This window comes from Phacochoerus africanus, chromosome 5 (assembly GCF_016906955.1).
Source record: "Phacochoerus africanus isolate WHEZ1 chromosome 5, ROS_Pafr_v1, whole genome shotgun sequence".
NCBI classification, from domain to species: Eukaryota; Metazoa; Chordata; class Mammalia; order Artiodactyla; family Suidae; genus Phacochoerus; species Phacochoerus africanus.
Genome location: NC_062548.1, coordinates 97374508 through 97446596, shown reverse-complemented (window position 1 = coordinate 97446596; position 72089 = coordinate 97374508). Strand labels below are relative to the sequence as shown.

General features: G+C 46.1%; 1 pseudogene; it reads right to left on the bottom strand.

Annotated features, from left to right (window-relative positions):
* Positions 1 to 16722: 16722 nt before the first annotated feature.
* LOC125128474 (archaemetzincin-2-like) lies at positions 16723 to 62337 on the bottom strand (annotated as a pseudogene).
* Positions 62338 to 72089: the final 9752 nt, after the last annotated feature.

Sequence of the window (72089 nt, the reverse complement as noted above, 5' to 3'; positions counted from 1 at the left end):
TTTTTAGGGCCTCACCCACTGCATATGGAGATTCCCAGGCTAGGGAGTTACAGCTGCTGGCCTATACCATAGCCACAGCAATAGGGATCCAAGACACATCTGCGACCTACACCACAGCTCATGGAAACACCGGATCCTTCACCCACTGAATGAGGTCAGGGATTGAACCTACATCCTCATGGATACTAGTCAGGTTCATTACCACTGAGCCACATCAGGAACTCCCAGGAAGCTATAACGTTAACCAGCTCCCAGGTGTTTGTCATTTGCAATAACCTATAAGAAACCGAGCTGTAGAGGACCCGCTTCCTGTTTGGCAAAGAGCTGAGCAGAGTTGGTGAAAGCAGGTCTCAGGATACAAAATAGGAACCTCTGAGGTTCGTGGCAGAGAGCTGGGGCCAGAACCAAAACCCAGGGAAGAGGTCGAGGACTGGAAGGGACATCTGGTAAGACCAACAGACTGGGGTTTCTCCCTTGGCCGGCTCCCGAAATCTCTCACCTGCCCCAACCCAGCCTGCAGGGCTCAGGGCTCAGGCCCTGGCGGGAATCCTCTGGAGCTGGATTAAGTACACAGAGCAAGATCAAGGGGAAAGACTTGGGGGGAAAGTTGGGGGAGGGCTGATGTGCACTCATTTATTCATTTATTCAGTGTGCATTCATTCATCCAATATTAATTGAGCACCTATTCTGCACCAGACACCAGGTTAAGCCCTGGACATTTAGCAGTGAACAAAAATGGATATCGTTACCCTCCTTGTGGGGCACACAGATCTGGCACAGCCAAAGAACAGCTCTAACAAGGCTACTGGGACTGGCAAGAGCTGCTGGGCAGTAAAGGTGGGATCATGGGCTAGAGGAAGGGATCCCATTTTTCCAGGGAGGAGAGGGTTCTGACCGAGGCATCCGCTGTGGAATGCCAGTGAAGGATTCTGCATCATTAACCGCTCAACCAGTAAGTCTTAACACCTGCCTCTTTCCCCTCTCTTCATCCACCTTCACCTGCCCATTCTGCTTTCCAAATACCTCTTGCAACTGACCACGTCTCTTTATTCCCACTGCCACTATCTCAGCCCAAGCCACTGTCATCTCCCTCTAGGATGATGACAGGACCCACTGACCATTGTCACTACGGGGCCATACTTAACCACCTCCAAAACTTTATCCCCACAACTTCCTACGAGGGTTGGGTCTTCTGCTCCTAGCCCCTTCAGTGACGGCCCAGTGCACTTAGAATAAAATCTGAACTCTTAACATGATTTACAGAACTCCTGAGGACTAACCCCAGGCTTCCACCAACCTCGTCCCATGCCAATGGCCCCTTGCCTCACCCCGCTTCCCACCAAAGTCTGCCGACCCCAAGGATACTCACACATCTGGAATGCCTGTCCCTGCTTCCTTTCCTTTTGCCTGAGTGTTTGCTATTTATCCTTTAGACTTCTACTTAAATATCACTTCTACAGGGACGCCTTCTTTGACTCCTCCCCTTCTCCAATGTAAATGTGGTTCCCCCGTCCATTTTCCCTTTACTTTGTATTCACTCACAGCTTGTACCTAGTAATTGCACATTTCTTGTGATTATTTAATGACAGAATCATAAGGGCCTCCAGGTAGAAAGCTGATCTATCTTGTCCCTTTTGGTACACACAGTACCTAGCACATTGGTACTCAATATCTGTTGAATGAATGAGCAAGTATATCCTCATGCTGTACCTCTTCTAAAGTGTCCATCTTTGTGGCAGGAGGATTGGGTAAATGCAAGGGGAAGGAACAAATCAAAGTCCCTGCATTTTAATAGATTTGAGAAGATACTTCATGAACAAGACATTTATGTTAGTTATCAGCTACTGAATAACAAATGACCCTAAAACTTGGCAGCTTAAAACAATAAGCATTTGTAATCTCACCCTGTCTCAGTAGGTCAGATACTTGGAAACAGTTTTGCTGGGTGGGTCTGGCTCTGAGTCTCTCTTGAGGGTTTAGTAACACATTGGCTGAGGCTGCAGTCATCTGAAGGCTTGACTGGGGCAGGAAGGTCCACTTCCAAGATGGCTCATGCACATGCCTGCCCTTAGTACTGGCTGTTGCCTAGTAACCTCAGCTCATCACAAATCTTTTCACAGGGCTGCTTAAGCATCCTCCTGACCTTGCCATGATGGCTAAATTCCTCCAGAACAGGCACTCTTAATGAGCACAAACCAGAAGTTACACTGTCTTTTATGACCTAACCTTGGAAATGACACTCATTTCTCCCACATTCTATGGGCTACACAGATCAGCTCTACTCATGGAGGGAGAAGACTACAGAGGGACATAAATACCGGGGACGGAAGATCATTGGGGGCCACTGTAGAGGCCAGCTATCATGTACTGAAGTGTAGCCCCCTACACATAAGTGTGAATTCAGAGAAGGGAACAATCTCTTGGATAATTAGCATCGGTTTGATGAAAGAGGTTGATGTGCTCCATACCCTGAAGAGCGACTAGCCCCTGGAAAAGTCATCTGTGAGCAGAGGGAAGGAAAGTCACGTAGAAGCACAGCATGAGCAAAGGCACTGAAGGTGGGAGTAGACATCATGAATTTGTTAGGACAGTGGTCTGGCTGGAGCTGAGTGTACATGTGGTGAGGTAGAGGTAATAAGACAAAGTAGTTGGGTGACATCAAATTAAAGAGGATTAGAATGTTGTTAACAAGGAACAGTGTTGAGCACTGAGATGACTATGCCGAAACAGAGCTTTAGGAAGCATTAGCCAAGGGGCAGTATACCAAATGGCTCAGTCTGGGGAGAAACTAAGGCAGACACACGAGCCTTGCCCTGGTGAGAACTTGAGTTAAGATGCTGGCATTGGAATTCCCGTTGTGATTCAGTGGTTAATGAATCCAACTAGGAACCATGAGGTTGCAGGTTCGAGCCCTGGCCTTGCTCAGTGGGTTAAGGATCTGGCGTTGCCATGAGCTGTGGTGTAGGTCGCAGGTGAGGCTCAGATCTGGTGTTGCTGAGGCTCTGGCATAGGCTGGCGGCTACAGCTCCGATCAGACCCCTAGCCTGGGAACCTCCATATGCTGCAGGTACAGCCCTAGAAAAAGACAACCAAAAAAATGATACTGGCATTAGGGAATTCCCATTGTGGCTCATTGGGTTAAAAACCTGACATCATGGAGTTCCCATTGTTGCTCAGTGGTTTTTGAACCCGACTAGCATCCATGAGGACTTGGGTTCAATCCCTGGCCTTGCTCAGTGGGTTGAGGATCCAGCATTGCCATAGCTTTGGTGTAGGTTGCAGACGTGGCTCGGATGTGATGTTGCTGTGGTGCAGGTCAGCATCTTCAGCTCCAGTTGGACCCCTGGCTTGGGAACTTCCATATGTCATGGGTGTGGCCCTCAAAAGACAAAAGACCAAAAGAGAAAACAAAAACAAAACTGACATCTGGTCTGTGAGGACGTGTGTTCCATTCCTGGCCTCACTTAGTGGGTTAAGTATCCAGCGTTGCCGCAAGCTACAGTGTAGGTTGCAGATGCAGCTCAGATCTGGTGTGGCTCTGGCTGTGGCTGTAGCCGTTGCTGTGCCTGTGGTGTAGGCCTACAGCTGCAGCTCCAATTCAGTCCCTAGCCTGGGAACTTCCATAAGCCTCAGGTGTGGCCCTAAAAAGGGAAATTAAAACAAAAGGCCTTAGGAGTAGAAAAGGACACAGAGTTTTAATTACTATTACTAAAGGAGAATCAACACCACCCAGAAAGCCTGTAACATGGAGGATGAGGTAAGGAGATGGGTCTGGACCTCAATTTCTCCATGTACAAAAGGTGGGGGGTCATGTTACCACTCACTTCCCTCACTCCACCTGTCCCCCAGGACTGAGTTGAGCATCATGTGATAGGATGGATATGAAACTATTTTAAGAACAATTCACTTGATGAGCAACGCTTATTTTAGGCCAGAGGGAGGTACGTTTGGGGACAGCATAGGGTCTTTGTGGGGCCGTGTCTGTCTGGCAGCTCATCCCTTGAGCCTTTCCAGGCCGATGGATCTAAAACCCCATTCATCTCTCTTCTCTTCTCTTTGTTTGTGCCCCACTGTTCTCCCACTTAGCTGCCTGCAGTCTGCAGAAGCTGCAGTCTTCCCCTTTTCCTCTACAAGCACACAGCAGTCAGGAGACTGTGCTGGGGGAGCATTTGCCCTGGCCAGCCCCTGCCCATTGGCCAAACAACGTGAGAGACTTTGTCTTGTGGAAACTGAAGCTGTACCCAAAGTGGCCAAATCAGAGGAGACGCTGACCCAGCCAGCGGACACTGACCTACTGCACCTCTTTTTTTTTTTTTTTTTTAATGGCTTCACCTGTGGCATATGCAATTTCCTCAGCCGGGAATCGAATCTGAGCACAGCTGCAGCAACACCCAATCCTTTAACCCACTGGGCTGAGCTGGGGATTGAACCTGTGCCTCCACAGCCATCCAAGCCACTGCAGTTGGGTTCTCAATGCACTGTGCTACAGCAGGAACTCCTGACCTACAGTGTCTTAACCTCCATATCTGTCTGGCCTCCACACCTGGCTCACTTAGTTCCCTACCCCAAGTGAAGTTGCTTTGAAAACAAAGCTCTTTCTTATTTGCTTTGCGGATTTTATACATAGCCTTGTAGCTACTTATCCTCCTTGTATGAGTAGTGATAAGATTCTGGATTTGAATTGTCATTTCCAAGTACTTTCATAAACATCATCACTAAGAGGCATATAACGAAGGAGAGAGCTATGAAGTATCCCGCTTCGCAACTTACCAGCTAGTTCCATGCATTCCCCAGGCCTCGGTCTGCTCATCTGTGAAATGGGATAGCAATAGACCCCACCTCTTCCAGTGACACAGAGGATTGAATAGGTCTCAGCGTGGCGCCGGCAGGTCATGGGATAGGACGGCAGCCTCACTCTCAGAGTGCCTGCGGGGTGGTTGGAAAGATGGGGGGGTTGGGGAGAAGTCTGCTTTTTTTGGGCTGCCTGGGCTCTTGTTAATAAATTTCCAGCGGGACGCTTCCGCCACTTGCCTTTTTTTAGAGACATGAAGAGAGGAGAATTGAAAACATTTCCTATGTTGAAATGAAAGGCACTATTTAATCTTGTCACCATCTGCCTTCGCTCCAGGCTGGGAGCCCACAGGCCCGGCTCCCTGTTTCCTAGCGACAGGCAGGCACACCTTCCCCATTAGAGAAAAACCGCCCACTGCTGGGAAGGCTTCTACCCCAGGGAACTGCGAATGAGGTGCCCCAGGCCAGCCCCCCACTTCCCTGCAAGCAGGACACCCTGTTCTTCTTTGCCAGGGTCACAGAGCAGCAGGGGCCAGTCCTCGATGTGCAAAGTCCTTGAGGGGACCCTTGATGCCCTGAGCCCCCTCCTCGCCCTCAGCAAAGCTCTAAGGCTGTCTTCATGTCTGAGGGCTGCCTCAACCAAGTGCCATGAACTGCATGACTTACAACAGAAGCTTACTCCCTCACAGTTCTGGAGGCCACAAGTCCAAAAGCAAGGTGTTGGCAGGGTCAGTCCCTTCCAGAAGCTCCGAGGGAGAACCCACTTCAATTCTGCCTCTCAGGTTCAGTGGCTCTGGCGAGGCCCTTGGCTTATAGATGGATCACACTCTACCTCTACCCTCACGTGGTTTTCCCCTCTGTTTCGCTGTGTCCTCTCTTCTGTCTCTTGTCAGGACACCCGTCGTTGGACTCAGGGCCCACCCTAATCCAGGAGGATCACATTTTTTTTTTTGTCTTTTTGCCATTTCTAGGGCCACTCCCCCAGCATATGGAGGTTCCCAGGCTGGTGGTCTAATCAGAGCTGTAGTCGCCAGCCTACACCAGAGCCACAGCAACTTGGGATCCAAGCCGCATCTGCAACCTACACCACAGCTTGTGGCAACACGGGATCCTTAACCCACTGAGCAAGGCCAGGGATCGAACCCACAACCTCATTGTTCCTAGTCTGATTCGTTAACCACTGCACCACGATGGGAACTCCACATCTTTTTTTTTTTTTAACCTTCATTACATCTGCAGAGATCCTCTTTTGAAATAAGATCACCTCAGAAGATCTTAGGTTCCAGGTAGACACATCTTTTGGGGGAAACATGCTCTTCAAACCCATTGCAGAAACTATCAGGTCACCAGGACGCCACCTGTCCAGGTGATAAACTGGATAAAGTCCCGTTAGGGCAGTATGTGAGATGGCCCTTCATCCCCAGCCAAGGGCTGTAGATTTGGAAAGTGGAGCTTGGGACAAGGCAATACCTTAACCAAAGAGGATGTAGTGTAGCCCTCAAGGTGGCCTAGGAGGTGTGGTGATTCTCCCCAGAAAATGCTTTCCGACCAGGCGTCTTCCGGGTGACTCTGCTCAGCACAGGGCAGCAGCCACGCCTGTGCAGCTGAGCAAACAAGGGCGAGCACGTTTGCCCTGTCTTCCAATTCCCCGGAGAGCCCCTCGGATACTGAAACTGATGGCTGAAGACTGAGCGCCTGAAATCCATTCCTTTTCGTTCTTGTGCTTTTTTAGAACACAGGCGACAACAAGAAAAAAAACATCATGTGCACTTGTTTGTTTTGAATAGGTAATCTATTCTCATAGTTTCAGCTTCAAAAGGAACAAAAGGATATTTTGTGAAGATGCGCCCTCCCATGCCTTTCTCCCAGCCACCAGGGTCACCTCTCCAGACGCCACCCATGTTGCAGTCTTATGTATTCTCCAGAGATGCATAAAGAGAGGTTTTCTTTTTCCTTTTCCTGCGTAAAGAGTAGCTCCTCTACCTACTTTTGTAACTTACTGTTTTCACCTTGCAGTACATTCTAGGGATTGCTCCATAGCAGCCATAGAGAACCTGCTCATACTTTTTTAAGTGGCAGCCGCATCCACTGTGTGAAAGTACTGCAGGGCATTACCCAGGGCCCTGTTGATGTGCACATGGGCTGTTCCCTAGTTCCTCTGCTCCTGGAAACAGCTGCTGTGAATAACTCTGTATATGCATCGCATTCTACACGGGTGGGAATATATCTCTAGGGTAAAGGGCTAGAAGTTGCCAGGCTCCTCCTCCCTCCATCACAAACCTCTGGACTCGCAGGCCCTGGATTTAACGGCACAGCCTCCAAAGGCCTGGCCCATTTATTTTAATCTGGTGAGTACTCTGCTGGTGGAGATGGGCCACAAGCTGAAGCCTCGCCTCCACGCAGTCTGTGCCACTGTCTATGGACACAGGGTGAACTGGGGCTGGAGACTGCAGTCCTGGTCCCAGCTCCAGCTCTGCGCTGTGTAATCTGGGCAAATAACCTTTCTCGGTGACAGGGGGTAACTTAATCCTTGTCACCCCCTCTTTCCCAGACTTAAGGATGAGATAGGCAGCAAATGTTGTCCAGAGATGATGACAAAACGTGCCCCAACAGCAATCACGCTCTTTTTATTACTAGTAATGGGGCCTATGAAATAGAGGGAGACCCATTTTACCCTTGCCACTCGTGTATTTATTTCCGATCTTATGTCCTTGGCTGTCTGAAAAGAAAGATCAGATTGGTTTTTTGTTTTGTTTTGTTTTGTTTTGTTTTTAGTGCTTTTTTTGCAGGGGGGATGCACCTGCTGTATATGGGAGTTCTCAGGCTAAGGGTCAAATCAAAGCTATAGCTGCTGGCCTACACCAGAGCTCATGGCAATGCCGGATCCTTAATCCACTGAGCAAGGCCAGGGATCAAACCTGCGTCCTCAGGGATACTAGTCTGATTCATTACTGCTGAGCCACAGTGGGAACTCCAAGAAAGATGAGATTGAAGGAACACCTCCCATTCTGGAATTAGCCGCAGGGGCAGCGTGGGCCTCAGGCAGGTTCGCTTTGGGGTCTGGCCCTTCTGAGCCGGGATGGTAGTGCGGGAGCTGCCAGGCGGGTGAGGGGCATGGTGTCTGAGAGGACCTTCTGCCTGGAGGTCTTGGTTACTGACAGCTCACATTTACCTGGTGCTTGACTCTTTACCAAATGCTTTCTCAGTTAACACGTGATTTAGCCAGATTCTTGGTAACAGTGGATTTAAGCAGAAAAAGAATCTAGTGAATATTCTCGGTAGGAGCTCGTGGAATTGCCTTCAATGCGAAGCCTGCTGCTCAGAAATCGGGTGGGAACCAGTAGAAGACCAGGTAGCCAGAACCTCAGAGCCCTCCCCCAGGAAAGAGGAGGTGAGGACCTCATGGCCTCAGACACTAGATGTCACCTGGGCTGGACACAGGCCAGCAGAAGCTGAGGTGACCTGTTAGCACAAAGAGTCATTCCCCTTGCCCATGTCAGCCACCCTGGGGGGCCTACTGGGGGTGACCTCTGTGCTGCCCTTTCAAGTCTTTCTGGGAATAGCGCCCCCTTCTGTCCTGCTGTCTGAGGAGGGAAGCCCTGGGCATAGCCTGCACCCCCACCACTGCAGAGGTGGAGGGATGTGGGGAGCCCCTCCCATTAGGAGTCTTGGGAGGGGGTGCGGGTTGTCTGTCCTAAGGACTGTGAGTCACATGCAAGGCAGCAGAAGAGAGAGTGTTTACCACTATCTGCCCAGCAACCCTGGGGGTTGGGTCACTATTTGCACATCTTGCTTAATGAGGGAGCTGGGGGCGGGGTCTTTACCTCAATTAGTGCTTCTAAGATCTTTTTTTTTTTTTTTTTTTTGCTTTTTAGGGCCATACCCCCAGCATATGGAGGTTCCCAGGCTAGGGGTCTAATCAGAGCTATAGCTGCCGGCCTACGCCAGAGCCACAGCAACGCAGGATCTAAGCCGTGTCTGCAGCCTACACCACTGCTCACGGCAACACCAGATTCTTAACCCTCTGAGCGAAGCCAGGGATCAAACCTGCCACCTCATGGTTCCTAGTTGGATTCATTTCCACTGCGCCATGATGGGAACTCCAGTGCTTCTAAGATCTTTATGTTGAAATTGCTGCAGATCTATCCTGACATTGTAGCTTATTGTAGCTGCAATCAACACACCATTAGGGATGTAGCCAGGAGAGCCCTTCTCAAGCCTTCCTCTCCTAGAGAATTCAGAGGTAGCGCCAGCCCGGCCAACACCTTGATTTTGGACTTCCAGCTTCTGGACTGTGAGAATGCTTCTGTTGTTCTAAGCCATGAACATGGTAATTTGTTGACAGCCTTAGGATTTGACACAGACAATTATTTGGTCACCCTAAAAAGGTTTCCTGGCCCCTGACTCCAGGATCCAGCCCCATGGACTCCCTCCACCCCTAAGTTTTGATACTTCTGCCATCAAGGGCCTGGATCTTGCAGGCCTCTTAGGGGTCCCGTCCTGGTTGAGAGGCCCAGGCCACCCCTCTCCCTGCAGACTCTCCTCACTAAGCTCCCTCCTTGAATGGGAGGCCAGCAGTAGGCACCGCGTGGGTCCTTTCCTTTCCCTGTGGGCCCCTAGGTCTCTAGTGCCCAGGCTAAGAGACCATGGCTGATGATGCTGATGGAGAACCCAGATCTTGGAATATAAGGCCCTTTGTGACTCTTGAGGCATTGTTGTGGCTCCCACCAGCTGTGGAAAAATCAGAGAACTATAAGCCTCGCCTAGAAAAGGGTCTCTGCAGGCTATGGGGCTTGGTTTTCCTCCATCCTTTGGCTACTGGAGTCCCGCAGGCTGAGATTCCCCAGGGGTCCCCCTGGATGGGGTGGGCAGGGGTTGGTTAAGGGAGAAGGCTCTGAATGAATCTCAGGCCTCTGGGAGCCCAGTCTAGGCTCCACACCAGCTTTCATGGGCTGTCTGACCACCAGCACATCATTGAACCTTTTCTGTGACTCAGTTTCCCCTACACAATGAGAGTTTGCATTTGGTGACCTCTAAGTTCTCTTCTGGAAACAAAAGTCTCTAAGACCAAACCAGTGACTGGGCTTTGGGGGTGGGGAAGGGCTTTGTAGAGGAACAAAATTTGCCACTCCAAAATGTATCTCTTTGGCCTGAGGATAAATTTAGGTTGATTAGGGGGTTTTTTTGTTTGTTTTGTCTTGTCATTTTAGGGCCACACCCGCAGTATATGGAGGGTCCCAGGCTAAGGGTCCAATCGGACCTGTAGCTATTGGCCTGTGCCACAGCCACAGTAATGCCAGATCTGGGCCATGTCTGCGACCTACACCACAGCTCTCGGCAATGCCAGATCCTTAACCCACTGAGAGAGGCCAGGGATCGAACCTGCAACTTCATGGTTCCTCGTCAGATTCATTTCCACTGTCCCATGATGGGAACTCCAGGTTGATTAGTTTTAAGGCCCCAAAAACCTGGGAAGAGCCTTTGACCTTCCTCCCACCCCTAAAGAATGTAAATAGAGGACTTGTTGCAAGAAGGATGCTCTCACCATAGATGACTGTGGTATGAACCAGGTTTGTAAACAGAGACCTAGCACAGTCGGTAGGTTAAAACTCTGTGTCCTGTTGTCTCTTCCTGGCCCAGCAAACATTTGTTTACCAAACACTTCATTTTCTATCTCCACTTCAATAGCTTTCTTTTCTTCTCAGATCCCCAAACACTACCCCGACATCCTCTTTTGTCTTTAGCTGAAGATGATATTTAAGGTAAGGGTTTCAGGGAGTTCCCATCAAGGCTCAGCTGTTAACGAACCCGACTAGCATCCATGAGGATGTGGGTTTGATCCCTGGCCTTGCTCAGTAGGTTAAGGATCCGGTGTTTCTGTGAGCTGTGGTGCAGGTCACAGACACGTCTTGGATCTGGCGTTGCTGTGGCTCTGACATAGGCTGGTGGCTACAGCTCCGATGGGACCCCTATCTTGGGAACCTCCATAGGCCACAAGTATGGCCCTAAAAAGACAAATAAAAATAAAAAGATGAGGGTTTTACACATTTTGGTGAGTTACTCAGTTTCCCTGCGTCTCTCCCATGTATACAGCACTAAATTTTGTTTGATACGAGACAGATTAACCAGAGAAGATCAATCTAATTCTTAGACCAGACAGAAGAACTGAGAAGGGTAGAGTAAATTTCCTTCCTCCCCAACAGTCTCAAAGGTAAATGCGCCATCAAACCTGCCATGGAAGGGTGTGCAGTCTAGTGAGGAAAGACAGCTGGACAGTCAGCAGCAAAAGAAGTCTTTACCAGATGGCAGTGAGAATGGGGACCCTCTCCAGCATCAGTTATGCATCAGGATCAGCAGCCTGCACCCCAGACGAATCACCAGGGACCCTGGAGGAGAACCCGGAGGTCCCAATGCGCAGCCAGGGTTGAGCACTGCCTGGGGAGGAGGGAGCTGGAGGGCAGGGAAGTAGGCAGGGACCTAAAGGAAAGCAGACTTAGCATCACCTCCTGCATAGGTCTCTGGGCTTTTGTGGTGTAAATTGATGTAAGAAGAAATAGACATTTTAAGGGTGGCTGAGGGCATTCCCTTTGTGGCTCAGAGTGCTAAGGACCCAGAATTGCCTCTGTGAGGATGTGGGTTCAATCCCTGGCCTTACTTAGTGGGTTAAGGATCTGGTGTTGCCACAAGCTGTGATAGAGGTTTCAGCTGCAAAACAACCCTATCAAAAAATGGGCAGAAGATCTAAACAGACAATTCTCCAAAGAAGACATACAGATGGCCAAAAAACACATGAAAAGATGTTCAACATCACTCATTATTAGAGAGATGCAAATCAAAACCACTCTGAGGTGTCACCTTACACCAGCCAGAATGGCCATCATCAAAAAGTCTACAAACAATAAGTGCTGGAGAGGGTGTGGAGAAAAAGGAACCCTAGTACACTGTTGGTGGGATTGTAAATTAGTGCAACCACTGTGGAAAACAGTAGGTTTCAGCTGCAGCTCTGATTCAACCCCTGGCATAGGAAATTCCATATGCCGCAGGTGTGGCCATGAAAAGAAAAACAAAGGATGGCTGAATTTGATTTATATTCATTGTATTGGGAAGGCCCGGAAGGGATAGGTTGAGAGCAGGAAGGAGGGGAGCTGAGCCATAGTGGACACTGTCCTCAAGCTCTCCTCTGTGCTGTCATTATAATCTGCCTTTGGTGCTTTATCAGATGACTACAATAAAGATTCATTCTGTTTTTCAGTTACCTTTGGCTGCCGGACTGATGATTCCTTGAACGCTGGAGACTGAGATGCAGGTAAGCAAAAATCAGCTGCTCCTGGGTGTTGCAGGTGGCTGGAGCCTGTCTACACCACAGTCGTGAGGGCCCCCAGGTGGGAAATTGTGGCGCAAAGGCCAAGATGTGGGCAGGCGCTTTGTGTTCAGGGCTAAGAAAGAGCAGTTTGACTCATGGTGCCAGTTTGTTAGGGGTAGCTTGGGGGTTACCTTCTGGAGCTGTTTCAGTGCTAAGCTAAGGAGTGTCTAGTTGGATTTTAGGCATGAGGAGGCACTACTCTTGGAGGCATGTGATGTCATCAGTGTGTGAAGGTTTTTTTTCAGGTCTGTCTGCCTCCTTCCCTCCCTACTTCTCCCTCCTCTCATTACTTCTTTCCACTGCAAACACCTACTGGAAATCAGTCTTGATGGAAGTTGAAAGACTCATGATTCATTCCAGGAGCTTGCCTCTGGATGGAGGGTCCAAAAGATAAGAAACACCCTTTAGGAGTTCCCATCGTGGCTTAATGGTTAACGAATCCAACTAGGAACCATGAGGTTGCGGGTTTGATCCCTGGCCTTGCTCAGTGGGTTAAGGATCCAGCGTTGCTGTGGCTCTGGCGTAGGCTGGCGTCTACAGCTCCGATTAGACCCCTAGCCTGAGAACCTCCATATGCTGCGAGAGCAGCTCAAGAAAAGGCAAAAAGACAAAAAAAAAGGAAAGAAAAAAAAAAAGAAACACCCTTTAATGTGGTCTACTGGACCCACAGAACAAGTTGCCTGGAAACACAGAGGAAAGATCCCTAAACTTAGCTTGGCTTCTTGAAGCTGGGGTCATTTGAATCGAATCTTTTTTTTTGTTTGTTTAATGATTTTTGTTTTTTCCATTATAGCTGGTTTACAGTGTTCTGTCAATTTTCTACTGTACAGCAAAATGACCCAGTCACACATACATATATACATTTTTTTTCCACATTATCCTCCATCATGCTCCATTATACGTGACTAGACATAGTTCCCAGTGCTATACAGCAGAATCGCATTGCTTATCCATTCCAAAGGCAACAGTTTGCATCTATTAACCCCAGATTCCCCGTCCATCCCATGCCCTCCCCCTCCTCCTGAACCGAATCTTAAAGCAGGAATCATTATTCCCATCACATCAAGAAAGGAACAGAAAACACATGTAATGTGGGGAATGGTCGGTATTTGGGTTGGGACTCTGGACTATGTGTGTATATGTGGGGGAGAGGAGCCTGGAGGTGAGCCTAGAAACACAGAGCCTGACCAGGTGGTAAAGGGCCTTGAATGCCTCCCAAAGGACTCTACCCTTATCTCTGAGCCCAGGTCAAGGTCTAACACAAATCTTTACTCTTTCGCGCCCCTTGCCAACTTCTAAGCTCTTTGCCTCAAAATGATTAGGGAAGAGTAGAACTATTTGTGCCCCTGAAACTAGCTTGGCATAGATAAGCATTACACTCTAATTGATATCCCCCCCCGATTGCAGACACAAATTTAGCTGTAAGTCACCCCATCGTAACTTGTCGTTGTGACTTGGAATCACCGCACTTGTTAACGCCTCCCTGTACACATCGAAGGCAAACCACGGAGACACTCTGATCTTTGCATGTGGGGGGCCAGATCGTACTGCAATATCCTGAATAGGTTAATCTCCTGACATGTTCAGTTTGTATCTTCGATGCCGTGATACGCTTACTTTTTCCAATTTTCTATCACTTTCATGACACTTCCAGGAAGTAGATGAGAAAAATGTTCTTAAGTCCTATTTTTTTTACTTAGGGGGGAAAATGAGACTCTGGGATGTTAAATACAACTTTTGTCAAATCACAAAACAGGAGTGGGCCTGAGACGAGAGCCTGGGTTTCCTGATTCCCGTGACTTCTAAAGACGATGTCTACCTCCAGTTTCAAAATCAAACCCAGCCCAAGCCAGACTGGCAGCTCCTGCTCTTGAAACTCAGGTCCATACAACTTTAGCAGCTTTAGCCAGAGGCTAGACTGTGGGTCATGATCCTAAAACCCTGGAGCTTCTAGAAGGGCTCAAGGGGTGATGTGGTCCAGGCTCCATCTTTCCAAAGTGGCAACAGTCTCATGGGGTTTAGTGACTTGTCCAGGGTCACACAGCAAAACTGGTTTTCCGCAGAGCAGGGGTGAGCCCTAAGACTGGGGAAGACACTTCCAGAGGTGGTGTGACCCCTGACCTTATGGTTTGTCTTCTGGCCACTGGATCAGCAAGTGAGATACACCCTTCTTTTGGCCATGCCTCAACCCATTCCTCCCAACCGGTTTTCAGGGTTTGGAGGGAAGAGTTCCCTCTAGTTCGCTAGTTTAGCCCATTCAAATAAGCTGCCTGGCAACGCCCAGCCTCACAACTGCAAACCAGGGTCTACGGACACACTGCCTCCAAAACTAGTTGAGTTTTTTTTGAAGAGTCTGAAGTGTTTTTTTTTTTTTTTCCCTAGGAAGGGGATCAAGGCTGCTAAATGGCCCCCAAAGATGTACTCATTCCTGGAACCTATGAATGTATTACTTTAAGTGGCAGTGGGGAGTTCCCATTGTGGCTCAGTGGGTTAAGAACCCGGCTAGTATCCATGAGGACGTGGCTCAATCCCTGGCTCAGTGGGTCAGGGGTCTGGCTTTGCCTTGAGCTGTGGTGTAGTTCACAGACGCAGCTCAGATCTGGCATTGCTGTGGCCGCGGTGTAGGCTGGCAGCTGTAGCTCCACTTCAACCTCCAGCCTGGGAACCTCCATATGCTGCAGGTGTGGCCCTAAAAAGATTTTTTTTTTAAATGGCAAAGTGACTTTGCAGGTGTGATTTAAAGATCTTGAGATGGGGAGATTTTCCTGGATTATCTGAGCACACCCTGAATACAATCACAAGTGTCTGTATAAGAGGAAGGCAGAGGGAGATGGGTTGATGGAAGGAAGAGAGGTGATGGCAGAAGCAAGAGGTTAGAGTGATGCAAGGAAGGAGTCGTGAGCCAAGGAAAACAAATAGCGTCCAGAAGCTGGAAGATGCCAGGAAACAATTTCAGCCCTCCAGCCTCTGGAAGGGACCAGTCCTGCTGACACCTTGGTTTTAGCCCTTAAAAGGATCATCTTGGATTTCTAGCCTTCTGAACTATAATAGAATAATTTGTGTTGTTTTCAGCCACCAAGTGTGGGGTTATTTGTTACAGCAGCAACAGGAAACTAACACAGGACCTTTTGAGAAGTGGTTAAACCATATAACATGAGCGGCCACCTGCTTTGCTGGTGGGTAGGACCAGCTCAGAAAAGCTGGGGAGATGCCCCTGGCTTCCTCTACCAAGCCAGCCCTGGGGGCTGGAGGAGGCGCAGCAGAGGCCTGAATAGGAGCAAAGCTGCCTTTCTCCCAATCACTGGGTGTTTTCAGGCTTCCTGGCACCTTCCAGGATGCCAACCATCCAGGGCTTCTGCCCCTGCCCAGGCCCCCTTTACGCCCCCCTCCCCTCCCTGGCTCCCTGCAGTCCTCTTTCCCAGCCTGTTCATCTTCTCCTTGGCCCCTATCAGGGAGCCCCTCCTTTCTCTTCTAATGATCAACCACTCAAAACCCAGATTCCAATCTCATCCTTCTTGAGTACGTAGCAGGGTGAGAAAACAGGGTGGGCCATCTTAATAACCCCAGAAGCCTGCTTAGGGAGGAATTGACTTTGAGTAGATAAATACGTCAGGGGCCATTTGGCTGTGAGAAGCCAGGCCCCTGGGCAGAGTCTGGAAGGGGGGAACTGAAGGAAGAGAGGGCTGAATTACTTTTCTTGGACGTGGCACTTGCCCATGAAAAGGAAAGGATAGAGACCCAGTGGCCTGCGGGGAGATGCACAGTTGGGCTGTCTAGATTTAACTTGTTTTTGTACAAACTCCTCCCACCTCTTTCTGTACTTCAGTGACACTGTCTGTGACCAAAAAGGCCTTTAAGTGCATGTGCCATTTGGCTTGCATTTTTGCCTTTCTTTTTTTTTTAAATAAAGCCAAGGAGCTGGGTCAGGTTCTCTGATGGCACAGGGTAAGGCCAGCACCTTCAAGATGGGGAGAGAATCTTTAAACTGCACCTCTAGGGAGTTCCCGTCATGGCTCAGTGGTTAACGAATCTGACTAGGAACCATGAGGTTGCGGGTTCGATCCCTGCCCTTGCTCAGTGGGTTAAGGATCCAGCGTTGCCGTGAGCTGTGGTGTAGGTCGCAGACGCGGCTTGGATTCCACGTTGCTGTGGCTCTGGTATAGGCTGGTGGCTACAGCTCCGATTCGACCCCTAGCCTGGGAACCTCCATATGCCTCCATAGCAGCCCTAGAAAAGCCAAAAAGACAAAAAATAAAAATAAACCGCACCTCTAGTGAGGGAAGCTTAGAGCACTTTGCTCATAACTTCATTTAATTCTGTCAAAGAAAAGCCAGAGCTGGACAGTAGTTAGGGCAGTAAAAACAGATTGTTATTCAGGACTGTTGCAGTAGGGAAAAGAAACCTCAGGCTAAAACGAGGCTCAATTGTGAGTGCAGCAGAGGTAAGCAGGAATTTATAGCCAAGAAACAGGGGGCTGGGAGGTCAGTGGAAAATTCCTAAGAGGAAACATCAGGGTGACGGGGGAGTCTGGCTAAACTGACTTAAAAGTACTCCTGCTGAAGGGTGGCTCAGCCGTCATCTGGGAGCTGGGGGAGGATGAGGATGCCAATCAGATCTTGAGGGTGATCAGATATGGGGGTTAGGGGTTCTGATTAAACTGACTTGGCAGAGTTCTTGCTAACATTGGATTGGACAAGGAAGGGCCCCAGTGGGCCTATCAGAAGGTTCAGGAGCTTGACTCAAGTTTGGTTGTGGAAAGGCTCTTTCTCAGGTGTCACCCTAATCCAACGAGGTCAATGCCATGATCTTTCCTGTACACACGAGGAAACCGAGGCATAGAGAGGTCTCATAACTTGGTGGAGGTCACCCACTGGTGGAATAGCATTCCAACCCAGACAGACTCCGAAGCCCACCTTTCCTAACCACTTGGCCACACTGCCTCCTAACCAGCCCCCTACTGCAGTGGAACTGTGAACTCTGTCCCTCCCCCAAGGATAGTAAGAACCCCTGCCTGGGGCAACCCTAGCTCACACGTGGGCTCACATTGTCCTTTCTGTGTCCTGTGCCCTCTCCCCAACCAGGCTGAGTAGCCCTGTGTAGCTTTGCTGAATAATACTATACCCAGCATTTCTGGAGGGCGCTATACTTTCTCCGTGTCCTTTCCTCTGTACAGTCTAATTTAATTGACACCGTTGTCCCCACATGTAGGCAGGAATCACTGCCACCATTTGTAGATGAAGAGACTGACACTCACAGAAGCCAGGTGGCCTGCCTGGGTCACACATCATCCCATAAGGGACCACATGCTGCCCTGGAACACGCAGTGTTTTGTCTTGTTTTCGTTTTTTTCTTTTCACCTCACTGTGCTCCCTCATCTGGTTAACAGTTTTTTAAAAACAGTACCAATCTCTTCAACAAAGAGCCCACTCTCTAATTTTCTTTCCACTTCGAACGCACAGGCCCCATCTGCAGACAACCTTGAGCTGGAAATAGCACCGTATCAGCCCGATTTCCTGGGGCTTCAGGGCAGGGTCCTTGGGAGTCAGGATTCGCATGAAGCGCTAATCTTGAGTTGGTCCTTCCTGAAAAGGACTCTGGTTGGGATAATTGTTGCACCTCTGTCCCCAAGGCCACTTTTATATAAGTGCAGAGCCTGAAGGCCCAGCTCTCACTATTCTGACTAACACGGCTCCTTGCAAAGAAAGAAAGACGGCCTTTGATTAGTTTCTGCTCCAACTCGGAGAAAAGCCAGTCCAATAAAAAAACGCTTCAGTTGAGGGAGACGTGGATGCGACAGAGCAGCGGTCTCTGATCCTGATTGACTTTTGCTTTTCAATTTCTCTTTTATTTAATAACTTCTTCCTCTGAAATGACTGATGTCGCTGTCCTGTATCTTGGGACTTTCCCAGGAAGTACATGCAAGGCTTGGAGCGAAGGGCAGCTGGCCAAGGTGTGCTGTCCTTTCCCATAAAACCTGAATTGAGAGTTTCCTGGGCACTCAGGGCATGCCTCAGGCCCATCTTGATGCCAGAGGAAGCCAAGACATGGTTCCTCTCCTGGAGGAGCTCACAGGTCTGTGGAAGAAGGGAGAACTAATGCACAAGAAGTCGTGCAAGAAAAACAACTGCCTGGGGCTCCAGTGTAAGCCATGTGTCAGATCCTGGAGAAAGAGCAGTGAATGGACAGATAATAATTCCTGCCATCCTGGAAGTTCCCGTCGTGGCTCAGTGGGTTAAGAACTCAATTAGTAACCATGAGAATATGGGTTCGATCCCTGGCCTCACTCAGTGGGTTAAGGATCTGGTGTTGGTGTGAGCTGTGGTGTAGTTTTCAGACATGGCCCAAATCCTATGTTGCTGTGGCTGTGGCATAGGCTGGCAGCTGCAGCTTCAATTGGACCCCTAGCCTGGGAACTTCCATATGCTATAGGTGTGGCCCTTAAAAAAAAGAAGAAAAAAAATTTCTTGCCATTCTTTGTAGGAAGAGACATGATAAGCAAACTATAGAGTCAATTAGAAAGTAGTGAGTGTCATGAGGAGGGGGGAATCAAGCAAGGGTGGTACTTTTAAATGGGATGCTTGGGTCAAGGTCAAAGGGAGGTGAGGGAGCTAGCTCTGAAGACATCCAAGGAAGGTGTTCTGGAAAAAGGGAGTGGAGCGAGGGAAGGCTCTGAGCCAGGGGTGGCCTGGAATTCCTGAGAAACTGCAAAGGTTAGAGAGTAGGCTCTTTCTTGGCCAGGGGCTATGAGAGGGGAAGGGTCCTTTTTAAAAGGAGTTGCTCTGGGCAACAGTACAGGCAAACATCTCTCCCATTTCAGTTCTCTGTGTGGTTCCAGGGTAGCTAGAAGGATGGTGTTGGGGGAGGAGGGGGAGGTGGCAGGTGAGCAGAGGTGAGGAGTAAGGAGGGGGGCAAATCACATGGCTCCTCAGGGGACACCAGTGAAAGATTAGGTGCAGAGCAGAGATGTGATCAGATGTTAATTCTAAAGGGGTTACTCTGGACTAAGAATAGTCTTGTTGTGGAGTTCCCATCATGGCTCAGTGGTTAACGAATCCGAGCTTGCGGGTTCAATCCCTGCCTTTGCTCAGTGGGTTAATGATCCGGCGTTGCTGTGACTGTGGCGTAGGTTGCAGACGCAGCTCGGATCCCGTGTTGCTGTGGCTGTGGTGTAGGCCGGGATTGGACCCCTAGCCTGGGAACCTCCATATGCCGCGGGAGCGGCCCAAAAAATGGCAAAAAGACCAAAAAAAAAAAAAAAGAATAGTCTTGTTGTTCTGGGATTATAAAACCAAAAAAAAAAAAAAAGAATATTCTTGTTGGAGTTCCTGTCTTGGCGCAGCGGAAATGAATATGGCTAGGAACTATGAGGTTGCGGGTTCGATCCCTGGCCTTGCCCAGTGGGTTAAGGGTCTGGCATTGCCATGAGCTGTGGTGTAGGTCACAGACGCGGCTCAGATCTGGTGTGCTGTGGCTCTGGCGTAGGCCAGAAGCAACAGCTCTGATTCGACCCCTAGCCTGGGCACCTCCATATGCTGAGGGTGTGGCCCTAAAAGGACAAAAGACTGAAAAAAAAAGAATAGTCTTGTAAGGGGGAGTTCCTGGTGGGTTAGTGGTTAGGATTCAGCACTCTTACCTCTGTGGCCCAGGTTCAATCTCTGGTCTGGGAACTGAGATTCCACAACAAGCTTCTGTATCCTGAAGCCCCACCACCCCCCAGGAAAAAAACCTGTAAGGACCAAGGGTTGAGCAGGGGAAGGAGTTAGTTAGTACAATAGAGTTGATGCACATATGCTTAGTGTTTCCAGTTTCCAAAGTGGCTGCGCTTTTTGCATTTGTATGAGTTCGCTTGTTGACACTTGGTATCATCAGCCTTGAATCTTAGCCATCCGAGGGAGTGTATAGAAGTATCGCATCGTGATTTTAATTTTTATTTCCTGGATGGCTAATGATGTTGGGCACCTCTTCATGTGTTGGCAGCACGAAGTTGACCCTGGTTCGGAGCAGGGTGGTGGCAGTAGAGATGCTGAGAAGGGTCTGACTCTGGATATGAGAGATCTGGAAAGAGGAGTGGGGTGATGTGGGCTCTGTGCCTGGCATCCTTCCTTCCTGGGTCCTGAGGGAGAAGGACCCATATCCAGACAAATTGGATCTCCAGAATTGTCCCCAGTGTCCCTCCTCTCCTCCTTCTGAGGTTACAGAGCCCTGATTTGGGCTGAGCACATGGCTATCTAGAATGCACTTCCCAGCCCCTCTTGCAGCCGGATGACTATGTTCTGGCCAATGAGATGGGAACAAAGGCGTTGAGGGCAGCTCCCAAGCCTTCTGTAAAGGACAGCTGGCACACACTCTCCACCCTTTGGTCAACTCCTCTCTCCTTGGCCTTTTCCTTGGAATATGAAGACCACTATAGACTCTACTGGTAAGATGGTAGATGCCAGAGCTAGAAGGGCCCTGAGCCCCAGGCACAGGGGATGCTCTGTCAGCCCTGGACCACCACCTCCCGACTTCTTGGATGAGAGCATGGGGGAAATACATTTCTACTTGGTTTCAACCACCATTATGTTGGTGGTGGTGATGCTTTCAGTGAACTTAATCTGAACCCACATGACAGGCAACCAACAGCATCTGCTGTCAAGAGCTTGTTGGAGGAAGGAGTACATACACTGAGCCCTCAGATAAGATGGTGGGATTTAGAGAATCAGAGGGCTGGGTGGTGAGCACTCTAGCCTGAGGCGGGGTGAGAGGTGAGCCTGGCTTGGGGGTGAGACTACAGGGGTCTCAGCAGACACAGAAGGCTTGGATCACCCCACTGAGACGGGGCTGGTGCTTCTAAGTCAGAAGAATCAGCCCTGTTTTGATGGCCCCAAGAGAAAGTCTACCCCCGTGTTTAGCTTCAATTCATAACATTGCTGTTCACACCCCCTTCCCTTATTCACAGGGGGTAAGCCTGGCTTTCTGGTTGCAAAGCTGAGCCTCTCTGTCCCCTTTGACATGATTAAATGCTCCTCCATCTCTCCACACAGCCAGGCCAGCAGAGCTCAGTCCTAAGCATCTGGTTCTCAAAATATGTTATTTTTATCCTCAAGTCCAATTCTCAGACCAGACGGAGTGAGCTGGCCAGGACAGGAAGCCGTCTCCTCCCTTAGCAGCTGCCAGGCCTGGCCTGCCGGGCTCTCACTCGTAGGACAGTTTCATCCTTCTCCGAGCCACTGCCCAGACTCTTTTCTCTCCCCAAGGAGTGTGGCACCAAGCACGAGGCCCCTCTGGCAGCTGGGCCAGGCTGGACATGTGGCAGAGCTGCCCAGAGGGCCCCTTCTGCCTTCCCTTCCTCCTGTCCCCGAGAATTTTCCCTGATGTCAGTTATCTGAGATGCAGGACCATACACCCTAGAATGTCCAGTCCCAGAGCCCAGAGAACGTCTTTGTTTTCTGAGACGCCCAGGCTCCCGAGGCCAGTGGCTGAGGATTTTCTGCATACAGAAGTGCAAAGCCAAAAAAGTGTTCTTATTTTCATGCGAACACCATCACCAAGGCTATGCCAGCATCACACAGAGCCTTGTAGGTATTTGCCTGGGAAGAAGGAGGCAGGGCTTTTCACTCAAGGTCAATTGAGGTGCCTTGGACACTGGCCAAGAGCACCTGGGTGCTCATTCCGTTCCCTGGGAAGCTGGCAAGAGGCAGACAGGGAGCAAGGAAGGAAGGGGAGGTGAGAGGCACTGACCACCCCCACCCCACCGGGGTCTGTGAGTTCCCGGGGTGAGCGTGGTTCCCAGCCTTTCTTCCACCAAGGACAGCTCTAGAAGGCAAATTGGATTTTTTTTTTTTTTGTAATAATCAATTTGCTTCTGGAGTTCCCGTCATGGCACAGTGGGAACGAATCTGACTAGGAACCATGAAGTCGCAGGTTCGATCCTTGACCTTGCTCAGTGGGTTAAGGACCCGGCGTTGCCATGAGCTGTGGTGTAGGTCGCAGACACGGCTCAGATCTGCCATTGCTGTGGCCGTGCTGTAGGCTGGCAGCTGTAGCCCCGATTAGACCCCTAGCCCGAGAACCTCCATAGTGCAGGTGTGGCCCTAAAAAGACAAAAAAAAAAAAAAAAAGATCAATTTGCTTCCAAGTTTTGATTACCTGGAAGTCAGTCTAGTGTTCAGTCCAAGCTTCAGGTAAGTATGAGGTGAGCAAGATTGTCACACAGATGATGTAATTCCAGCAGAAAACGAAGAAACGGGCTGCACTTAGCAGTACAACCTGGTCTCAGGGACTTTTAAGCTTTTGCTTTGGCCTTTTGAAATATTGTAAATGGCCCAGTAACACCCCCCACCCCATTCCCACCCTGACTCTTACCCAGGGCCCAGCTCGAGAACCACTGCCAAACCCAAGAAATGCCTCTTGGGCTGCAGTTTTTGGAGCAGGTGTTTCAGGCCCTGCTAGGGTCCCCCCATCCATCTTCAGTGCTTCAGGGCAAGTCCCAACCTGGTGTGTCACATTCCTAGAAATTCCAGCAAAGTTCTTTGTATGTCCAGGGATGCTGATCATGGGGAAAGTGTGTATCCGTGTAGCAGAGGGTGGGGAGAGGGATTTGGGTTTCTCGAGGAAGCTGATTTTATGACTGACTAAATCCAAGAAAATGTGGACAATCCTAGTGCTGATGTGCAACACTCCTCAAGACCCTCTTGACACCTTCATTTTACCCAAGGGGCTGTTTTTATAGGAAGCGGAACAAAACAGGCATCTCAAGAATTTCTCCTTTAGTGAGAAGACTAAGGATGCTGGGGTTTCCAGTCCCTGCCCCTCCCTACTGTGTGACTTTGGGCACATGACTTAACTTCTCAGAGCCTCAGTTCCTTACCTAAAACAAAAACAAAAAAACCCCAGTTCAGTTAGGAAAATCAAATGAAAAAGTCACACTGAGCATTTAATGTCTCTGACACATAGTAAGCGCTCAAGCCATGTTAGCTGTGGCTGCAGTGTTCATCATATGTAATATTCTTTGCCTTTATCGCAACCCCCCCCCCATCCCACACCCATCTCCTTATGAGCAGTTGACTTGTGACTCCTGGGCCTGACTAGTAGCTCCCTCCACATGGAGATAGTGCTTTCCCCCCTGGAGCAAGGGCTCCTGGAGGGCTGAGGGGAGGTCTTCTCCTCTGAACCGTCCACCCCTGTTCCTCCCAGGCCAGTCCCAGTGCCAGACTCCAACATGATGATGAAAGGTCCAGAAAGTGCCCCTATTGGAGAAAAAAATTTTTTTTTTCTTTCTACCCTTCTGAGTTCTTGCCTGAGATCTTTGTGGGGTTTGGGGGGTGGTTTTTTTTGTTTGTTCATTTTTGTTTGCTTTTAATTTTCTGCAATCTGATTTATTGATTGATTGATTGATTGATTATTTTGCTTTTTAGGGCCTCACTCGCAGCATATGGAGGTTCCCAGGCTAGGGGTCCAGTCGGAGCTATAGCTGCTGGCCTTCACCACAGCCACAGCCACGCAAGATCTGAGCCATGTCTGCCACCTACACCACAGATCACAGCAATGCCAGATCCTTAATCCACTGAGTGAGGCCAGGGATCGAACTTGCAACCTCACGGTTCCTGGTCGGATTTGTTTCCACTGCGCCACGAAGGGAACTCCCTTGGCTGAGATCTGTGTAATAAAAGACAAATTCACCAGAGAAAAACAGATGTTTATGAACATGGATACCTCATGTATACATGGGAGATACCGAGGCTGCCCGTCCCACAAGGTAGCTTAGAATTCAGGGTTATACACCATCTTAGGAGGGAAAGGGGATATGGGCCTCTTAGGGGAGAGTAAATTTTTAGGGAAGATGAGTGGGCCTTCAAAAGAATAAATGAAAGGTATGGTGTTTGGTGACCAAGTCTGTCTGGATGTGGTCAACTTGTAGTTTCTTCTCCTATGATGGTTGATGAAATTCCCTGGGAGGGAATTTATGACAATTGAGTTGCTTCTGGAAGATCTGTCTTTAGGTCACTAAGGGGAATTCACCAAAATCTTCTCTCTGTCTTTGCTGATTTTCAAGTGCCTATAGCTCAAAATAATCGATATCCCAAACAGCATATTTGGGGGTAGCATAGTCAAAATAAGGATTATTTTGGGCGGAAAGCATTTGAGAATTAACTGATTCTGGAAGCTGTTTTTTTTTTTGTTTGTTTGTTTGTTTGTTTTTCCCCCCCGAACTGCCCTTATTTCCTAAAAGCACAGTCCGTCAAAGAATTCCACTGTTCCAAATCCCCTTCCCAGGAGTTTCTCAATAGGGAAGATCCGCTCTTTTTACTAAACACAAGAAGTCAGCACAAGCCAGCACCTGGATAAGAAGTCACCTAAACAGGAGTTCCCATCGTGGCTCAGTGGAAATGAATCTGACTAGGGTCCATGAGGACGCAGGTTCGATCCCTGACCTTGCTCAGTGGGTTAAGGATCAGGCATTGCCGAGAGCTGAAGTCAAAGACACGGCTTGGATCTGGCATTGTTGTGGCTGTGGTGTGGGCTGGTGGCTAAAGCTCCGATTTGACCCCTAGCCTGGGAACCTTCATACGCTGCAGGTACAGCCCTAAAAAGAAGAAAAAAAAAAAAAAGAAGAAGAAATCACCTAAACAGACATTGTCACAAAACTTTCATCTTTCCCATTTATTTTCCTAACAGCCCATTTACTTTCCTTAGAAGTCATACGTTCTTGCAGTAGTTCCCATAAGCCCCTTCCCATCCCCATTAAGGTGGTAAATAAACCCCAGATTCTACCTACCTCCTGGGCCATTCTTTTCTATGAATTCCCTTACACAGGTAAGTGAACAAAAATCTCTTTTCTTTTGCTAGCCTGTCTTGTGTCCATTTAACTTACAGGCTCCCAATACTGAACTCCAGAGGGGAGAGGAAGAGCGTTTCCTCTCTAACCATGAAGACTCAGTGACTGACTGACTGACTGACCGATGGGCCAATATCTTATCTAAACAACATCAAAATTGTGAGGTTTTCCTCTAAGAATCATTACGACAGTTGGTGAGTTGCAGAAGGCATGCAGTCCCAAGAGAAGGCACCCAGGAACAAGGCAAGGGGTAGCATTGCCTTCCCATTTGGTGCTTTGTTTCCTGGGCTTGGAAATGCATTGCCTGTGCACCCAGAGGTGATCAGTTTCTACAGAACATCTCACAGTAGCCAAGTCCACGTAGATCACTGGATAAGACCAGCCCAGGGAGAGCCAAGAGGCTGCCAGGGCTTACTTGGTGAGTGATGAACCACGTTTGATGATCCTGGTGGCTGAGATCAGCATGTAGTCCAAGACACCACACAGCTCCAGGGGGCGCCATTCTCATAGAGTTCAAAGAGGGAGCCCCCCACCCCAACCCGAGAAGTTGCATAAGCCACAACCATTCCTGAATGACAATCATCAGGAGGTGTGTCTGTTACAAATTTCTGGGCACTTCCCTAAATTTAACAATTGAGCATCTCTGACACCTGGCCCAGCTTATCTGCATGTTTCATCAAGTCCCCAGGTGATTCTTAGGTGGCTCAGGGGAGTCAGAGCACCTCAGTTCCAGGGAAACACCTGCAGGAACACACTGCCAGTGGTTGCTTTTCAGGTTCATTCTCCACACACAGCTCTTCTGACCCGAGCTGATCTGTGGATTCTTTGGGGTGGGGGGTATTTCTTTTTCTTTTTTTTTTTTTCTTTTTAGGGCCACACCTGCCGCATATGGAAGTTCCCAGGATAGCGGTTAAATTGGAGCTGCAGCCACCGGTCTATGCCACAGCCATAGCAACTGGGGAATCCGAGCTGCATCTGCGACCTACACCACAGCTCATGGCCACGCCGGATCCTTAACTCACTTAGTAAGGCCAGGGATCGAACTTGCATCTTCAAGAATACTAGTCAGATTCATTTCTGCTGAGCCACAACAGGAACTCCCTGGATTCCTTCTTTAGATGGGTTAATTCTTTCGATTAGGGCATTTGGGAGAAACACAGAGCTATCTGAGCTCTATAACACTTGGTCTATCTCTGCTCTGATAAACATTGATTTTATAGTTTAGCCTCACAGGTCAATTTGATTGAGCCATCTCTGGAGAGGACAGTCTTTTTTTTTTTTTTTTTAATCCTTGTAGCTAGAAAAGGTGCCATTGTAAAGGTGCCCTGTGCTCTTCTGTCAGTTGAGTAGCTCAAGGCCTTGGATCACCCCCTGCAGACCCCCACTGCTCCCTGTTCCCAAGCAGTGATAGGGGGTTTGGTGCCCTTTCTCTGGGTGACAGTGTGTGCCAGTGCCTTTTGGGTTTTGTCTTTTTTGTTTTGCTAGACAGGAGTTCGCGCTGCCCCTATGCTTAGTGCTCTAAACCTAACTGCTGGTGAGGATGGAGTGAGCATAGTCGCATGGGGTGTCTGGGGAGGGTGGCTGTACTTCTGGGTTTGGGTTGGACCCTTCCATTTGTGGCCAGTGTGCTAAGGATACCGGACAGCACCCACTTTCCATTCTGCCATTGCAGCAGCCTCTTGGGAAGTAAAGGATCAAGATCCTTTCCCTTTAAGGATAAATTTTCTTTTTAATTTAATTTATTTTTTACTTGAAGTATAGTTGATTTACAATACTGTATTTATTTCTGCTGTACAGCAAAGTGACTCAGTTATATATATATATTCTTTTTTTTTTTTTTGGCTTTTATTTTTTTAGGGCCGCACCCACGGCATATGGAGGTTCCCAGGCTAGGGGTTGATTCAAAGCTATAGCTGCTGTCCTACGCCACAGCCACAGCAACACAGGATCCAAGCCGCAGCTCACAGCCACACTGGATCCTTAACCCACTGAGTGAGGCCAGGGATCGAACCTGCAGTCTCACGGATACCAGTCGGATTTGTTTCCATTGCGCCACAAATGGGAACTCCTGTATAAATATTTTTAATTAGGATTTCAAATTACTTCAGAAGTAGAGAGAACAGTAAAATGAACTCCCATATGCTCTTACTTATTCAACAGTTAACAAGATTTTGTCAGTTTCTTCATTCTCTTTCTTTTCTTTGCTGAAGTATTTTAAAAAGAAATTTCAGACCTCATGTTATTTTACTCCTACATATTTCAATGTGCATCTCAAAAAAAAAAAAAGCTCATTTTCTTATATAACCACAATGCCATTATTTCACCTGTATCAAAAGTAACAGTGAGGAGGGAGTCCCTGTCGTGGCTCAGCAGTAATGAACCTGACTAGTATCCATGAGGACATGGATTTGATCCCTAGCCTTGCTTAGTAGGTTAAAGATCCGGCATTGCCGTGAGCTGTGGTGTAGGTTGCAGATGTGGCTCGGATCCCGAGTTGCTGTGGCTGTGGTGCAAGCCGTCAGCTACTGCTCCGATAAAACCCCTAGCCTGGAAATTTCCATATGCTGTGGGTACAGCCCTAAAAAGTCCAAAAAAAAAAAAAAGTAACAGGGAATGGTGGCCTAGTGGTTAAAGACTTGATGTTGTCACTGGTATGGTGTGGCTTCCATATCAGGCACAGGAATTTCCATAGCCAAGGGTGCGGCCAAAAAAAAAAAAAAAAAAGTACCAGTGACTCCTTGGTAACATGTAATACCCAGTCTGTAATACAGTCTCTCAGATTGTCTTAAATACATATTTGTTTGTTTGTTTCACATTTGACCTGTTTTAATCAGGATCCAAATGAGATTTGCCTGGTAGATTTTGTTGTTCTGTGACCTAAGTTTGAAACACTGAGTTTAACCGCTGAGTTGTGAATAAATCTCAGCAGAACAGGGCAGGGCCAGAGGCCCAGTTCAGAGGCCGTTGCTGTGATCCAAGGGACAGATGGTGGGACTTGGGCCAGGATAACAGAAGAGAAAGAGGGACTGGTGGGTTCAGTGTATGTTTTGAAGGTAATGCCGGCAGCATTTGCTCATGGACTAGAGTGGAGGATGAGAGTCAAAGGATCACAGTTTTGACATCAAGATCACTTCAAAGTGAAAACATTTGAAATCTCATCTGCACTCCCCTTATCTAACTAAAGCAGAGCTTCCTGAAACAGCTGCCATTAACCCCACTCCACGGCAGTTTCCTAGGAATTCCAGGAAGAAGACCCATTCCCATTAGCTTAAAACACACGAACCAAGCCAATAGCACCTTCCACACTTTGCCAGTGAAGCCCTAAACCCTTCCCGTTTGGTACAGAAGCTTTCACCTCTGGGTATTGAGTGAGTTATCACTGAGTGACATAGAAATAAACTTGATCTTTTCTTCCGTTAATCTGTCTATTGTCAGTTAATCCAGAGGGCCCCCCCGCCCCCAGCCAGTCTCACACCTAAGTAGATAGAGGAAAAGGTTTTCCTTCCAAAAAGAGAAAAAATTCTGGATTTTTGTTTGAATGACTGGAGCAGTGAAGACGCCATTTCCTGCCATAGAGAAGAATGTGGGAGAAACAGGGTGTTTTTCTGGCTGGGGAAGGATTAGGAGTTTGGTTCTGGCCCTTGTTAAGTTTGAGATGTTTACTAGATATTTAAGTGGAGTTGGATATATACTTAGTATGTATACCAGAATCCAGAGGAGAGATCTGGGCTGAGGAAAAGAATGTGGGAGTTGCCAGCACCTGGTGGCTGCACCTCCAGGCATGAGTCTGGATGGAGTCACCCAAGGGGATGGAGGTGGTTTGAGATCAGAGCGATTGAGTCCTGTCCCACTCCATTGTTGAGACCAGGGGTCAGCAAACATTTTTCCTAAAGAGCTAAACAATCAGTACTTTCAGCTTGGCAGGCCATTCGTCTATTCAACTCTGCCACCAAAGCTGCCATTGATAACATGGAAATGGATGGCTTTTTTTTCTGATAAAATTTATTTACAAAAACAGAAGGGCCAGGAGCTTCCACCGTGTCTCATTGGTAATGAATCCAACTAGTAACCATGAGGATGCAGGTTTGATCCCTGGCCTCCGTCAGTGGGTAAAAGATCCGACATTGCCATGAGTTGTGGTGTAGGTGGAAGATGTGGCTTGGATCCCGAGTTTCTGTGGCTGTGCTGTAGGCTAGGGCTATAGCTCTGATTTGACCCCCTAGCCTGGGAACTTCTGTATGCTGCGGGTGCAACCCTAAAAAGACAAAAAAACAAAACCCCCCAAAAAACCTGGGGAGTTCCTGTCATGGCTCAGGGGTTAACAAACCCAACTAGCATCCATGAGGACATGGGTTGGATCGATGGCCCAGCTCAGTGGGTTAAGGATCAGGCATTGTCATGAGCTGTGGTGTAGGTCGCAGATGCAGCTCAGATACCATCATTGCTCTGGCTGTGGTGTAGGCCGGCAGCTGCAGCTCCAATTGGACCCCGAGCCCAGGAACCTCCATATGATGTGGGTTCAGCCCTATAAAGACTAAATAAATAAATAAATTACTGGATGGAGTTCCCTTGTAGCTCAGCAGGTTAAGGATCTGGCTTTGTCACCTGTGGCTCTGGTTCCATCCCTGGCCCGGGAACTTTCACATGCCATGGGTGCAGCCAAAATAGTAAGTAAGTGAGCAAGTAAATACATAAACAAATTAGTGGAAGGGGAGTATAGGATCAAAAGAGAAAAAAAATTTTAGAGGAGAAAAATTATATTTGTATGTTTTGGCAGATGATCCAGTAGAGAAGGAAAAAATGATGGTGGGGTGGACAGAAGGGATAATTGTCATGTTCTTGGATGGGGGAGAGGAACTGGTCTCATGCACATGTTGGGGTGGGGAGATTGACCTTAGGGAAGCAGAGATCATTCATGCATAGTTAACAGACAGGAAGGCAGAGTTTACGGCACTGATGCAAGGAGGTGGGTAAATGGTTTGTAGAAGGTTTTGCTTCAATTTTCTCAGTGAAATGGAAAAGTTCCATGTTCGTGTATGTTCATGCACGCGAACATCAGGAGTCCAGTTTACAGTAGCCTCTGCCTACTTAGAAGAGTCTGACACTGAGCAGAGAGGCCCAGGAAGTAAATGCCTGCAGAGGGACTCCAGGGCTTCAGCAACAGCAGACAGAGACCAAGCAGGATGACCTGCTTTAGCTGTGACCACGTGTAGGAGGGACAGTAGCCAAGCAACCCTCTTTATGAGGATTGACCCTGGGACTGAGTAAACTGAAATTCATCACTGAAGTGTGGGGACCTATGGAAGGGCTTTGAGACACCAATTTGAATGTAAAAGAGAAATAGCTTTATTTTGTTTCTCAGTGATGAAGTAGGAGATCTTGGTTATACTTATCTCCGTATTCTCTGGATGTTTTGAAGATTAAGTGAGCGGGAGTTCCCATCATGGCTCGGCGGAAACAATCTGACTAGCATCCATGAGGACGCAGGTTCAATCCCTGGCTTCGCTCAGTGGGTTAAGGATCTGGCATTGCCGTGAGCTGTGGTGTAGGTCGCAGACACGGCTCAGATCTGGCGTGGCTGTAGCTGTCACCAGCAGCTATAGCACCAATTTGACCCCTAGTCTGGAAACTTCCAAACACTGCAGGTGTGGCCCTAAAAAGACAAAAAACAAACAAACAAATAAGCAAAAAAGCGTCTTTTTCCTCTACCCTTCTAAGTTTTCCAGTGGGATCCCTGTAACAAAAGATAGATTAACAAGAGAAAAGCACACATGTTTATTTAATATGTTTTACATGACAGGGGAGATTTCAAATGGAAATGAAGACACAAAAAAGAGGTTAAACCTTAATATGGGGGTGGGACATGCCCCCAGCATGCAGGAATTCCTGGGCCAGGGATCAAACCTGCACCAAAGCAGTGACAATGCCAAGTCCTTAAGCTGTTGAGCCACGAGGGAACTCCAAAATCTTTGTATTTTTATACTAGGTTTGATGAAGCATGGAGTCACAGGGAAATGTTATAGGACAAAAAAAGAGTATGAACTAAGTGTAGCAAACTTAGGGGAACAGCATGGCCTGTTCAGATTTTTCTCAGAGTCCCTCTGTCTTTGGAGATAAGGATGCTCCTTTCCTAAGGGACACCTCTCACATGGGGGTTCTATCAGGGCAGGTTGGAGAGTCCTTCCTATACCCACCACTCCCCAAATTCCTCTACCTTGAAATACTCAGTAAGCCACATCTCAGACAAAATTCTCTCATGGCTCATCCTAGCCAGAAACATGCACAGGAAGGAGTCCCTGGAAACATAGGTCAGCCTAGCCACATTGCCACACTGTGAGCCACCAGAGGCCCCTGCCCTTCCTTCCCTCTCTCCCCTCACAGGTGTCCACCTGCCTCCTCATATGAAGGCTCTCCCTGTGTCTTTGTGCTCCCTCTCCCTTTATATGTTAATAAACCTGGTGAAAAACAAGAACTACCAAACAAAATGGGTCATGGACAGGCAAGCCAACAAGTGACATCACTACAGGCCCACAGAATCCATCAATTTACAGGTATAGTTAGATATCTAAGTATGAGTTGTTGAAATATATTATCATCCAGAATGTTCCCCACCATGACCCTAAGAGTATCAGGAGATATTTGTCAAACATCTTGCTGGCAAATATATATATTTGTATTTTCAACATTCCCTTTACTAAGCATCTAGTAATGTAATAAGAGTAGAAATTAAAAAGAAAATAAGGGAGTTCCCGTCGTGGTGCAGTGGTTAACGAATCCGACTAGGAACCATGAGGTTGCGGGTTCGGTCCCTGCCCTTGCTCAGTGGGTTAACCATCTGGCATTGCCGTGAGCTGTGGTGTAGGTTGCAGACGCAGCTCGGATCCTGCGTTGCTGTGTCTCTGGCATAGGCCGGTGGCTACAGCTCTGATTAGACCCCTAGCCTGGGAACCTCCATATGCCGCAAGAGCGGCCCAAAGAAATAGCAAAAAAGACAAGAAAAAAAATAAGAAGAATAGTGTAATAAATACCTATTCACCCTACAGGGAACTTGTCTCCTTCACAAATTCCCAGCACCTAGAACACGGCTTGGCACAGGGTAGGCCCTCCAGAAATCTACATGGAAGCATGTATTTTGGAGGTATCAGTCAACCTCCCCCACCCCAGCTTTGTTGAGATATAATTGACATATAACATTGTATAAATTTAAGGTGTACAACAGGATGATTTGATACATGTAGGGAAGGAACAATTTTCTTCCACCCTACAAAGGTTATTTTGGATGGTCTAATGATCATTATGACAGATTAACAGGAGAAATTTTAATTACATTTGCACAGGAACCCCACATATATGAGAAGTTCAGAGAGACAAAGGTAAAATGAGGTATAAATGCCATCCTGCCTAAAGAATGGGATAGAGGCCTGGGGCTTCCAAGGACAAAAGTCATGTTCACAGGATGACAGGAAGAAGAGCAGACCTTTGTAATTAGACGTTAGCCCTGATATATAGATGGGTTGCTCAGAGAAAATTTATCTCTGGTAATAACTATGTTCTGGGAAAAATCCCAATTTAAATTCTTCTAGGTAGTTAGAGGAGGACTGTAGTTTCTCTTAAACCTTCAGGGTCTCAATTGTCTTTAACTCAAAACAATCCTCATGCACTGATGGCATTTGGGGAACGCTCATTCTGAACCCCTTCATACACATACATATTGCAAAATGATTACCACAGTAGGGTTAGTTATTAGCTCCACATATTACTGAACCAAACTAGGGTCCATTTGCCCACTACAAAGCAAAGGCAATTTATAGAAACCAGTTTGTGGTGAAGGAAAGTACAGTGTTTATTGCAGGCACCAAGCAAGGAGAATGGGCAGTTCATGTTCAAAAGGCCCAAACTCCCCAGTGGCTTTCAGGTAAGGATTTTTAAGGCAATGTTGGGGGTGTACACGATTTTCTTCTGATTAGTTGGTAGTAAGGTAACAGGATGGTGTTTCAAGGACCTTTTTGTTTGTTTTTTATTTTCTAGGGCCACAACTGTGGCATATGGAGGTTCCCAGGCTAGGGGTGGAATCGGATCTGTAGCCATCAGCCTAAGCCACGGCCACAGCAATGTCAGATCCAAGCCCAGTCTGTGACCTACACCACAGCTCATGGCAATGCCGGATCCTTAACCCACTGAGCTAGGCCAGGGACCAAACCTGCACCCTCATGGTTGCTAGTTGGATCTGTTTCCACTGAGCCACAACAGGAACTCCTGTTTCAAGAATCTCAGTCATCAAACTTCTGGCTTCAATCAATCAGAGGTCTACATACTTGCTGTCAGCATGTAGTCATCCTCCTCCACCTGGGTACGGGTCTTAGTTTCTGCAGAACAACTCAAAGACACATCAGATTGTTATGTACACTCCTTGAGCAGAAACAAGGATTCTATTTTATCACTGGGCTACTATTACTTTTCTTGCTTACTTGCTTTCCCTTTGTTTCTGCATTCTCTCACCTCCCTAATGAGTAACTGCTTGTGCCTGCTCTTTGGAACTCAGGGGAGGCCTAGGAGGATAAATCCCTTTCTATAAACAAGAAACAGGGGACAGGGTCTCCCATAGGGGCTTGCTCAGTTTCACATATAAATATGTTTTAAATGAATGAATTACATTTATATTTGCAGAGTTTCCTTCCTGGTGAGGATTGCGTGTTCCATCATGGCATTGTTAAGAACATAAAGTTTATTTTTAAGAAAAACCTTAGAGGAGTTCCCAAAGTGGCACAATGAGTTAAGAATCTGACTGCAATGGCTCAGGTCAGTGCAGAGGTGAATTTGATCCCTGGCCCAGCGCAGTGGGTTAAAGGATCCAGTGTTACTGCACCTGCAGCATAGGTTGCAGCTGTGACTGGGGCTCAGGCCCTGGTCCAGGAACTTCCATTAGCCATGGATGTGGCCAGAAGGAAGGAAGGGAAAGAAAAGGAAAGGAGAAAAGAAAATGAAAAAAGAAAAGAAAATTTCCTGTTGTGGCTTAGCAGGTTACGAATCCAACTAGTATCCATGAGGATGTGGGTTCGCTCCTTGGCCTCATTAAGTGGGTTAAGGATCCAGCATGGCCATAAAGGTTGCAGACACAGCTCGGATCTGGTGTGGCTCTGGCTGTGGTGTAGGCCAGTAGCTGCAGCTCCAATTCAACCCCTAGCCTGGGAACTTCCATGTGCCATGGGTGTGGCCATAAAAAGCAAAAAAAGAAAAGAAATGAGAGACCTTAGAGAGTTCCCTGGTGGCCTGATAGTTGGGCATCCTGCATTGTCACTGAGTCCTGCATTGTCACTGAGTCCTGCATTCAGGCAGCTTTGAGGGCTATGGCACAGGTGGGCAGACTTATCAGAGAACATCCAGGCACAGGCTTTAACTTCCACTCTGCCACCAGCAATCCCTGCACAAAAATCTAGGCTTTTTTAGTATGCAGGTCAAAACTCTTCTGGCCTCTGCCTATTATCAAGTTCCAAAGCTGCTTCCACATTTTTAGGTTATTCTTAAAGCCGTACCCCACTTCTTTCTACTAAAGCTTGGGCTGCCATAACAAAATATTATAGACCAGATGGCTCAAACAAACAGAAATTTATTTTCTCACAGTTCTGGAGGCTGGATGTCCCAGATCAAGGTGTCAGTCAATTCTGTTCTTGGTGAGGCCTCTCCTCCTGGCTTATAGACGGGTGCCTGCTCATTTATCTCACATGGCCTTTCCTCAGTGTGCGGCACAGAGACACAGTATGAGTCTCTCTTCCTCTAAGGCCACCAGTCCTATCAGATTAGGGCACCACCCTTATTTAACCCAAGTTACCTCCTAAGGACCTTTTCTCCAAGTAGAGACCCATGGAGGTTAGGGCTTCAACATACAAATTTTGAGGAAGCCGTAAGTCAGTCCATAGCATAGAGAATCCATAACAAAAATGTCAGTGGACTTTGGGGGTGACCTAGTTGCCAGGAACTCAGAAAGCCCCTTCATGGTTCTCCTCCCACAACCCCCCATCCCCACTCATATCTCTAAAGTATATCTCTGGCACTTTCCTTGTTTGCATGGCTCGTCTTGGCTCAGGAAACTGCCCAGAAACACAGACACAGGGACATGGAAGGAGCAGTTTGAGAACCGAGGCGGTCTCCTTCTGTATAAGCTGGATTGTGGGAAGCGGGCCTCTGGTGGCCCCATTCCACCAGCTTTAGCCCTGTATGCATTTGTGCATTTACTAGATCTTTATGTCAGCTGGGGTCTGGAGGACCCAAAGGTTCTAGAAGATACATTCTTAGGAGCTCACAGTCACATTATTTGCTACCAGCATTGTTGCCTGTGTAAGAAGAAGGCAGCAAGTGCTGAGGTGATAAGGCTTTTGTTTCTTGGACAAAGATTTAGGTTGGAGTTCCCTGGTGGCTCAGTGGGTTAAGGATCTGGCATTGTCACTGCTGTGGGTGGGCTCTCTGCTGTGGTGTAGGTTTGATCCCTGGCCCAGGAACCATGGCCAAAAAAAAAAGCAGAATTAGATGGCCAAGTCCAGAGATGGGAGGGACTTACAGCTCGATAACAGAACACTAGGATTTAGGAGACAGATTTTTAATTCAAAAATGGGTCATGAGCTTCAGTATGAAAGTAAAACCATAGAACTTAGACCTAAGGCCAGGCAAAGAATTCTTAGACTTGACACTAAAAGCATGATCTATAAAAGGAAAAATTGATAAATTGGACCCCTTTAAAATTCAAGTTTTTCTCTCTGAAAAGCCTGTTAAAAAGACAAGTTACAAAGAGAAAATATTTGCAAAGCACACATCAAACAAAGGGTTAGTATCATGAATATATAAAGAACTTTTTTTTTTTTTTTTTGCTTTTTAGGGCCAAACCTGCAGCATATGGAAGTTCCCAGGCTAGAGGGACAAATTGGAGCTATAGCCACCAGCCTACACCACAGCCACAGCAACATGGGATCCAAGCCTCGTCTGTAACCTACACCATAGCTCATGGCAACGCTGGATCTGGCATTGCCGTGAGCTGTGGTGTGGGTCACAGACGTGGCTCAGATCCCACGTGGCTGTGGCTGTGGCGAAGGCCCACAGCTACCAGCTCCGATTGGACCCCTAGCCTGGGAATCTCCATGTGCCACAGGTGCAGCCATAGAAAAGACACACACACACACAAAGAACAAAAAAAGAAAGTTTAATTCGTGTGCAAGGAGGTCTCATAGAATTAGGACCTAAGAAGTGGCCACAGCAGTCAGTTTTTATACATTTAAGACAAACAATAAAGTTGTGAGGAATTGAGGCCAAAGAAACTTAGGTTTGGGGGCTTAATTCCTGAAGAATCTAAACAGTGTGGGCTTAGGGTTAGTCAAGGAAAGTAAAAGGTCTGTCTACCCAGACTGTTGGAAGATGGAGGAAATGAAAAGCACCCACCAAACTGAGAAGGCATCTTGTGACCAAAACGAGAGTCAGACAGCTCCGTATAATCAATGGATCAATTTATTGCAGAGTGACTTGCTCACAGGGTGGGGTCGGCTGGATGATGATACAGAAGCACTCACAGCTGCACTCTGCATCTCCCAGGGGCCACTGGGACAAGTTTACAGTTAAGTTAGGGTGTGGGGGTTCATGCTTGGAAACAGGATGTGCATTCCTAAGTCAAGATTTATGAATGAGTAACTAGCCTCGTGGGTACCGGGAATACATGAGCAAAAGACTTCATCATTGTTTGAGGACTAACGGAGCATAGAGGCCACCTGGTTCTAATGATCACTAAACACATTCTTAACTACAAAGCCTTTGATGACAGAGAAGTGACTTACTGCATGGTACAGTCCTGGGCAGGGTCAGCAGAAGGACAGGAGGAACCATATGTGCCCAAGATGGCATCAATTATGCTAACAGCCATGCATGGGCTTCTTGGTCCCAAATTCCCTATACCCTTCTACCTCCAGGTACAGGGAGAGCACCCTTCATATGAGAGATATATTTCCTACTTTTAGGGAGACAGAGAAGAGGGTTAGTATCCTCTTGCTCTGGCCATTTTTTAAGTAACTATAACTCAAAATAATCAAGATGCCATTGAGGTACATTTAGGGTGGCCTAACCTGGGCCTTGGTAGAAGCAAAGCTTTCCCTGTCTCCCAGCCATGTAGACTTGAAGAGCCTGCGCCATCCTCCTGCTCTGAGCCTCCCCGTTGTCCCTCTGCCCCTCAGGGACCTCACATTGAATGTAACTGACCTAACCAGGGACCTAAAATAGCAGCAGCTCCAAGGAAGAGGCATACTCTGGGCAATGCCCTTGAAATCTTCCTTCCGCAGTGAGGCACCCTTTGTCCACAGGCAGATGGTCTCTCTAGGGCAGGTAGTCTGGATCAGGGCCAGGCCCTATGGCAGCTGCAGGCTGGCTGTCTCCTATGTGCGTATTTTGAGGGCACTGGGAAACTCACACACAGTTCTCCATCTCCCTGCTCCAGAAATACTACTATTTCAGGAAAATGGGGAGGGAGAGAAAGGTCATGGCCCAGGTCTCCAATGAGCCCCTGGGATGAGCCGCCCAGTGAGGGTCCTTGGCTTCATGCAGGAAATAAATCAAGAGTGAACCATTGTAAAGTGAAAGGTTTATGGAGAGAGATAGGCATTCCATAGGAGAATGCAGTCCATCTCAGGAGGTGAGAGGGGCCCAGAATATGGGGTGGTTAACGTTTATGGGCTGGGTAATTTCATAGGCTGATAAGTGGGAAGATTATTCCAACTCTTTGAGGAAAGGGGCGGGATTTCCAGGAATTGGGCCACAACCCACATCTTGGCCTTTTAGCATCAGCCTCAGAACTGTCACCGTGCCTGTGGAAGTATCTTTTGGCTAATGCATCATGAAGAGTGTGTGATGAGGGAGTTCCCATCATGGTGCAGTGGAAAAAAATCCAATTAGGAACCATGAGGTTGCAGGTTCGATCCCTGGCCTCGCTCAGTTGGTTAAGGATCCAGAGTTGCCATGAGCTGTGGTGTAAGTCACAGACACAGCTCAGATCTGGCGTGGCTGTGGCTGTGGTGAAGGCCTGCAGCTGCAGCTCTGATTAGATCCCTAGCCTGGGAACCTCCATATGTCTCAGGTGTGACAAAAAGACAAAAAAAAAAAAGTGTGTAATGAGTCTCAAACTCTACTGGAAGTCAAATCTTCTGCCATCTTGGGCCCAGAAGGTTCTAACCAGTTTTTGCCTTATCAACAGCTATGTCATACTTTTGTTTTGCACTGCCCCTTGCCCTCCTGTCTCACTCCTATCAGAACTTCTTTTGTGTTAAGTCCTCTCCAGGCAAGGCCTTAGTGCTGGGGAGGAGCAGAGATGGACATGACTCAGTCCCAGCCCCCTGGGCACCTCTTCCCTGAAGAACTGTAATAAAAGGCAATTTGTAACCCTTTTTGTTTGTTTGTATGTTTCTCTTCTTAATTTTAATATAGTAATGAAGTGATTGAACTTACAGGGCCATCAGGCTAAAACACACAATTATGGGAAGGGGTTAGCATACTTAAAAAACAGGGCAACCACAAGCCAAAACCAAATATTGCATTTGCAAAAAATGAAAAAAAAAATACACTCAAGCAGATAATAACAGGAGACCATCCAACCAAAAAAAAAAAAAAAGGAAAGGAAGAATGGAGAACCATAGAATCAACTGGAACATGAGGTTCAAATGGCAATAAATAATCATCTATCAATTATCACCTTAAATGTCAATGGGCTGAATGCCCCAATCAAAAGACACAGAGTGGCTGAGTGGATAAAAAGGCAAAAACCTTCAATATGCTGCCTACAAGAAACTCACCTTAGGACAAAAGATACATATAGATTGAAAGTGAAAGGGTGGGGAAAAATATTTCACGCCAATAGACATGACAGAAAAGCAGGAGTCGCAACGCTCATATCAGACAAAATAGACTTTAAAACCAAAGACATAAAGAAAGACAAAGAAGGACACTACTTGATGATTAAGGGATCCATCCAAGGAGAGGATGTTACTATCGTCAACATATATGCCCCAAATACAGGAGCACCCAGATACATACAACAAATATTAACAGACATAAAGGGAGATATTGATGAGAAGACAATCATAGTAGGAGACCTTAATACCCCCCTCACATCAATGGACAGATCCTCTAGACAGAAAACCAATAAAGCAACAGAGATCCTAAAGGAAACAATAGAAAACTTAGACTTCATTGATATCTTCAGGACACTACATCCAAAAAAAGCAGAATACACATTCTTCTCAAATGCTCATGGAACATTCTCAAGAATCGACCACATATTGGGACACAAAGCGAATCTCAATAAATTTAGGAGCGTAGAAATTATCTCAAGTATCTTCTCGGGCCACAATGCCATGAAATTAGAAATCAACCATGGGAAAAGGAAAGAGAAAAAACCTACTACATGGAGACTAAACAACATGCTACTAAAAAACCAATGGGTCCATGAGGAAATCAAGAAGGAAATTAAAAACTACCTTGAAACAAATGATAATGAAGACACAACCTCTCAAAATCTATGGGATGCTGTGAAAGCAGTGCTCAGAGGGAATTTATAGCAACACAGGCCTTTCTCAAAAAAGAAGAAAGATCCCAAATTGACAACTTAACCCTCCACCTAAATGAATTAGAAGAAGAAGAACAAAAAAGTCCTAAAGTCAGCAGAAGGAAGGAAATTATAAAGATCAAAGAAGAAATCAATAAAATAGAGACTCAAAAAACAATAGAGAAAATTAATAAAACCAAGAGCTGGTTCTTTGAAAAGGTAAACAAAATTGACAACCCCCTGGCCAGACTCACTAAAAAGAGGAGAGAAAGAACCCAAATAACCAAAATTATAAATGAAAAAGGAGAAATCACAATGGATACAGCAGAAATACAAAAAACCATAAGAGAATACTATGAACAACTATATGGCAAAAAGTTTGACAATCTGGAAGAAATGGACAATTTTCTAGAATCTTACAGCCTGCCAAAACTGAATCAAGTAGAAACAGACCAACTCAACAGACCAATCACTAGAAATGAAATTGAAGAGGTCATAAAATCACTCCCTACAAATAAAAGTCCAGGACCAGATGGCTTCACAGGTGAATTCTATCAAACATATAAAGAGGAATTGGTGCCCATCCTCCTTAAACTCTTTCAAAAGGTTGAAGAAGAAGGAATACTCCCAAAGACATTCTATGATGCCACCATCACCCTCATTCCAAAACCAGACAGAGATACCACCAAAAAAGAAAACTATCGGCAATATCATTGATGAATATAGATGCAAAAATTCTCAACAAAATCTTAGCCAACCGAATCCAACAACATATCAAAAAAATTATACACCATGACCAGGTTGGGTTCATCCCAGGTTCACAAGGATGGTTCAACATACGCAAATCAATCAGCATCATACACCACATCAACAAAAAAAAAGTCAAAATCATATGATCATCTCAATAGAGCAGAAAAAGCATTTGACAAAGTCCAACATCCATTCATGATCAAGACCCTCGCCAAAGTGGGTATAGAGGGAACATTCCTGAATATAATCAAAGCCATTTATGATAAACCCACAGCAAATATAATCCTCAATGGGGAAAAACTGAAAGCCTTCTCACTCCAATCTGGAACAAGACAGGGATGCCCACTCTCACCACTGCTCTTCAACATAGTTTTGGAAGTCCTAGCCACAGCAATTAGACAAGCCAAAGAAATAAAAGGCATCCATATAGGAAGAGAAGAGATCAAACTGTCACTGTATGCAGATGACATGATACTATACATAGAAAACCCTAAGGACTCAACCCCAAAACTCCTTGAACTGATTCATAAATTCAGCAAAGTAGCAGGATATAAGATTTACATTCAGAAGTCAGTTGCATTTCTGTATACCAGCAATGAAATATTAGAAAAGGAATACAAAAATATAATACCTTTTAAAATTGCACCTCACAAAATCAAATACCTTGGAATACACCTGACCAAGGAGGTAAAGGACCTATATGCTGAGAACTATAAAACTTTAATCAAAGAAATCAAAGATGTAAAGAAATGGAAAGATATTCCATGTTCCTGGATTGGGAAAATCAATATTGTAAAAATGGCCATACTACCCAAAGCAATCTACAGCTTCAATGCAATCCCTATCCAATTACCCATGACATTTTTCACAGAACTAGAACAAACAATCCAAACATTTATATGGAACCACAAAAGACCCAGAATCGCCAAAGCAATCCTGAGAAACAAAAACCAAGCAGGAGGCATAACTCTCCCAGACTTCAAGAAATACTACAAAGCCACAGTCATCAAAACAGTGTGGTACTGGTATCAAAACAGACAGACCAATGGAACACAATAGAGAATCTGGAAATAAACCCTGACACCTATGGTCAATTAATCTTTGACAAGGGAGGCAAGAACATCAAATGGGAAAAAGAAAGTCTATTCAGCAAGCATTGCTGGGAAACCTGGACAGCTGCATGCAAAGCAATGAAACTAGAACACACCCTCACACCATGCACAAAAATAAACTCCAAATGGCTGAAAGACTTAAATATACGACAGGACACCATCAAACTCCTAGAAGAAAACATAGGCAAAACACTCTCTGACATCAACATCATGAATACTTTCTCAGGTCAGTCTCCCAAAGCAATAGAAATTAGAGCAAAAATAAACCCATGGGACCTCATCAAACTGAAAAGCTTTTGCACAGCAAAGGAAACCAAAAAGAAAACCAAAAGACAACTTTCAGAATGGGAGAAAATAGTTTCAAATGATGCAACTGACAAGGGCTTCATCTCTAGAATATATAAACAACTTATACAACCCAACAGCAAAAAAGCCAATCAATCAATGGAAAAATGGGCAAAAGACCTGAATAGACATTTCTCCAAAGAAGATATACAGATGGCCAACAAACACATGAAAAAATGCTCAACATCGCTGGTTATAAGAGAAATGCAAATCAAAACTACCATGAGATATCACCTCACACCAGTCAGAATGGCCATCATTAATAAATCCACAAATAACAAGTGCTGGAGGGGGTGTGGAGAGAAGGGAACCCTCTTGCACTGTTGGTGGGAATGTAAACTGGTACAGCCATTATGGAGAACAGTTTGGAGATACCTTAGAAATCTATTCATAGAACTTCCATATGACCCCGCAATCCCACTCTTGGGCATCTATCCGGACAAAACTCTACTTAAAAGAGACACATGCACCCGCATGTTCATTGCAGCACTATTCACAATAGCCAAGACATGGAAACAACCCAAATGTCCATCGACAGATGATTGGATTCGGAAGAGGTGGTATATATACACAATGGAATACTACTCAGCCATAAAAAAGAATGACATAATGCCATTTGCAGCAACATGGATGGAACTAGAGAATCTCATACTGAGTGAAATGAGCCAGAAAGACAAAGACAAATACCATATGATATCACTTATAACTGGAATCTAATATCCAGCACAAATGAACATCTCCTCAGAAAAGAAAATCATGCACTTGGAGAAGAGACTTGTGGCTGCCTGATGGGAGGGGGAGGGAGTGGGAGGGATCGGAAGCTTGGGCTTATCAGACACAACTTAGAATAGATTTACCAGGAGATCCTGCTGAATAGCATTGAGAACTTTGTCTAGATACTCATGTTGCAACAGAAGAAAGGCTGGGGGAAAAATGTAATTGTAATGTATACATGTAAGGATAACCTGACCCCCTTGCTGTACAGTGGGAAAATTAAAAAAAAAAAATGCAATTTGTGATAAGTCACAGAAGAGGATCTCACTCTATAAATGTATTTCTTGTAGGGAGGTGCGCTGGCAAGTGTCCAGGCTGTGATGACCACTGTCTGAACTGTAGTCTAAGAACTGTGACCTCTGAGCTGGGGAGGTCAGATGAGTGGAGTTCCTGGCAGAAAGTGAACTTGAGCTTGCAGGTCAATGACGGGGCAGTGTTGAATATGCTTAGGGAGAAAGGGGGGCATTGGAGAAGGGAAATGGTCCAGAAGGTGTTCAACAGCCCGCTTCAAAACTTCAAGTCTTTCCAGTGTCAAAACCATTCTCAAAATAGGATTTAAAGAATTAGAAACAAGGGAGTTCCCATTGTGGCCCATTGTGTTCATGAGGATGCAATCCCTGGCCTCTCTCCGTGGGTTAAGGATCCAGCCCTGCTGTAAGCTATGGTGTAAATCACAGATGAGGCTGGGATCTGGCATGGCTGTGGCTGTAGTGTAGGCTGGAGGCTGCAGTTCTGATGCAACCCCTGGCCCAGGAACTTCCATATGCCACATGTGTGACCATAAAAAGGAAAGAAAAAAAAAGAATTAAAAAAAAAAAAGCTTCATTCAAATATAAAATGGTCATGTCAACTTTAAAAAAAAATGTACAACCTGAAAGTTGAGAGTTAAGTTTTATTTGGGGTGAAATCAGGACTTAAGCCTGGGAGACAGTATCTCAGGAATAGCCCAGTGAAACCCCTCCTAGGAGGTGGAGGCCAGAGGGCAAGCTAGGATGGCTATAAGAGTTTTGCAACAAAGGGAAGGTAGTAGGAACAAAAAGTTCACAGATAACCAGATTTACAGAAAACCAGTTTCTATGGGAAAATGTAAATGCCTGGGCTTACTGGAACCACTCCTTTGAAATGCACCTCAGCCGTGGGCCAGTCGTCTTTGTTTCTTTCCTGAATTCCCTGAGGCTCACTGGCCCAGCCTCAGAAGTGACTGTTCTTACAGATGACCATACATCTTGGTTTTGTCCACTAACTACAGCCCAGGAGGCAGTATTTCAGAGCCATCTGCCTCTGAGAGGAAAGAGGCAATATCAAGATCTAAGTCTTAAAGGTGAAGGGGGGGAGTTTCTCTCATGGCTCCGTGGTTAACCGAATCCAATTAGGAACGATGAGGTTTCGGGTTCGATCCCTGGCCTCACCCAGTGGGTTAAGGATCCGGCATTGCCGTGAGCTGTGGTGTAGGTTGCAGACGCGGCTCAGATCCTGCATTGCTGTGGCTCTGGCGTAGGCTGGCAGCTACAGCTCCGATTCGACCCCTAGCCTGGGAACCTCCATATGCCGAGGGAGCGGCCCAAAGAAATAGCAAAAAAGACCAAAAAAAAAAAAAAAACCAAAAACAAAAGGTGAAGGGGGAGGAGCATGTGAGCAGACGCACATTTTACAGAAGTTTGCTGCTGGTCTCGTGCAGGTTACTACTAGCCACAGACACCAGTCATCATTGAAGGGCTCTAGGGTTTTCCTAGATATGAGGAGATAGAAGAACTGGGCTCATAAAATCTCCTAAAAATCTCTAACTATCTGAAGACCTGTTCTTCCAGTTTTCCCAGAGCACAGAGCACCTCCCTCCTGGTCTCCGCCCTGAGCTCTGCAGAGGGGGAGCTGTGGGTCGACAGCTGCAGTGGCTCAAGTTTTCGTCCATGTACAGGCTGATGGCAAGCGCCAAACTTCAGTTCACAGTCATGTACTAAAGATTTTTGTCCAACTTTTTAATTAATAAGAAGTAAGATGAAGATGGTAAGGCTGATTATAAGACCATTCCAGGGGTCAGCTTTGGTGAGGTAGAGAGGAGAGGGAAATGGGTTTAAAAGGGCAAGATGGAGTTCCCATTGTGGCCTAGTGGAAACGAATCCGACTAGGAACCATTAAGCTGCAGGTTTGATCCCTGGCCTCACTCACTGGGTTAAGGATCCAGCGTTGCCCTGAGCTGTGGTGTAGGTCACAGATGAGGCTCGGATCCTGCGTTGCTGTGGTTGTGGTGTAGGCCGGCAGCTACAGCTCTGGTTCAACCCCTAGCCTGGGAACCTCCATATGCCGTGGGTGCAGGCCTAAAAAAAAAAAAAGGCAAAAAAAGGGGGGAGGTAAGATAGAGGTTTGGGTTTTGTTTTTGTTTGTTTGTTTTTGCTTTTTAAGGCTGCACCCTTCGACTTTTGGAAGTTCATAGGCTAGGGGCTGAATCGGAGCTCTAGTTGCCAGCCTATACCACATCCATAGAAATGCCAGATCTGAGCTGAGCCTGCAACCTACACCATAGTTCATGGCAACACCAGATCCTTAACCCACTGAGTGAGGCCAGGGATTGAACCCACATCCTCATGGATACTAGTGGGGTTCATTTCTGCTGAGCCACAGTGGGAACTCTGAGAGTTTCTTGTGATGGATTGTTTTGTATCTTGACCATGTTAGTATCCTGATTGTGACAAGGTTTTATAGCTTTTCACAAAAAAGAGGTAAATTTTTTCCTCTACCATATTAGGCTCAGTCTTCGGGGGCCTGCAAATTAAACTACAAATGGCAGATTAGGAAGGAAAAAATACATGTTTTTATTCAGGGTGGGTATTTTCTGAGTTCACAGAAAAACATCTCAAAGAGGCACTTAGAATTGAGACTTATATCATCTTAATAGGCAAGAGTATGGGGAGAAAGGGCACTGATGGGAAAATAAATGACTTTTAGGAAAGATAAATGGACCCTCAAAAGAATGGGAGAAGTTTCCATCGTGGCTCAGCAGTAATGAACCCCAGGTTGGATCCCTGGCCTTGCTCAGTGGGTTAAGGATCCAGCCTTGCTGTGAGCTGTAGACGTGTCTCAGATCTGGCATTGCTGTGGCTGTGGTGTTAGCCGGCAGCTACAGCTCTGATTTGACCCCTAGCCTGGGAACTTCAGTATGCTGTGGGCGTGGCCCTAAAAAAAAAAGAGTGAGCGAATAGATGGGAGACATGATAGTTATGTGACAATGTCTGTTTAGGTGATTTCTTTTTTCTTTCTTTTTATTTTATTTTATTTTATTTTATTTTTATTTTATTTTATTTATTTATTTATTTTTTTGTCTCTTTTTGTCCTTTTAGGGCTGAACCCACGGCATATGGAGGCTCCCAGGTTAAGGGTCTAATTGGAGCTGTTGCTGCTGGCCTATACCACAGCAACAGCAACAACAGATCTGAGCTGCGTCTGCAACCTACACCACAGCTCACGGCAACACCAGATCCTTAACCCACTGAGAGAGTCCAGGGATCAAACCTGCATCTTCATGGTTCCTAGGTGGATTCGTTTCTGCTGAGCCACAAAGGGAACTCCTGTTTAGGTGATTTTTTTAACCTGGTGATATCTGGTAATAGGAACCAATCTTCCTTGATTATAAAAATCCCAGGGAGTTCCCTACTTGTCTAGTGGTTAGGATTTGGCACTTTCACTGCTGCAGCGTTCAATCCTGGTCTGAAAACTGAGGTCAATCCCACATCAAAACACTGTATGCTGGAGTTCCCGTCGTGGTGCAGTGGTTAATGAATCCGACTAGGAATTATGAGGTTGCGGGTTCGATCCTTGGCCTTGCTCAGTGGGTTAACGATCCAACATTGCTATGAGCTGTCGTGTAGGTTGCAGACGTGGTTCAGATCCCGTGGGTTGCTGTGGCTCTGGCGTAGGCTGGCAGCTACAGCTCCGATTAGACCCCTAGCCTGGGAACCTCCATATGCCGAGGGAGTGGCCCTAGAAAAGGTGAAAAGATAAAAAATAAATAAATTAAAAAACACCATATGCTGCAGCCAAAAAAAAAAAAAAAAAATCCCAGAGGAGGGGATTAATGGCAATTAAATTCTTTTGAGAGACTCCGCTTTTAGGCAGATAAGGGAGATTCAGGAAAAAAAAAACACAAAACATCTTCAGTGATATATTCTGAATCTCTTCACAGTCATCCTCTCAGCCCCATTTACAGTTAAATGTGCAGTCAGGCCTCTGTATCTGATGCTTCCACATCTGCATATTCAACCAACCACAGATCAAAATATTTGGAAAAATATTACCAGAAATCTCCAAAAAGCAAAACTTCAGTGTGCCTCTCAGTAGCAACTATTTACATAGAATTTACGTTGTGTTAGGTATTATAAATAGTTTGGGAGTTCCGTTGTGGCTCAGCGGTAAAATCTGACTAGTATCCATGAGGATGCGGGTTCAATCCCTGGCCTCACTTAGTGGGTCAAGGATCTGGTGTTGCTGTGAGCTGTGGTGTAGGTTGGAGACATGGCTCAGATACCCCATTGCTGTGGCTGTGGCATAGGCTAGCAGCTGCAGCTCCAATTCAACCCCTAGTCTTGGAACTTCTATGTGCCTGCAGGTGTGGTCCTAAAAAGAAAAAAAAAAAAAATCTGGAGACAATTTAAAGAAATCAGGAAGAGGGAATTCCCATCATGGCTCAGCAGAAACAAACCTGACTAGTATCCATGAGAATGAGGATTTGATCCCCGGCCTCACTCAGTGGGTTAAGGATCTGGCCTTTCTGTGAGCTGTGGTGTAGCTTGCAGATGTGGCTCCAATCCTGAAATGCTATGGCTGTGGTGTAGGATAGCAGCTATAGCTTTGATTAGACCCCTAGCCTGGGAACTTCCATATGATTCTGGTGTGGCCCTAAAAAGATAATAAATAAAGAAAGAATTCAGGAGGGTATGAATAGGTTATATGCAAATAGCACATGATTTTATATAAGGAACTCGAGCATCTGGAGATTGTATCCTTGGACATCCTGGAACAAATCCCCCACCAACAGAGAAGGGTAGCTATACACACATACACACACACACACACACACACACACACACACACACACATGCACAGTGCACTTGGATTCCCTATAATTCCAGCCTCCAGAACTCCCACCTCCTCTCACATTGCCCAGTTATTATAGGGCTACCGCTGGCCCCCCAGGTGTCCAACACCCCTTTCCCACCAGCATTCCCACCAGTTCTCACCCTATTATCTTCACTCACAGGTAACCCTCCTCATCTGGTGGTGGGGCTGGGTATCAATAGCCCTTCTCATCAAACCCACCTTGCGCGCTCAAGAAAAAGAAACCAAAACGTTTTCCTCTTCACTTGGTCTCTCAAAAGGAAGGTACCACCAAGCCAGCACACCATGCACTGCTCAACTTCCATGGGGAAGATGATCCACATAAATACCATCCCTCATTTGGCCCCCTCCCTCCTACCTTCCCCCCACCAGTTTTCAGGAAAGCCCAATGGGCCTCCGTCCCCCTCACTTCTTCCCAGACTTGCCCATGCACAGCTGATCTACCAGACATCCATGTCTGCGCCGGCACCTTGGCCCCTGGGACAGAGCAGCAAAGGCCCAGCCTCGGAATCAAAGCCAATCTGGTAGGAATATGAATGTGTGCAATAACCACTGCCTCTATTTTCATTAGAACAAACTTGCTCGGGAGTGAGGAAGCCGTCCCCGTGGACAGCTTTTCCAGACTAACATACCATCTCTGTCTTATTTCTGAAATTAAAGCAGCCTTCTTATTGGAAAAGGGGTGATTCCAGGAGAAGCTTTCTTCCTCCATCACCCCTGATATTCAAAAGGCCCCCGTTCCCCCACATCTGACCCCCTTAGACTTTGGAAGGAGGAGGGGGTGTGGATGGGAAGCTGATGGGCTGGCCTCCTGCTAGTGAGTCCTGAGCCGCAAGTCTGGGTTCTGCACACACAAGGGCGACACATCCTGCCCAGATTTTTGCTCAGGGCCTGGTAAACAGTAGGCACTCACTAAAGAATGAATATTTCGATTTATCAGACTTGGGCCCCACCCATCCCTGGATTCTCTTCACCACTCAGGTCTCTCAGCATCTACCTTCTGTGTGGTTCCCCCAAACTAAACGACCACGCTCTTGCCGAGGGTCTTTTGCTGGTACAAGGAAATTTAAGTTCCTTATCTTGACTGTGAGGATGGCACAGGAGAGGGAAGAGTTTTCCTCAACCCTCTCAGGGTCCCTGGCTGGCTCTGAAAAGTTAACTGACAAAGATGGAGTAACAGGAGAAAAGCAGACACTTTCATTTAATATAAGTTTTATGTGACATGGAAGCCTTCATAAGGGAACAAAGACCAGGAGAAACAGATCTGAGTATTCTTTGTTTGTTTGTTTGTTTACTTTTTTGGGGCTGCACCTGTGGCATATGGAAGTTCCCAGATTAGGGGTTCAATCGGAGCTGCCAGCCTACACCACAGCCTCAGCCATGCCAGATCTGAGCTACCTCTACAACCTATGCCACAACTTGTGGCAACGCCAGAACCTCAACCCATTGAGCAAGGCCAGGGATGGAACCTGCATCCTTATGGATACTAATTGAGTTCTTTTTTTTTTCTTTTTTTTTTTTTTGTCTTTTTGCCATTTCTTGGGCTGCTCCCACGGCATATGGAAGTTCCCAGGCTAGGGGTCGAATCGGAGCTGTAGCCACTGACCAATGCCAGAGCCACAGCAACGCAGGATCCGAGCCACGTCTGCGACCTACACCACAGCTCACAGCAACACCGGATCCTTAACCTACTGAGCAAGGCCAGGGATCGAACCGGCAACCTCATGGTTCCTAGTCGGATTCGTTAACCACTGAGCCACGACAGGAACTCCAACTATTTGGGTTCTTAACCTGCTGAGCTACAATGGGAACTCCCAGATCTGAGTATTTTCGTGCTAGGTTTGGTGAAGAATGGGCAGTGGGGGAGGACGATGGTAGTTCACATGATATGAACTAAGTGGGGTAACTGGGGGAGACTTAGCACATCCTTTGTGTTAGGGTTCTTCTCCACATCCCGTTGTCTTTGGAGATAAGGATGCTCCTTTCCTACAGGATAGGAAGGGCACCCCTCACCTGAGGGTTTATTAGCTGTTCTAGGGCAGAAGGGTGCTTGCACCATTTTCACCAACTCTTTCTGCTTAAAGTATCCAGTAAGCCCAGGTGCTGTATAAAAGAGAGTGTGTCCTGTTCTGTTTTTGTTTTTTTGTTTTCGCATTAAATCTTGTTTTATGGGGCTCAAAATTCTGTAACAGACTTTTGGCCAAGGTGTTTCCATTAAAAAGGACTGATTTTAGAAATGGATGTCTTAAAAGTGCCACTTCCCCCAACCAAAAAAAAAAAAAAGGAAAAGTTCCTCAAAATATTCTCCTTTCCTTCTGATGGTTGTACAAAGCATTGTTATCCTTAACCAGTCTTTCACTATTAAACTTTAGTGGCCAATTGAGACAAACACTTTTGAGGCCTTTTCTTCACCCCTCATTAAGCCTGAGTTAGCAGGTTTGGGGATAATATTCATTTTGCCTCCAGAGCTTTCTGGGAAGACATGGAGATAGCTTCAGAGGGGGTACATGCGTAACTCATCAATCTGAACCCTTTCAATAGATGCAGATTATTGTATGTCAATTTTTCCTGAGCAAAACTTTTTTAAAAAAAGCAAGTTTAGAGTTCTGGTAGTAGCTCAGTGGTGAACGAACCTGACTAGCATCCATGAGGATCCTGGTTCAATCCCTGGCCTCGCTCAGTGGGTTAAAGATCTGGCAATGCCTTGAAATGTGGTATAGATCTCAGACATGGCTCAGATCCCACATTGCTGTGGCTATGGTGTAGGCCGGCGGCTTCAGCTCCTATTCGACCCTAACCTGGGAACCTCCACATGCCGCAGGCGCAGCCCTAAAAAGACAGAGGACAAAAAAAAAAAAAAAAGCAGCAGCAGCTTAGGAGTTCTCTTTGTGGCTCAGCAGTAATGAATCTCACTAGTATCCATGAGGACTCGGGTTTGATCCCTAGCCTCACTCATTGGGTTAAGGATCCAGCATTGCCATGAGCTATGGTGTAGGTCAAAGACACGGCTCAAATTCAGTGTTGCTGTGGCTGTGGCTAACCCAGGCTTAATGAGGAGGGGAAGAAAGACCCCTAGCCTGGGAACTTCCACATGCTGCCGGTGAGGCCCTAAAAAAGAGCCAAAAAAAAAAAAAATTAATGCATTATGAGTCAATCAGCAAGATAGTAAAGCTAGTTCCAAGCACTGGAGAGAGTGAAGTCTTTATAGTGGCAAAAAAGAGGAGTTCTCGTTGTGGCTCCGTGGTTAATAAATCTGACTAGGAACCGTGAGGTTGCGGGTTTGATCCCTGGACTTGCTCAGTGGGTTAAGGATCCGGCGTTGCCGTGAGCTGTGGTGTAACGGTCACAGACGTGGCTCGGATCCCGCATTGCTGTGGCTGTGGCTGTGGGGAAGTCCAGTGGCTTTAGCTCCGATTAGACCCCTAGCCTGGGAACCTCCATATGCCGCAAGTGCGGGCCTAGAAAATACAAAAAAAACAAACAAACAAACAAAAAAAAAACCCTTAAAAAAAATAAAGTTTACTAACTTAGAAAACTGATTAATACCCTCCATTAGTCCAGCACAACCCTTGAAGGAAAGATAGTTATAATCCCTTTCCCTATTTCCAAGTTTTGGAATATTTTTCTTTTCTTTTTCTATTTTGGCCACCCTACATTATACAGAATTCCCGGGCCAGGGATCAGATCTGAGCCTAGGCTGCAGCTTCGGCAACCCCAGATCCTTAACCCACTGTGCCAAGCTGGGGATCAAACCCACGTCCCTATGCTCCAGAAAGACCACCGATCCTGTTGGCCCACAGTGGGAACTCCTGGAACATTATTCTTAATACAACTGTGGTCTACTGAAGGTTTTATTTATTTCTCTCTTTTGTTCTGTTTATTTTAAAAGTTTACTGATCTACCCCAAACTTGGGAGCTACTGGCTCCGAGTTATCCTTATCAAGAAAAATTAAATTGTTTACAAGAGGCATTTTCCACTCATTCGAAATGAAAATAACTGCACTGTATCCCTTGGAGACAATATACCTTCTCACAAGTTGATGACCTGTTCCTTGGGATAGAGAGATGGTTACGAGAAAATGAGCTCTGCTTTTAACAGCTGAGTGTTTTCAAGAAGCAGCTTTCTAATCTTCATCTTAAATTAAGATCTCCACCCCAGTTGATCCTTCTTAGGCAGCTCATACTCACTTGCATCCCAATTTAAGAGATTTACTGGCAAAACTTTATAGGAATAGGATCCCAGAGGCTGGGGCTGGGGTAAGATTTGGGGAATAGTGGGAGAAATCTTCCACTAAGGAAGATGGGATTTGGTATGTTGTAATTCTGCCAAGGACCAGGCTAAAAGTCCAAGACTGCGCACTTGAGAAACTTAAGAGGGCAGGAGAAATTTTTACTGAGCCAAAAACATGGAGCTTTGAAAGCAGCCAACTGGGCTTAGAAAATTTAAAAATAAAGCATTTCATTTAAAGATCTAGTCCTTCCAGGAGTGGCTCAGTGGTTAACGAATCCGTCTAGGAACCATGAGGTTGCGGATTCTTTCCCTGGACTTGCTCAGTGGGTTAAGGATCCGGCATTGCCATGAACTGTGGCATGGGTCGAAGACGTGGCTCGGATCCCGTGTTGCTATGGCTCTGGCATAGGCCAGTGACTACAGCTACAATTAGACTCCTAGCCTGGGAACTTCCATATGCCACGGGAGCAGCACAAGAAAAGGCAAAAAGACAAAAAAATAAAAATAAAAATAAAAACAGATCTAGTCTTTCCAGAGTTCCCATTGTGGCTCAACAGTAATGAATCTGGCTAGTATTCATGAGGATGCCAGTTTGATCCCTGGCCTAGCTCAGTGGTCAGGGAACCATCATTGCCCTGAACTATGGTGTAGGTCACAGACCTGGCTTGGATCTAGTGTTGCTGTGGCTGTGGTGTAGGCTGGCAGCTGTAGATCCGATTGGACCCCTAGCCTGGGAACTTCCGCATGCCTTGGGTGTGGCCCTAAAAAGAAAAAAAAATAAAAATAAAGTTCCAGGAGTTCCCGTCGTAGCTCAGTGGTTAACGAATCCAACCAGGCACCATGAGGATAAGGGTTTTTGATCCCTGGCCTTGCTCAGTGGGTTAAGGATCTGGCATTGCTGTGAGCTGTGGTGTGGGTCGCAGACACAGCTTGGATCCCGCTTTGCTGTGGCTTTGGCGTGGGCCGGCGGCTACCGTTCCGATTCAACCCCTAGCCTGGGAGCCTCCATATGCCAAGGGAGCAGCCCTAGAAAAAGCAAAAAAAAAAAAAAAAAAAAAAAACAACAACAAAAATAAAGATCCAGTCCTTCCTGGATTACTGAGAGTAGGGAGTAAAAATTCAGCAGCCCTTCATCTGCCTTCAAGTTTTTATGGGTCCAGGTGGGTAATGCTAATGACGTAGTCTACTGGATCCATATTTTATCCCTCCTAGATGGCACGTATGCAAGTACCTGTGGCTTTCTGAAGATTACGCTTCCATCCATAAGAGTGGTTCATGGTAGGATTTCAGACAGTGCATCAGGCCAGTGGTACTGATATTACAGAATGGGACAGTGAATAGCCTGTCGGTATTTCTATTCTATTTAATGTGGCAGCCACTCACCACATGGGGCTACTGAGCACTTGATGCGTGGCCAGTCCAAATTGAGATGTGCCCTATGCGTGAAATACATATCAGATTTCAAAGGCTTATTGAGGAAAAAAAGCATGTAAAATATCTCATCAGTTTTTCAGGATTTCCCACTATGGTGCAGCAGGGTAAGGATCTGGCATTGCCACAGCTGCAGCTTGGATTCAATCCCTGACCTGGGAACTTCCATATGCCACAGGTGCAGTCAAAAAAGAAAAAAATAATAATTTTATATTGATCACATGTTGAAATATTTTAGTTATATTGAGTTAAAATGATATTAAAAATAAATTCCCTTGTTTCATTCCTTATTTTTTTTTTCTTTTTTCTCCCAGGGCTGTACCCTCGGCATGTGGAAGTTCCCAGGCTAGGGGTCAAATGGGAGCTATAGCTGCAATTATATAGCACTCCAAATGCTATAGTTTGCATATTCTAACCCCAAACTCCCTGTCCATCCCACTCCCTCCCCCTCTGCCTTGGTAACAACAAGTTTGTTCTCTATGTCCATGAGTTTGTTTCTGTTCTATAGATAAGTTCATTTGTGCCATATATGAGATTCCAGATATAAGTGATATCATATGGTATTTGTCCCTCTTTTTCTGACTTACTTTGCTTAGTATGGGAGTCTCTAGTTCCATCCATGTTGCTGCAAATGGCCTTATTTTGTTTTTTTTGTTTTTTTTTTTTAATGGCTGAGTAGTATTGCATTGTGTATATGTACCACATCTTCTTAATCCATTCTTCTGCCAATGGAAATTTAGGTTGTTTCCATGTCTTGGCTATTGTGAATAGTGCTGCTATGAATATAGGAAATTCAGGTATCTTTTTCAATGAAAGTTTCGTCCAGATATATGCCCAGGAATGGGATTGCTGGATCATAAGGTAGTTCTATATTTCATTTTCTGAGGTTCCTCCATACTGTTTTCCATAGTGGTTGTACCAATTTACATTCCCACCAACCATGTAGGAGGGTTCCCTTTACTCCACACCCTCTCCAGCATTTGTTATTTGTAGACTTACTAATGGTGGCCATTCTGACCAGTGTGAGGTGGTACCTCATTATAGTTTTGATTTGCATTTCTCTAATAATTAGTGATGTTGAGCATTTTTTCATGTGCCTGCTGGCCATCTATATGTCTTCTTTGGAGAAATGTTCCTTATTTCTTTTTTTTTTTTTTTTTCGGCCAAGCCCATGGCAGGGGGAAATTCCTGAGCCAGGAATTGAATCCATGCCACAGCAACCCAGGCTGCTGCAATAACAACGCCAGATCCTTAACCCACTACCCCACCAGAAAATGGCTCTTTTTACTTTTTAAAAATCATCTGCCAGAAAATTTTAAATTATGCCTGTGGCTTGTGTCACAGTTTACCTGGACTGTGCTGACCTACTCTCTTGCCTTCCCACACAATTCCAGAGAGGCAGGAACTCCCTGGGCTGTCATGACAGGAGTTTGCTTTTGTTTTGTTCCTTAGTAATAAAAATGTTTTTTATTTATTTTTATTTTTTATTAAAGTATAATTGATTTACAGTGTTCTGTCAATTTCCACTATACATCAAAGTGACCCAGTCATACACATATACATATTCTTTTTTTTTGTCTTTTTCTTTTATTATAGTTGATTTACAATGTTCTGTCAATTTCTGCTGTACATCAAAGTGACCCAGTTATACGTATATATATATACACATTCTTTTTCTCATATTATCTTCCATCATGTCCTATCCCAAGAGAGTGCATATAGTTCCCTCTACTTTACAGTAGGACCTCATTGCTTATCCATTCTAGATGTAATAGTTTGGAGTTTGCTTTTGAATTGTAGCCCCTTTCTTTTAGTGCTCAGTCATGGGATAGGTGCCCCTTGTCCCCAGGAAGTAGTCTCTCTATTCGTGTTCCCTGACACCAGTGACACAGAGCGACCATACAGGACTGGGGAATCAGGAGACTTGTGATTTTGTCCTGGTGTTGCCACTGATGGGTAGCAGACTATGCCACCCCAGAATAAGCTGTTTGACAAAAAGATTGTTTGAAGTCAAGGCCATTGAGAAGAAGTAGATATAGAAAAACTCTGCCCTCCCACTATTCGCCTATAAGCCAGACGTAAATTTGTAAAGGTGCCCCCCCCTTCTCTACTAGGAAGAACAAAAGTTAATCTCTGAGGGAGTTCCCACTGTGGTGCAGCAGAAACGAATCTGACTAGGAATCATGAGGTTGTGGGTTCGATCCCTGGCCTTGCTCAGTGAGTTAAGGATCTGGCGCTGCCGTGAGCTGTGGTGTAGGTTGAAGACAAAGCTTGGATCCTAAGTTGCTGTGGCTGTGGTGTAGGCTGGCAGCTGCTGCTTATATTCGACCCCTGGCCTGGGAACCTCTGTGTGGCCCTAAAAAGCAAAAAAAAAAAAAAAAAAAAAAAGTTAATCTCTGGGGATGACTCTAGATCTTTATCATCCAGAGAGGGCACCAGAAGAATTGACATAATAAACTTTACTAACTAGCCTTTATCTCTGCTAGTTCCCCCACAAATTCACCTTCCCCAAATTTGCCATGTCTAGAAACTCAAAAAGTCCTTTTTCTCTGTCTTATCACTTCTCTATAAATTTACTGTTCTTTGGTTAAGATGCAGCATAAGCCCATTTGTAACCACCCCTTTGAATTACTCATCACTGAAGTTTCCCTTGGATGATGTGCACTGCATGTGTTAATAAACTGTTCATTTCCTCTGATGAATCTAACTTTGGTCAGTCTAATTTACAAGGCCACCTCCACTGAGCCTAAGACGAGCAAAAGAAAAAGAAGTACTTCCTCCCTGACATCACTGACTTCCTGTGGGACCAGAGCAAATCCCAACCTCCTCAGCCCTCCCTTCCTCACTTCCTGAATGACACAGCCTGAGTGAGGTCGATGCCAAGGTCCCTTCCAACTCGATTTGCTTGAGGATATAGGAAGAGAAAGGGGCTTTTATTATACTGTTCTTATTTGGTGACCTTATAGCTTTTGTTTCAAAGAGCAACCACAGCAGGTGCACCAGACCTGACCTTCTCACCCTGGTCCCCAATTGTAGTTTCTAACCTTGCCGTATTTTATCCAGGAAAAGTAGCTCTTGCCATCATGTTTTTGTCCACATCATTCCTTCCCCTTCTATCAACATGAATTCACCCACCTTATACTGATTACCTAAGATGTGCCAGGCTCTGAGATGCAAAGATGAGGACACTTGGGGCTGCTTGAGAAGTCATCCATCCACAGGCCATGACATCCGTAATCCAAGGTGGACAATTTAGTGAGCGATCTGTACTTGGGTAACAGGGCAGCAGAGGTGAAGCATGGGCTTGGGAATGGGGAGGTCTCCTGGAGGAAGGACCACCTGTGCTCTACCTTGTGGGGTAGGTGGAAGTCAGCCAACTGAAGAGGTATGGGAGAAGGAAGGCATTCCAGGCGGTGGCAGTAGCTTGAGCAAACACACAGAAGCAAGGTATATCTTGTGGGATGGAATCACACATTGTTTAGTTGTTGGAGTTTAAAATCCAAGAGCCTCGGAGTTCTTGTTGTGGCTCAGCAGTAACAACACGGCTAGTATCCATGAGGCTGTGCGTTCGATCCCTGGCCCAGATCACTGGGTTAAGGATCTGGCATTGCTATGAGCTGCAGTGTAGGTCACAGACACAGCTCAGATTTGGTGTTGCTGTGGCTGTGGTGTAGACCAGCAGCTGCAGCTTCAATTCAGCCCCTAGCCTGGGAACTTCCATATGCCCTGGGGTGCAGCCCTAAAAAGCAAAAAAAAAAAAAAAAAATTCAAGAGAAGGAGGCAGCCGGAGAGAGGCAAGGTGGGCAGGAGACTCCACCCAGGACAGCACAAAGGATTCCTGAAGGCACCTACGTTCTCCTCCTGGTTCATTTTTCCAGCTTCCTCCCTTCTGTTTCCCTGGTTTAGTAAAGGTGCCAGTTGCTGTTTGCAGCCAATTTGGGACTCCAGTTTCTGTCCTCTTGCTGAACCCCACCTCACGCCCTCATGTCATCAGGAGTGATTCACCTGTAGGTTCCTGAATGCTGGAAGCTTCCACAGGGAGCCAGGAAATGAGTTCTAAGTGGCTGGGAACAGTCTCCTGCTCTAAGATTTGGAGCAAGGAGCATCCATTTTGTCCTAATGACTCCATTCATATTGCTTCCTCTGGACTTATATAAGTTATTCCAGCAAACCCCAGCTACTCTAAAGTGAAATGTTCCAAATAATTAGTTTTGCTGCAGGAATTACCTTTTAAATATATACATGCCTTTAAAAGACTAGTTATTGTACAAATGTTTTGCCAGCCTTTTGGAGCCCATTTTCTCCCCCAGCAGGACCCATGTATAATTTTAGATAAAAGTAGAAAGGAAACTGTGATTCTATAATCATAAACCTAGTTTTAGCAATACACCTACTTTGGAGTGTCTTGGCCTCTTTGAAGCATGCCCTGGGTGCAAAGAGCAAAGGGACCGGATTCCGGCAGGTGAACCATCTCAGGCCTGAGACACATTCCACTGCTTGGGAAAGCAGAGCTGTGGTCAGATCTGCTGATGTTGAAAGTATAAGACAGATGGGGTGCAACTAGCATAACTGCTCAGGCATTATTAGTCTATGATCATTCCATTTTCTGTAGCCATTCACTTCCCTTCTGTTTCTTCTCACCTGAAAGGATGTTGTGGCCACTGCCAAGGCCTCACTAGGTCCAGAAACCATAAAACCATCAATATTCACAGAAACAGGTTAGTAGTTCCCCCCTCACCGTTTGGTGGTTCCCCATAACAGCAAAGGAAAAGACTGAACAGCCATTCTCAGTGACCAGAGTTTGACTTTTATTTTTCTTGTTATATAGTCATTATTATTTCCTTTGCTCAGGAGAAAGGAAAAGGGCCTACTCTGTATCTGTGGGTTCCGAATCTGCCGATTCAACCAATCAAAAATATTTGAGGAAAAAAATTCCAGAAATTTCCAGAAAACTTGAGTTTGCCATGCCCTGGCAACTGTTTCCAAAACATTTACATTGTATTAGGTATTGGAAGTACTCAAGAGATGATTTAAAGTATCTAGGAGGATGTGTGTCAGTTATATGCAAATAATATGCCATTTTATATGAGACTTGAGCATAAGGGATTTTGGTAGCCATGGGGGGTCCCCACAGTTACCGAGGGATGACTGTACTGAATTTTGTCCTCCTCTGAATTCATATGTTGAAGCCCTGCTTCCCCAACGTGACTATATTAGGATTAGAGCCTGTAGGAAGTAAGGATCAAGGTCATGAGGGTAGGCTCTCTTCCAACAGGGCTTGTGTCCTTCTAAGAAGAGGAAGAGACACCAGAGTGCTCCCCGCATCATGTGAGGGCTCAGCAAGAAGGCCACCATCTGCAAGCCCAGGAACTAAATAGGCAGCCCCTTGACCTTGGACTTCCCAGCCTCCAGAACTGTGAAAAAGTTAATTCTATTTTTTAAGCCAAGCTGTCAGTGGTGTATTGTTACGGCAGCCTGCGTAAACTAATACAGAGCCCTTCATTCACTTATCCTCTGCTTACTGAGCATCTTTTATGAGACAGTAAGAGCCTAGTCTTACCGTTGACAGATCTGGGTTAAATCCTGTAGGGAACGAAAAAAACTTTTTCTCTACACTCTTAGGGCCTGTAACTAAAACCCTGGGAATCAAACTGACAAAACACAACTTAACAGGAGAAAAACAGATTTTATGAAAGCATGCAGCATGCATATACATGGGAGAACCTCAGTGATGAGTAACTCAAAAGAAATGGTTGGAACTTGGGGCTTATATGGCATCTTAGCAAAGAAGAGTGAATTTGCAGAGAAAAATTAAGGCAAAAGAAAAGGAGTGAAGACTTTCGAGGTGGCAAACAGTCGGAAGGAAAATATATCAGAGGAAACTAATAGAAAACCAGGGTTATTTAGTAAGGTTTGTTGTGTAGGGTCCCCTCAGATGCCATCTCTGACCTGATAAGAGTCCAGAGTTGTCTCTGGTGATTATGAGTCCAAGAATTGTCCTTCTCTTTCCAACTTGGAAGAAAGAAACACCTTTACAAATGAAAATTTGTATCCTGCTTTTAAGAGATCCTTGGTGGCCTAGCGATACAGGATTCGGTATCATTGCTGCGGCGCAGGTTTGATTCCTGGCCCGGCCAAAAAAAAAATGAGAAAAATATATCTTGTTTTTAGCAAGACTGGGGAAGAGCAGATACTTTTTTTCCTGCATCTGTTGTTTTGTAATTGCCTTCAGCTCAAAATGCTCCTTACGCCAAGGCGGCATATTTTGGAGCAGCATGTTCCAGCGCCCTTTGTCGTTGACTCCAGCAGCAAGGTGACCTTCATCAGTTTACCCAGCCTCTCAGCCTCAGAGAGGTTTCTAAAATGGGTTCAATAAGAGCATTTTCAGAGTTCCCATCGTGGCTCAGTAGTTAATGATCCTACTAGGAACCATGAGGTTGCGGGTTTGATCCCTGGCCTCGCTCAGTGGGTTAAGGATATGGTGTTGCTGTGAGCTGTGGTGTAGGTCCCAGACTCAGCTCGGATCCTGCGTTGCTGTGGCTCTGGCATAGGCCAATGGCTACAGCTCCGATATTAGACCCCCTAGCCTGGGAACCTCCATATGTTGTGGGTACGGCCCTAGAAAAGACAAAAAGACCAAAAAAAAACCAAAAAAAACAAAAAAAAACAGCACTTTCTTCTTCATAAAGCTGTGATAGGATTAAATGAAATATTGAACATAAACTCTTTTTTAAAATGTGCAAGTATTTATTTTGATTACTCCTATTTGAAGTTCTTTTTTCTTCTTCTTCTTCTTCTTCTTCTTCTGCTGCTGCTGCTGCTGCTGCTGTACCCGAGGCATATATATGGAGGTTCCCAGGCCAGGAGTCAAATCAGAGCTACAGTCGCCTGCCTACGCCACAGCCACACAGGATCCGAGCCACATCTGCAAACTACACCACAGCTCACAGCAATGCCAGATTCTTAACCCACTGAGTGAGGCCAGGGATCAAACCCCAAACTTCATGGTTCCTAGTCAGAATGGTTTCTGCTGTGCCATGATGGGAACTCTATTTTTGAAGGTTCTCGTATTTGGAGAACAGCAAGGTATTTTATTATTCACTTCTTCCATTATTTTTTTCCCTTCTTTTTTAAATTAAAGTGTAGTTGATTTACAATGTTGTGTTAGTTTCAGGTGTACAGAAAAGTGATTGGTTTATATTATATATATTTGTTTTCTTTGGCTGCATCCATGACATGCAGAAATTCTTCAGTCAAGGATCGAACCTGCACCACAGCAGAGACCTGAGCCACAGCAGTAACAATGGTGGATCTTTAACCTGCTAAGCCACCAGGAAACTCCTATAGATATATGTAGGTATATATATGTATGTGTGTATGTATATATACATATATTTGCATACGTGTGTGTATATATACATTCTTTTTCAGATTCTTTTCCATTACAGGTTATCATAAGAACACTCATTCTATTCTTTAAAAGATTTCCATGGGTGGGAATTCTGGTTGTGGCTCAGCAGTAAAGCACCTGACTATTAGTCATGAGGATGAAGGTTTGATCCCTGTCCCCCCCCACTCCCCCCACCCCCACCCCCCGCCCCGCCTCAGTGGGTTAAGGATCTGGTGTTGCCGTGAGCTTCAGTACAGGTCAAAGACAGGCTTGGATCTGGTGTTGCTGTGACTTTGACATAAGCCAGCAGCTGCAGCTCCAATTCAACCCCTAGCCTGGGAACCTCCATATGCCGCTATGCAGCTGATGCAGCCCTAAAAAAAGGAAAAAAAAAATAGATTTCCATGGGTTAGAAAAATCACATTATTGTCATAACTATGTTTCAGAGTAATTCCAGGTGTGTCAGTAGATACATCATCAATCCACTTTGTATCTTTCTGTAATGCTGAAGCCAATAGCACTCTGCCTCTTGCATACACAGGGCAAAGTTGAGGGGGTGCTGGTCAGCATCCCCCAAGTGGCTGGAGCTTTGCAACAGGCATGCAAGCCACTGGCAGAGTCAAAGTCCAAATATGTGTCCAATCTCAGGGGTTAAAGTCTTACAGGAATGAAGCAGCAAAAGGTCACTTCAGGAGTGTAATCGTTATCAAAAACCAAATAGTCCCTTTGAAGATATTTTCTGCAGCTTCTTCACTCTGCCTTCAGAGAGAGATAAAAAACTACTCCCTTACCTGGCAAAGCTGGATATCTCCACACCATCTGTCAAAAAGGCCTGTCCCAAGACAAAATTCCAGGAGTCTCTTGGGTAGAGATCAGTCACTGTTATTCCCACAACACAGAAAGCACCTTCAGGTCCCTACCCGTTTAAGAACTTCAGGATGCGTCCCGCATGAACTGGGTTTTGTGTGTTCTCTTTGACTCCAAAGGAATCTTGTTGCAGAGACAGGAACCAGTTCTGGGAGTTTTACTGTGAAGCCATAGAAAAACACTTCAGGGAGTTCCCGTCGTGGCTCAGTGGTTAACGAATCCGACTAGGAACCACGATGTTGCAGGTTTGATGCCTGGCCTTGCTCAGTGGGTTAAGGATCCGGCGGCGTTGCCGTGAGCTGTGGTGTTGGTCGCAGACGCGGCTCAGATCCCACATTGCTGTGGCTCTGGCATGGGCCGGCGGCTACAGCTCCAATTCGACCCCTAGCCTGGGAACCTCCATATGCCGAGGGAGCGGCCCTAGAAATGACAAAAAAGAAAGAAAGAAAGAAAGAAAAACACTTCACTTCCCAGATAATTTATTCTTCACTGATCATTCTGATGTTTCATAGAGATCGAATGCACTGGGTATAAAGACTGCATTTCTCTGGAGAGGATGAGTTTCTGTAAGGATCATTGAAAAACTGTTCCAAGTCTTGAGGAGCCTCAGGATGGGAGGCGATCCAATCTGATTGCAAATGCAAGGTCATGGGTGCAGGGAGATCACTGTCTGGTTGGAGGCAGCGTTCATCAAACGCCTTTCTGCCAGCCCCCGACTTATACTGTGACACAAGCACTGGGTTTTTTGAGATAAAATCTGCTTTTAGAGTCTGCTCAGAGGGCCACATTGTTTTTGTCTTTAGGAAGGAAGGCTCCCATTGAAGTTTGTTCCTTACAAGGGCAGCATGCCTGGGCCTGGCTGGGAAAATATTTCAGGGTGTGTTCAACCCACCCCAGGCATCACCCGCCTCCTGGGAGGGCCCCTGTGCACATGCGCAGAAGCTCTTAGAACAGAGCCTAACATAGTTTGTTATTCTGAGCAGAAGGATGGTACAGAAATTAAGAACATGGACTTTGGAGCTACGTTGCCTGAACTTGAATCTCAGCTCTGTTACTATGTGACCTTGGGCAGATTACAGATTACTTAATTTCCCTGTGTCTCAATTTCTTTTTCTTTTTCTTTTTTTTCTTTTTTTTTTCCGGTCTTTTTGTTTTTTAGGGCTGCACCCGTGGCATATGGAGGATCCCAAGCTAGGAGTCCAATCAGAGCTATAACTGCCGGCCTACGCCAGAGCCACAACAGCTTGGGATCTGAGGATTTTTTAATCTGTAAAATTGAAAATATAGGAGTTCTTTCTGTGGTGCAATGGGATTGGCAGCATCTCTGGAGTGCAGGAATATAGGTTCAGGCACAGTGGGTTAAGGATCTGGTGTTGCTACGGCTGCAGTGTAGGTTGCAACTACAGCTTGGATCTGATCCCCAGCCTGGGAACTCCATATGCCTCAGGGCAGCCAAAAAAGAAAAAAAAATTGAAATTATACTTCATCGGGTGTTTAGTTATTAAATGGATATCGGTAAAGCACTTCAAGCGGGACCTGGTATGTTGGAAGTTTTACATAAATTTTAGTCATTTGTGTTATCCTGGGCTCAGGGAAGGGGAAGTAAGCCAGCAGTAGTGATAAGTTGACAGATCCTTTCTGGCTTCGATCTGTGGATGGGACAAAGCCCCCCTACTGTGAGTCAGGACCCTAAAGTGTGTTCCCACCCACTGTGCTGGGTGTGACCTTGAGCTGTCCCTTTTTGTCCCACATCTCATTTCCCCTTCTGTAAAATGTGGGGGCTGGGTGAGGGGGTCTCAGAGGTGGGGCCTTCATATTCAGTGATTGGGAGAGAAGCAGAGGCAGGGACTAAAATGACAAAGGAGAAATCTGAGATGACCTTTTGGAGCACCTGAGAGTGGACCCACAAGCAGGAATACTGCTGGCATGGGGGCAGCCACCCAGTCACACTACTGGGGGAAATTGGGTGCTCAGGAGGGGGACCTTGGACTGGAAGAGATGAGCAGCCCCAGCCTCTCCCACTACCCCATGCAAGCTCCTTGCCAGCTGCAGCAGTGTGGCATCAACCCCTTTTCCTTGCTCTAGCAATCCAGTTTACTGTGCAAGTATAAAATATTCATGCTGAGAGAGGCCCGGGAAGCTTCAGTAAATGCTTCCCAGGGGTTAATCTGTGCCGGGGGCTGGGATTCAGGGGAAAAATGAACTGCCTCTTCCTCCTCCTGGGAAGTGATGCTGGGAGGCGCAGGACACAGCTCTTGGGGAGAACATGATGCCCAAGGGGTTGTGAGCCGTGGTTTCTCAAAGGAGGAGCTTGGGGAAGAGCTGACTGAGGGCCCCAGAGAAGGGGCCATGGCCCTGGGAGAAGGGTCTTTTGAGACCATATTTCCATACTGACTTGGAGAATCTAGGAGGTAAGAGGGAGGTCTTGGCTGCCTCTGAAGGGGTGAACCTGCCAGCTGAACCAGGAGGAGGCAGGGCTTAAGGGTCAGGGATTGACTTCTTTGCTGGTGGCCCCCCTGGGGAAGGGCCTTGGGCCAGGCCTTCCTCAGAGTGACCCCATGGTATGGGGAATCCTTTTCATTACTTTTACAACATGCCCAAGACAGGGCCAGGTGCTAAACTAAGAAATTCTGTGGCACAGCTTGAGGATTCAGCATCGTCACTGCTATGGCTCAGGTCACTGCTGTGGCATGAGTTCCATCCCTGGCCCAGGAACTTCCATGTGCCGTGGGTATGGTCAACACAAACACACACACACACACCCCATAACCAAAATGAAAATGCAGCCCCTGCTCTCCCCATGTTTGAAAACACGGACCCAAATAGACAATTAAAATACAGTTTAGTTCAGTGGTGAAAATCAACAAACCACACCAAACTAAAACGTCCAGCTAAAGAGGAGCATCCATACAGAGGGACACCCAGCAACTGTTGGAAAATGAGGCACTGCTTCGTGTGCTGTTCTGCAAAGATGTACAAGGAACATGAAGTGGGAAATAGCAGTGGAAACAACAGTTTCTAGAGCAAAGTCCTATCATGTAAAACCAAAAAAGAATATGCATGTGGTGTATGGGGGCGGGTGTGTATACTTGCCTATGCATACAATATTTTTTAGAAAAATACTCAAAAAAAATTAAAATGCTTATCTCTGGGCTGGCACCAGGCTGGTGAGGGAAGAGGAGAACTCTTACTTCTCCCTTGTACCCTTTTTCGTTGCTTGGATGTTTTAATCATAAACATACTGTCTTAATCTGCTTGAGCTGCTATAAGAGTACACCAGAGACTGGATGGCTTATAAACAACAGAAAAGTATTTCTCGCCATTCTGGAGGCTGGGAAGTCCAAGATGAAGGCACTAGCAGACTTGGTGTCTGGTGAGAGCCTGCATCCTGGTCCGTAGATGACTGTCTTCTTGCCGTGTCCTCAGATGGCAGGAGAGGGAAAGCAACCCCCAGGAATCTCCTTTATTAAGGGCCTTAATCGCATTCATGAGGGCTGCACCCTTATGACTTTATTACCCCCCCAACCCTACCTCCTGATACCATTACACTGAAAGTTAGGATTTCAGCATATGAATATTGAGGGACAAACCTTCAGTCTATAACTCATATATTACTTTAATAATTTTAAAATAGTCTAAAAGGGAGTTCCTACTGTGGCTCAGTGGTAATGAAACTGACTAGTATCCATGAGGATGTGGGTTCTATCCCTGGCCTCGCTCAGTGGGTTAAAGGATCTGGCGTTGCCGTGAGCTGTGGCATAGGTCACAGATGCAGCTTGAATCTAGTGTTGCTGTGGCTGTGGTGTAAGCTGGCAGCTGTAGCTCAGATTCGACCCCTAACCTGGGAACTTCCATACGCCGCAGGTGCAGCCCTAAAAAAGACAAAAAAAAAAAATAGTTTAAAAGGTTAAAATAATACAGTAAATACAATCACAGAAATGCACATAGAGCACATTCAGGTGGTGCAGAAGTGGGATGTAGAGGAAGTAGGTGGGCATAGAAAAAGTTTCTATGAAATCAAAGGAATTAGGTAAGAGCTTAAGGTGAGGGAGTTTTGTGGGTTTCTTCAACCTTGTTGACGAGGTTGGGCCGGCAATGAAGTTTTAAGACGTCAGGGGAGGGGAGATGGAATGGGTAACCAATAATATCAGGTAAAAGAATTATTGGAGTTCCTGCTGTGGTGCAATAGGATTAGCAGCATTTGGGAGCACTGGGACACAAGTTCAATCCCTGGCCAGCAGAATGGGGTAAGGATCCAGCGTTGCCACAGCTGCAGCTTAGGTTGCAACTGCAGCTCGATCTGATCCCTGACCTGGAACTCCATATGCCAAGGGGTATCCAAAATAAATAAATAAATGAAAGAATTCTTGAAGTGCCTCTTAAGCCGCAAGTGAGTGAGAGCAGTAGATATTTGTAGGAACATCAAGATGCTGGCTTACAGAGGTTCCCATCATGGCAAGGCAGAATCGAATCCGACTAGGAACCATGAAGTTGCGGGTTTGATCCCTGGCCTCGTTCATTGGGTTAAGGATCTGGCATTGCCATGAGCTGTGGTGTAGGTCACAGACACAGCTTGGATCTGGCATGGCTGTGGCTGTGGCCAGCAACTGTAGCTCCAATTCGATCCCTAGCCTGGGAACCTCCATATGCCTCAGGTGTGGCCCTAAGAAGGAAAAAAAAAAAAAAAAAAAAGATGCTGGGTTTCAGGAGTTCCCACTGCAGTGCAGCAGAATTGGTGGTCTCTCTGGAGCATTGAGACACAGGTTCATCCCCAGGCTGGCACAGTGTTTTAAGGATCCAGTGTTGTCACAGCTGCAGTGTAAGTCACAACTGTAGCTGGATTCTGATACCTGGCCCAGGAAAACTCCATATGCTGCAGGGTGGGTGGCAAAAAAGAAACAAGGAATAGGGAGAAATACTGGATGACAGTTAGAAGCATAGGTCAGGGAGTTCCCATTGTGGCTCAGTGGTAACAAACCTGACTAGTATCCTTGAGGACTCAGGTTTGATGCCTGGCTTCATTCAGTGGAATAAAGATCCCGTGTTGCCATGAGCTGTGGCAGAAGCCGGCAGCTGCAGCTCTGATTGGACCCCTAGCCTGGGAACTTCCATATACCTTGGGTGGGGCCCTTGAAAAAAAAGAAACAAACAAACAAACAAACGTAGGTCAGGCTCTAAAAGGGCTTTTCACTTTAATCCTTACAACAGCCCCTAGATATAGGTAGCTTCTTTTTTGTTTATAGATGTGGAAACTGTGAGGGATGGAGAAGTTGAGCAACTTGCTGGTGGGTAAAAACTGAGTACCCCACTCAAATCTGACTGACTTCAAAGCCTGTGCTTTTCCCACAAACTCTATAGAGATGCATTGGAACCCCTCTTCCAACCACATACATATACAAATCTCCAGTAAACAGTGACTCAGTTTCTGCTTCACCACCAGCATTGCATGTTCAGGTAGAAGTTCTGATGCATGGAGAATTCTTAACATCTCTTCTGGCTCATATGCTGCTCTTGTTTTCCTTTCGGTGGCCTTAGTTTTACTCCCCGCAGCAGCTACCCTTCGGTATGAAAGATACCCATTGTTACCTGCCTACATCTTCTCCAGAACAAACATCTCTAGTTCCTTAAACTTTTTTTGGGGGGAGAGGGGGGGGCTTTTTAGGGCCGAACCTATGTCATACGTAAGTTCCCAGACTAGGGGTCAAATTGGAGTGATAGCTGCCCGCCACAGCCACAGCCACAGCCACAGCCACAGCAATGGGGATCCCAGCTGCATCTGTGACCTACACCACAGCTCACAGCAACACTGGATCCCCAACCCACTGAGCGAGGCCAGGGATCAAACCCATATCCTTATGGACACTAGGCAGTTCCTACATCATAGCAGGAACTCTGAGTTCTTTAAACTTTTGATATATGACATGATTTCTAAATGCTTCATTGTCCTGGTATCTCATACACAATGGTCAGCATACAACAAAAAATACTAGACATTCGAAGAAGGAGAATGTGAACCATACTTTAGAGAAAAATCAGTCAATAGAAATAAACCTCAAGGTGACAGAAACAATGGAATTATTAGGTGAACCAACCAAATGTCCAACCAGGAAACAGAAAGCATGGAGTAATTTGAACAGAAAACATTTAATGTAAAGAATTATTGGACTTCTGTGGTGGCTCAGTAGGTTAAGGATCCAGTGTTGCCAATGCTGTATCTTGGGTCACTGCTGTGGCACAGGTTCAATCCCTGGCCCAGGAACTTCTGCATGCCACAGGCAAGGCTAAAAAAAAAAAAAAAAGGATGCAAAGAAATTCAATAGGGAAGAGAAATTTTTTCAACAAATGTTACTGAAATAACTGGACAAACGTATGGGGGAAAATGAATTTACCACCACACACAAAAACTAATTTGAGATGGTGTATGGTCCCAAACAGAAGAAAATGCAAAACTTTTAGAAGAAAGCATGCGAGAAAATCATGAGCTTGAGCTAGGCGAAGCATTCTTAGACTGGACTCAGAAAGCAGTAACCATAGAGACTGATAAATTGAACTTCATCAAAATTTAAATCTCTGTACATCAAAAGGCAAGCTATTAGGATACATCTAGATCCTACTCTATATTTGTAACTCGTATTCTGCCACGGATTTGTATCTAGATTATATAAAAATTCACATATCAATTAAGAAAACAATAAAAAATAGTGAAAGAACTTATTCACATCAGACATTTCACAAAGAAAGATATACAAATGGCCAATTAGCACATGAAAAATTTATAGCATCATTAGTCATTGGAGAAATGTGAAATTGAAACCAAATGATATATACCATTAGAATAACTAAAACTTCAAAGACTGAGAGTGATGATTGTTAGCAAAGACGTAGAACAACTGAAATTCTCATAACTGCTCATGGGAATGTAAAATGATATAACTACTGTGGAAAACAGTTTCTTATAAAGTTAAACATACACCTGCCCTATAATCTAACAATTCCACTACTAGGAATTTACCTGTGAAAAATGAAACTCTTTATCTACGTGTGTGGCCAAACATTCAGGTTTGATGCCTGGCCCAGGAACTTCTGCACGCCACATAAGCTATCTACTTTATTTTTTTTTTATTTGTTTGTTTGTTTTGTTTTTTGCTTTTTAGGACTGCACCCATGGCATATGGAGGTTCCCAGGCTAGGAATCAAAACAGAGCCGTAGCCGCTGGCCTACACCGCAGTCACAGCAACACAGGATCTGAGCCGTGTCTATGACCTACACCGCAGTCACATCAACACAGGATCTGAGCCGTGTCTATGACCTACACCACAGTTCAAGGCAACGCTGGATCCTTAACCCACTGAGCGAGGCCAAGGATTGAACCCTCAACTTCGTGGTTACTAGTCGGATTCCTTTCTGCTGCACCACAATGGGAACTCCACATAAATTATATACTTTAAATGCCCATTTTATTTGTAAATTTAAATAAGGTTGATTTTTTTTTTTTTTTGGCACCACCACAGCAACCTGAGCCATAACAGTGACAACACCAGACCCTTAACTACTAGGCCACCAGGGAACTCCCAAATTTGATTGTATAAAGAGATGTATTGAACTTGATCTCCTTGCTGTACAGTGGGAAAAATAATTAATTAATTAATTAATAAAAAGCTTAAAAAAACAAAAAAATAAAATAAAATAAAAAGAGATGTATTGAGCATCTACTAGATGCCAAATTGGTGAACTGTGAGGAAAGGATGAACAAAGAAGCAGTAGATGAAGATAGAGAAGAAAAGAAATAACAGACAAAGTCCTTAAGGAAATGAGAAGGAGGGAGGCTGAGTACTCAGTTGGCTGTGGTCATCATGGTGGACCCTGCGTCATGAGAAGGAGGACAAGGGAGGGAAGAGCTGGTGAGAAACAGGTGGAAGGACTGTCAGGCCGTGGCACGGTCCCAGCTGGGCCTGGCGATCGCACATCTCTGATCTCCCCAAGGGTAGGATTTTTCCAGCATTGCTTGGTAACCTAGTGGACAGGACAGGGAGAGGGTCCATACCGTGGGGTGTTTAAGAGCATGTGGCGTGGAAGGGGAAAATAAGAGTCGGAGGCATTGCCATGTAGTTGCAATGATACACGGGCACTAACTATGCTGGGAGGGAAGGAAGTGCAGCAGGAGGGGAGCAGATGGAGAAAATGAAGGCTTTGCAGGGGCAAGTGGGACAGGGAAGAGGGCTGGAGGCAGAAGGCCTTGGTCAGGCTGGGTCTGGAGCTGACGATTTCTGGTCTGCTCCGCTTTCTCTTACAGACAAAACACTTGGGATTTCTTTGGCAGTCTTCCTTCATTTCCCTGAATTCCACACATCTATTGAAAGCCTATTGTGTAGTAATCCAAACTGTCTTGAAAAGGAAAGTTTGTGTAGGTTGCCTCTACCTAGTAGAAGGCAAGTTCTCCTGAGGCTGTACGCTGTATCTGCCCTCCTCTGCAGCAAGCTTCACACTGCATTTTAAAACAGAGTGCAGGAATTCCTGTGGTGGTGCAGCGGAAACGAATCCGACTAGGAACCATGAGGTTGCGGGTTCGATCCTTGGCCTCGATCAGTGGGTCAACGATCTGGCGTTGCTGTGAGCTGTGGTGTAAGTCACAGACACGGCTCAGATCCCACATTGCTGTGGCTGTGTAGACCTGCAGTTGCAGCTCCGATTCCACCCCTAGCCTAGGAACCTCCATATGCTGTGGGTGTGGGCCTAAAAAGACCAATAAAAATGAAATCGAGTTTTGAGAGAATAAGAGAGAAAGAGAAATTGAAAAATAGAGAGGCAAAGAGGAAGGGAAGGAGAGAGAGAGAATGAAACGATGAGTGAACTGCTTGTCGGTGACGGGAGGAGAGGGGGAAAGCTCAGGGTGCAGCTGGAATGATGGACTTTTCAGACTTGATCCCCCAGGATCCCTCAGTAGGCACTGTGCTGCTGACCTTTCAGGCCCTAAACAACTGCACTTCAGAGGGCTGGACTCTGGAAATGGGATCTGCCACTGACCTCTGTACAGACACCTCCCCATTCCTCAGCTACCTGGCAACCTCACCTGCCCAGAGCACAGCTAAGATGCAGAACATTTTTTAAGGACTCTGCAGTATCACCATAAATGTCAGTGCAGCTCATACATTTCTAACTCAGAGCCCATTTGCCTTTGTGGGGACTCACTCGGCCCCCCAGAGTTGGTGTGAAGATCACTCTAAATGGAGTTACAGCAGATACAGAAGGAAGCCTCTATGAAGCTTCCCCTATCTGACTCAGAGGCAGAAACTTTGGAAGCAAAGCCGTCATCAGTCCCTTCTTCTGAGAAGCTTTGCTCCCAGGAGAAGACGAATTACTCTCACTGAATGAGAAATTACACACATTATCACAAACTTTCACATCGTCCCTCTGTTTCCCTAAAAGTCTGTTTGTCATTTGTCCTTCCCATAGGAGCCCTTTCTCAACCCCTTCCCTTTCCCCTGATAAGTTGGTCTATAAACCCCTATTTCTCAATGTTCAGTGAGCCTCATCTCCCCCATGCCTATGAATAAAACTTGGGGTTTTTTCCCTCCTGTTAATCTGTCTCTTGTCAGGGAATGTTCAGGTCTCTGATCACCAGACCTAAAGTGGCAGAGGAAAAGCTTTCTCTCCCAAAAACTTCCTTGTGGTTTTAACCAGGCTTAGTGAACAGGTTTACAGGCCCACAGGGGGAAAAAAGACAGCACGTTACAAGAAGAGAGGGATGTTATTTCAGGCAGAAGCCTTCCTTCAACTTCATGAAGTGACAGATGACAGCCTAACTGCTCAGGGGAAGACGGAAACATCTATATAAAAAAACAATAATAACCTCAGATCCTTCTCCACTTCACACGTCTTGATGTCACGAGGGCATCTGGAGTCACCCCACAGCCCAGCCACTGGCGTCTGTAATCAAGACCTTGTTTTAGCACAAACTGCTAAATTTCCATCAGAGTTCTCTGATGGGGAAGACAGATAAGAGCCAGTGCATGTCAGGAAGATGTCTATATAAGCCTTTTTAAACTGTCAGAGGGTTAAAGGGACAAACTCCATCACCTAGAAATCTCGGCTTTCACAGAATGATTCATTCTGCCAAGGTTTTACTTAGGAGAAATGGGAGAGGGAGGGGAAGGTACATTCAGTGTTTAGTAGATTATAAAACTACTGAATTCAACCAAATAGACAAAGGAAAATCAGCAGCTGCTTGCCTCCAGGGGCTCCTGAATGAGACCAGCAAGGGAGGAGTCTGTCCTACCCAGGGGCAGAGGGGCTCAAAAACAAGGTCCAGATCCTTGCTCTGCAAAAACCTCTAGATACACTTAACTCTTAGTCACTTAACTCTCCGAGCCTCCGTTTTATCTTCTGTACAACAGAAATAGCAACCTCTAAGCTCCTAGGGTTACCAAACCATTGCAATGATTTCATGCAACTCATCTTACTTCCACAAACATCAGTTGAGAGTCTACTGTATGCTCTGCCTAGTGCTAGGTGAGCCCAGAAGGGAACAGAAAAATGAAT